The sequence below is a fragment of the Musca autumnalis genome, unplaced genomic scaffold (assembly GCF_047663935.1).
Source record: "Musca autumnalis isolate F117 unplaced genomic scaffold, ASM4766393v1 scaffold_1, whole genome shotgun sequence".
In the NCBI taxonomy this organism is placed as follows: domain Eukaryota; kingdom Metazoa; phylum Arthropoda; class Insecta; order Diptera; family Muscidae; genus Musca; species Musca autumnalis.
In genome coordinates this window covers 27,494,353-27,566,441 of record NW_027411644.1, presented here as the reverse complement: position 1 = coordinate 27,566,441, position 72,089 = coordinate 27,494,353, and the positions used below count along the sequence as shown (strand labels likewise).

The 72,089-nt window shown below is 34.8% G+C and overlaps 1 long non-coding RNA gene across 1 annotated transcript; it reads right to left on the bottom strand.

Annotated features, from left to right (window-relative positions):
- Positions 1–56,468: 56,468 nt before the first annotated feature.
- On the bottom strand, positions 56,469–61,649 carry LOC141390407 (uncharacterized). The gene is made up of 2 exons (XR_012409336.1): positions 61,400–61,649; positions 56,469–56,887 (listed from the first exon to the last, which is right to left on the bottom strand). It is a non-coding gene; the product is annotated as an uncharacterized lncRNA (long non-coding RNA).
- Between the last annotated feature and the right edge of the window lie 10,440 nt (positions 61,650–72,089).

The following is a 72,089-nucleotide window of genomic DNA, read 5'->3' as shown; positions in this document are numbered from 1 at the left end:
AATAGGAAACGGCCATTGGACACTGGATAAAAGAACAGGAATGGCGGCAGCAATAAAAGCAGCAACTTCAACTTTAACGACATGTCTAAACTGTCTCATTCTAAACAGCAACATAACCAGTTATTTTTATCTAGCCTGCCAGCTGGCTATATGAATGCTTTGAATCTAACACAAGCTGAGCAAACAACGGCCGCCGAATGAATGAAAATGTCTTGTTAACTCCTCTTTTTCGATTAGGGGTCCTTGGTTAGGCCTAAGGGGTTTTCTGTGAATAGTGCAGGAGAGCCTTCACTCATCATTGATGATGGAGAGTCTATTTAGTTTACAAAGAAATGTTGGACAAACAAACAAAATAAATTAAACTAGGTGTTAAGGATACAAAGTGAAAGTGAACGAATTGAAAAATCTCAAGTGCCCGTAGTTGATGTTGTTGTTATTATCCACTGATGTAAAACATAAGAAAGGAAAGACAATAAGAAGACACAATTTAATAAAATGTTTCTAAGAAAACAGTTAAGACGAGATTGTTTTCTCATTGGATGACAATAGCAAAGCTATTGACAATTTTTTGTTTGACCGATAAGCGTGGATTTTTAAGAAATATTATTTCTTTGCCCCTCAGACCAACAAGGCGTGGATTTTTAAGGAATATTTTTTTCATGCATGACTAAATAAATGTCAAGCACAAGAACTGAAAATCTATTGTAGACACTCAATTGTACAATCTCGTTTTCAGTTTCAATTTTAAATTTCGCTCCATTGTGAATTATTTAAGCGCTCTTGAATTATGCGCTATAGAAATCAAAAAAATTCTTGTTAAGTTGTTCTTATATTCTCTGCAGGAGCAGCAAGCGAAAACTGCATTTCTTCAAACATGAAAAATTACTTTTCTTTTTGCCGCTGTTCCTCCGCACTTCTTCTTCGAAAGAAAACGAATTAAACAATAAAAATAAAGATTTATCTTTAATTTTCGCTGTTCTTCGGTATTTCAAATGTTCTTTGCTTAAGAAAAATAAGATACAATTGGCATAATAGCCAATAATTGAAAATAAAAGATTTTCAAGTGAGATTTCTGTTTGCATTGGACACATTGGGCGTATAACTGTTGTCAGAACGTATACGCAATATAATAGTCCATGAAGTAGTTTGATCTTCTCTATTTTTATACTATTCCCAAAAGTGAGTTTCCATGTCATGTCGTGGGAAATTTCTTCTTCAAATATTTTCCACAATTTCTAGTACGGCAAGTGGCATTTCAAACTCAAAGGAACACGGCCAGATGATGGGGAAACACACACCGGAACAATTTCACGTAAAAAAGGTAAATAACGAGAAACCAACACAATTCGTAGACCCCACACAAAACATTACAATTGACAGACGAAAGAAAATGTTGTAAAACTTTCAACTTCTACAAAAAAGACGAAAAAACACAATATTTAGCCACGTCACACCATTTTCTTTGTTTGGATTTACCGACAAATTAATCACTTAGGCGGAGATTTAGTTTGCTGAGGAATTGGCCTTGAACAACTGAATGGGCGAAGGACATTTGTAATGTGCCAGCATTAATTACCGAAATCATATGGGGATTTTAGTAAATCCGCAACAATTACCAGAAGTATAATTGGTTGGTAAACACACACACATCTGCATATATATGTACAAATGTAGTCATGCAGTCTAGATTAATAGCTCCATTGGGAATGTTAAGGTAGAAGGCAAAAATTTAAGGAGTGTTTAAGTTGTTTAGAGGAATCTCTCTCACAAACAAACATTCCTAAATTCATTACTTCGACCTAATTTTGGTAAGACGTCAGGTAAGTGTTTAAGGTAAAGGATAATGGGTATTGAAACAAATAAGCCAACAAATTAAAGAGACTAAAAATAAGGAAGGGTGAATGGAGAACAGACCACAAAACTAGTAAAATACAGGAAGACTTACAGTCTGTTCATGTATGTCGACCGAAAGGTTTCTTGCGCTTCGGAAGTCGAAAAAAATCATTTTCCGTTCATGTAAACACCTTCGAAACGAAAATCTATGCGACCGACAAGCCATACGAAATAACACGTAATCGTACACTTTTCCTGTAAATTTGGGTTTATGTATTTCGAAAGGACTGTCTCTTGTAGAAAGAGAATGTCAAAATCACTCACTTGCTTTGTAGCTGTCGATTAGAACGTAAACTCGCGAATAACATCGAAGATCTTTAAACAAATATACGCAACACATTGTTGAAACAAAATAAAAATTTTTATAGGCACGTATAATGGCGGTTTCATTCATTATTTTGAAGAAATCAATTAAATAAAATAATTCAAAATACAGACACTTTTTATTTTCTCAAACAAAACAAATCACACATATTCCAATGTTTGTTTTTATTTTTCATTTGGCTCTCATTTATGGAACATAGTTGTACAATAGGGATATAACTTTTTGCATTTTTTTGCAAATATCAAAAATACCACCACATAGCCGTGTAGAGCATGAAAAACTATTATGAAAATAGGTGTAATTTTTTCTCTATCGCGAAAAAAGTTTCCGCACCAAATGCATTGAAGTTCAGTAATGCATTTTTTAATTTTATCTGTTATAACAACATATTTGCTTTTCATTAAAATTTTTATTTATTTGTAATCTAATTTAAAATCATTATCAAACCGTTCTGGACCAATTTGTTCTCAAATCGCGTCATTTCGGAGCATATTATGAACTTTTGACACTATTGCAATTTTTGGTTTTTCTCTTTAAACTCGTGAATTTTATGTTTATATTTTTTGTACCTATCGGACAAGAGAATATGGGGTCATTTGCAACGAATTCGCGAAAGTTACAGACCGTTTTAATGACTTTGCCTGTGAGAATTGTATTTATTTTCTATAAATATTTATTCAAACAAAGCAAATTTAAAATTTTAAGTAGAAAAAATATCAAAAGGGTTTTAGTAATGACGGTCGGTGCGGAAACTTTTTCACTGAATCGATCTTAGAAACTCGTTTTCATTATTAGGACAAAATTCGCCACATGGTACTGGTGTTGTATTTTTATAGAAAACAAATACGATTCTCACAGGCAATGTCAACAAAAACAGCCTTTAACTTTCGCGAATTCGTTGCAAATGACCCCATATTCTCTTGTCCGATAGGTACAATAAATATAAACATAAAATTCACGAGTTTATAAAGAAAAGCCAAAAATTGCAATAGTGTCAAAAGTTCCTAATATGCTCCGAAATGGCGCGATTTGAGAACAAATTGGTCCAGAACGGTTTGATAAGGATTTTAAATTAGATTACAAAAAAATAAAAATTTTAATGAAAAGCAAATACGTTGTTATGACAGATAAAATTAAAAAATGCATTATTGAACTTCAATGCATTTGGTGCGGAAACTTTTTTCGCGATAGATAAAAATTAACACCGTATTTCATAATAGTTTTCCATGCTCTACACGGCTACGTGGTGGAATTTTTTTGGTTATAGCCCTATTGTACAAATGTACATTCAAATTAGTAGTATTTCGCGTAGGATACGTAACGGCAGTCGCACGGTAATTTGCGAAATACATGAACGCATTTTTAGACGGAAGCGAGTGACTGCTTTCCTTTCGTACGGGTTTTCGTGCGATATACATGAACAGGCGGTATATGTCCCAAAAACTATTGATTATTCTTATAGAATAACATGCAGTATTTGTGAACAATTTGGTCTTCTATAAGAGGATCTTGGTGTATTCTTTAGGAGGACCTTGTGGTCTTCTATAATAGGAACTTGAGATTTTCTTTAAGAAGATATTAGGAAATACTTTATTGCCTTGTGATATTCTATAAAAAGTTTTTGTTGTCTTCCATAAGACGACTGGTTGACTTCTATAAGAAATCTTTCGTAGTCTCCCATAAGAAGACTTTATTGTCTTCCTTGAGAAGACATTGTGTTTTTTTATATGAAATCCTTGTGGTCTTCTATACACAATTTATGGCCGACAGTTTTGTTATCTTTAAATATAGACCCTAATCACACAATGATCTCATGCATTGCTGAATACAAATCTACCTGACTCCATTTACAGAAAAAAGTTTCCAACAAAACTATACTTTAATAAGAAGATCTTGTCGTCTTCTATAAAAAGTTTTGTGGTCGTCCATTAGAAGACATTTTTGTCTTCTAAAAAACACCTTATTATCTTCTACAAAAAGGTCTTGTTGTCTTCTACAAGGAAGCTTTTGTGGTCTTCAATAAGTAGACCTTGCTGTCTTCTATAAATATACATTGTGGACCATAAGAAAACCTTAGTGTCTTCCTGAAGAAAACATTGTGTTTTCTATAAAAAGTCCCTGTGGTCTTGTACAAGAGGGCACTGTGGTTTTCTATAAGAGGACCTTGTGGTCTTCTATAAGAAGACCTTGTGGTATTCTATAAGCAAATCTTCTATCATAAGAAGAACTTAAGATCTTCCATAAGAAGACTTTGTGGTCTTGTAGGCTTTTATAAGAAGATCTTGTGGTCTTCTATAATACGTCTCTGTGGTCTTCCGTAAGAAGACCTTGTTGCCTTCTATAAGAAGATCATGTTTTCTTCTATAAGAAGATCATGTTGTATTCTATAAGAAGATCTTGTGGTCTTCTTAAAAAAGTTTTTGTGGTCTCCTATAAGAAGCCCTTCTGATCTTCCATGAGAAGACCTCGCGGTCTTCTATAAGAAAATCTGGTGGACTCCTATAAGTAGACCTTGTGGTTTTCTATAAGAACGCATTGTGGTATTAGATTGGAATAGCTTTTGTTTTCCCATAAGAAGACTTTGTGCTATTCTATAAGGAGACATTGTGTTTTCTAAAGAAGTCCTTATGGTATTCTATAAGTGTACCTTGTGGTCTTCTATAAGAAGACCTTGTGGTCTTCCATAAGTAAGCCTTGTTGTCTTCTATAAGAAAACCTTGGATTTGTGGTCTGCCATAAGTATACCTTGTTGTCTTTCATAAGAAGACATTGTGTTTTCTATAAGAAGTCCCTGTGGTATTCTATAAGACGACCCTGTAGTCTTCTATAAGAATAAATTTTGGTCTTCTATAATAGGACATTGTGGTCTTCTATAAAAAGACCTTGTGGTCTTCTATAAAAAGACCTTGTGGTCTTCTATAAAAAGACCTTGTGGTCTTCTGTAAGGAAGCTTTTGTGGTCTTCCATAAGAAAGCCTCGCTTTTGTAGTCTGTCTTAAGTATACTTTGTTTTCTTTCATGAGAAGATCTTGTGTTTTCTATAAGAAGTTCCTGTGGTATTCTATAAGACGACCATGTAGTCTTCTATAAGAAGACCTTGTGGTCCTCTATAAGAAAACCATGTGGAATTCCATAAGAAAACCTTGTTGTCATTCATAAGAAGACATTGTGTTTTCTTTAAGAGTACATTGTGGTCTTTTATAAGAAGGCCTTGTGGTGTTCTCTAAAAAGACCTTGTGGTCTTCTGTAAGGAAGCTTTTGTGGCCTTCCATTAGAAAGCCTTGTTAACTTATAAGAAGACCTTGGTTTTGTGGCCTGCCATAAGTATACCTTGTTGTATTTCATGAGAAGACATTGTGTTTCTTTAAGAAATCGATGTAGTCTTCTATAAGTGTAAACAAGGATCTAGTACCGTGGAAAGAAAACACTTCTTTCCTTTTTGAATGCTATACATCCACTTATTTATTTAAAATAAAAATGTTCTTAATAACTAAATACAAAAATATTACTTAACCTACTTAAACTAGTATGTAGAAAAGAGAAAGAGTGCACATATGTGTACGAACGCATCTGCCATACAATTTTATGGAGAGTTCAAACACACACCCCATGTGGCAAGCAGACATGCCGCACTTGCTTATCAGCCAGCAACTTAGATTCCTCGCCGTAATCTAAAAAAAACATACAACATTAGCAATAGAAAACTCCTGTCTATTTTTGTTTTATTCTATCGACCTCCTACGATAAGGCGGTCTGCTTCCACATGTTTAACCTTTTCACGTGGACTGTATTGAAAGTAGATCCCTATTTAACAACATGATCTCTTTAATCTATACACGTAACCCTCACCAAGGCATTCACTATCTTTATTATTAAACTATGTCTGTTTACTACGTGAACAATAAGAATACACTGTTGTCTTCAATAAGAAGACTTTGTGGTCTTCTATCAGAAGACCTTGTGCTCTTCTATAAAAATACCTAGTGGTCTTCTATAAGAAGACATTGTGGTCTTCTGTAAGGAGTATTTTGTGGTATTCTATAACAAAACCTTGTTTTTGTGATCTTCTATGAGAAGACCTTGTTGTCTCCAATGAGAAGCCCTCATGGTGTTTTACAAGAAGATTTTAGGTGTTTTATAAGTTCTTGTGATCCTCTATATGATGACCTTCTTGTCTTCAATGAAAAGACCTTAACAAGACGATGTGTTCTATTTTATAAGAACGCATTTTAGTCTTTTTGTTTTCTAAAATTAATTTGTGGTCTTCTATAAAACCACCTGTGGTTTTATATAAGAATACCTTGTGGTCCTCTATATGAAAACTTTGCAGTTCTTTTAAGGAAGACTTTGTAGTCATCTATAAAAATGGAACAACATGTTTTCTTTCATTTAAGAAGAAGACTTAATACCAAATTTCAGAAAGATTGGTAAAACAATGTGGCTAACGTTCAAAATACCGAAGTTCGGGGGTACCGTTCCATGGGGACTATAACAATACGTCGATATATTGACTCAAAGAAGACTAAATACCAATTTTCCGATATTTCGGTAAAACCTTCAAAATATCGATAATCAAGAGGTACGCTTCTATGGGGGATATAGGAACCCGCGGACATATACTGGTAATTCGCTTCAGGAATATTTTATAACCCCATTGAAGTCTTTCGGTGATATATTGACGTCACAACCCTCAGAATTACGAAAATCGGGAGGTACCGTTCTAAGGGGCCTATATCGGAACGTTGAACTATACCCTCGATTTTCAGTCAGAAAGACTTTTACCTCCAACAAAAACTAAATACCAAATTTCAGCCATTTCGATGGGGTGCTATGGCCACAACCTTCAGAATGCCGAAAATGGACGTATACCGAAAAATTTCTTTGAGAAAGTTTTATACCCCCAACGACGACTATGTACCCGAAAATCGGGTGATACCGTTCTATTGGGGCTATATAAAGGCGTAAACCTATACCGACAAATTTTTTATGATGGTACGTTTATACCTCAAATGAAGACTAAATACCAAATTTCAGCCATTTCGGTGGATTATTGTGGCCACAACCTTAAAAATACGGAACATCGGGAGGTACCGTTTTATGGGAGCTATATGAAGGCGTGGACCTATACCAACAAATTTCTGGGGGAAAGTTTTATATCCCTAACGAAGACAAAATACCGAAAATGGGGTAGGTCCGTTCTGTGGGGGCTACATAAGGCGTAGACCAGTACCGACAAGTTACTGGGGGAAAGTTTAATACCCCCAACGAAGACTAAATACTAAATTTCAGTCATTTCGGTGGTTTATTGTGGCCACAGAATCTTTTTATATTTCAGAAAGTTGTTTGTTGGAATCTTAGGTACATTTTCGTAGTTGACTGTATCCTTAATTTCTGGGTATCTGTGGACCGGAATCGGAGGAAAAAGTATAACAATTTAATATTTTCAAAAGTTTTTGGCTATTTTCACATTTAAAAACCGGTCATAGACATTTCGTATGTTCCAGAAAGTTGTTGGCTGATATCTTTGCTACACTATGGTGGTCAAGTGGGAGCTGGGACCGAGAAAAGAGGATAAAAACCGCATTTGATTTGCTATTTTGACCATTAAGAACCGTTCCTACAGAGTTCGTATGTTCTAGTAAGTTGTTGACTAAGATCTACGGTACATTTTTCTAGTTGGGCGTTTGCTTCAATTTTGATCGGCTTGATATCTGTAGACTAAAATCCAAGAAAAAATTAAAAGGGAAATTTGAACTTGGCGATTTTGACCTTGAAGGTGAGGTTGAATGGATTTTATGTATTCACAATTATTATTCTCTAAGACGAGAGCTACAACTTTTCTTCTACGAGTAAAATCAAATTCTTAGCGGTTTAGAGGATATGTGCCTGACAAAATGATCCCTTTTGACATCAAGGCCTCGGGACTTTGTGGGCCCATAACCGCGAAAGTTGAAGTGATAGGGAAAAACGCCGGGACACGTATCTTCTTATTTTTGGTCTTCTATCACGCTGCGGTATTTCGATGTGTTACAAACGGAATGACAAATTTAATTATACCCACCATATTATGGTGAAGGGTATAATAACTTCTGTTTTTCTGTAAAAATACAATAAGCGCTGTGCCAAGAAGAACTTAATGTCTTCTGTAGGAAGACATTTAAGGGCCTGTTCATGTATGTCGATAAGAAAATGAATGCGCAAGAAAAACTACCATATTTGAGTGTGTTTTTCAAATTTGTTTTTTGTTTTGAAGCAAAAGCAAATGCAATAATATTTCCAAAGCTAAAGTTTGGGTGTGTTTCATGCGCACACATTTTCGTTTCGAAATACATAAACTGGGGGTAAATCTTTTATATGAAAACATTTTGGTCTTCTATAAGAACAATTATTTGTCGTACACACTTTTTGATCTAAAAACTATAAAAAAAACATTTTCGGAATATCTTAGAAAATATTAAAAAACTCCAGACTTAAAAACAATCAAATTAAAAAAAAAAACAATATTTACAGTGTTTTATTTACTTATTGTTGTCTTACTATTAGGACGAAGGTCATTATTTATGAATGTTTTTAATTAATTGATTTAATCGAGCTAACATGACCTAAGGAGTTTTGTATTGAAAAAGTGAATTCTAGCAAAGTCCCACACACCCCACCAATATGCTACGATCGTTTCGCTGGTGGTTTAATACAGCTCATCAGCCATATCGGATGTGAATGGCTAGAAGGCATACATGTGTATGTATTTAGAAATAATTCTAGACAGGACACTAGGTTGGCCTGATAAGAAAAATGCTTCAAAAATACGTCATATCTGCAAATTTGCAATAATGTTTGTACAAATAGAAGTTATCAAACTCAGCCTTTTTCTTCTAGCCATTCACTTCGGATGTGCCTGATGAGCTGAATTAAACCACCAGCGAAACGATCGTAGCATATTGGTTGGGTGTGTGGGACTTCGCTAGAATTCAGGTTTTCAATACAAAACTCCATAGGTCATGTTAGCTCTATTAATTCAATTAATTAACAAAAATATTTTTAAGGAAATAAGTAAATTTTAAATACATCCCACTTTAAAATGTAGAAAGGGTATTATAAATTTGTTTTTCGAAAAATTAATATAACCCCGCGAAATATTCGTAGTAGAACCCATATGTGGTATATCAAATTCATATCTCGACGACATAAAACGATTTTGTGATGATGATTACGTTAAAAACTGTAATCTCGCTACAGGCCGCAATTATGGACCAATCATCACGAAATTTTGTATGAAGGTCGGGTTCAGACCAGCGATGATCGTAAAATAATTAGGTGGTGAAATGGACCAAAAATACATTTTTTTCCCAATTTTGTAGATCGACACGAAATTTTATGCAAGGTTCGGGTTTACGAGCGGGTTAAATGGACCAGAACTTTTCTGTGAAAATTAGTAAAAGCTTTTAGTGAAATTACTATATTTTTATTCTTGGAAAATATGCTATACCCAAGTAAGTTATATTTAGAAGGGAAACGCTTGACCTTTCCATTGATGCTAATTATGTTGATATACCTAATCAGAAAACAGAGTTACAGCCTAGTATATACAGGAATCCCTCAGTTTTAATTGTGGGTAGTGTAACTTTAATCACGCCAGAGGTCGCAGTTATAGTTCAATACTGGCAAATGTTTGCACAAGGTAATATTTTTGGGCAAGGGTAGTGTCATTATTTGTTGATGATAGTATTTTGCGTGTAAAATTGACCATGACTATTGTGGAAAATATCCAAATTTCATTTTAATTAGCAATTTAAACTCTGTGGGCATATTCGGACAACTTGCAAAAACGTAACTTGTAAACCGACTCTTGACCTCTCACTTGATGTTATTTATATCAATGTTGCAGTTCGATAAAGGAACTACTGTCTAACATCACTGTGCGACTGAACCAACTTTAAATGGAATGTGCTTACACCTTTTTAAATAAATCCCAATCAGAGTTCACATTTTTAAGGTTTTTAGGTTTTCAAAATTTTGCTTGGAAACCGCAAGTCCTATTGAAGTGTGAATAGAGCAAGTGTTGTAGCTGTGAAAATTCTCTACAAGATTGGCCTCTACGAGAGTTTCGTATGCTTTACCATTTTTGAGATATAGAAGTTCAAAATGGGACAATGTACTTACTGTATCACCTCCTTATAAAACAATGTCATATACGGTGCGCCCTAATTAAGTTTAAATTAAAACCGCTTACACCTGCGAAGTTTTTGCAGATTCTGAAACAGCAATGTTCATAGAGGAGAAAAAATTCAAGAACAAAAAAAATCGCTGGAGGGATTTTTAAATACAGCGCGGTCAATATTAAATTTTTAGGGTTTTAGGCTTTTCAGGATTTTGCATGGAAATGGGAATAAAAAATGCTGTAGAGAATTTTCACTGCTACAACATTTTCTTTAGTCCTATTTCGATATGACTTGCGATTTCCAAGCAAAATCCACATAACCTAAGAAAACCCCTAAAAATGTAAAATTTGACCGCGATTTATTTAAAAATCCCTTCGTCGATATTTCTTGTTTTTTGAAATTTTCTACTCTATGAACATTGCTGTTTCAGAATCTGCAAAAACTTGTAGATTCAGAACATTGAACACTGTAGATTCAGAATCTTCAAAAACCTCCCTGATGTAAGCACCATCCACTTAAATTGGTCAAGGCGCACGGTGCGTGCATTACATTGTTTTCTAAGGAGGCGATACAGTCAGTTCATTGTCCCAATTTCAACTACTATATTTCAAAAATGGTAAAACTTAGCTACAACATTTGCTCTATCCCATTTCAATAGGACTTGCGGTTTCCAAGCAAAATCGTGAAAACCTAAAAATGTGAACTTTGATTAATTTAAACAGCGCTCAGAATCGGCAAATACTTCCTAGCTGTAAGCACCTTCTACTTAAAGTTGGTTCAGACACACAGCGACATATAAGAGTGTTTTCCTTTATAGTCCGGTCAAAATAGACATTGAAATAGCAAAAATTCCCACAAAGCTGAAATTTGGTGGAGAGCTAGGGTTTGCCATTAGAAGCAACGTCTTAAAAGTCCCCATCGATCCCATGTGTGCAAAAAAAATTGTTCGGGGTCAAAGGTCAAAATTTAAGAGTTTTTAGGTTTTCGGATTTATTTTTTGAAAACGGTTGATCTAATCAAAAAGTGACTACAGTAAATATTTTAGACAGAGAAATTATCTACAAGTTTGACCCTTATAATTTTTTTCTTAGAAGGAACCATTCTTTAGATATAGCTGTTCTAAAAAACACATGATTTTTATGCACTTATAAGGGAAATATGCACATATTCAGACGAACAGGCTAAAATAAGCAAAGTAATCGGGTCTGTCCCCCAAAAAATATATATTTTCTTGAAGAGCGAAATTATAGCTATCTTCTAAAAAAAATTCCAACAAAATCGGAGTGTGTTTAGTAGAGTTATTCAATGTTAGAGTCATTTTATGCAAAAATAGCCCATTTAACCCACATGTATAATCGAAAGCCCAACGGGAACGACCCCAACGAAAACTCTCGGATTTTTTTAAGTTTTGTCCGAAGGTAGGGTTTGTTGCGCTGACTACGGAAATGTATAATTTTCAACGGTTGCTGATCCGGTTCGCCGGTTATTAGACCCGAAAGGCCAAATTTAAAAACCGGGTTAGACCCGGTTCTACTGAACCGATTACTGCAAAGTGGATATCGTTTGAAAGCTTACGGAAGTATCTAACACATAGTGTCGTTACTTTAACCGGTTCGCCTCATAATGTACTTACGCGGCTAATTTTTTATTTGACCTTTAGATCGATATATCTCGAAAATGGTGAGTCTTTTTTAAGAATCATAAAGGCCAATCGTGTAGACAATTATTGAATCTACAACTTTTACTTTAGCGGGCTTTTGCTAAGTATTACCGTTTTTGAGAAAAATTAAAAACACTGAATAATGCCTCCAAAAATGACCTTTGACCCCGAATAACTTGTTTTGCACATATGGGATCTATTGGGACTTTTAGGACGTTGCTTCTAATGGCCAACCCTAGCTCTCCACCAAAATTCAGCTTTGTGGGAATTTTTGCTATTTCCCCCTTATACGCATGTCTATTTTGACCGGACTATTATAGTTTCGGTTTGTTTATAAAGAACTGGGTTTACCTTCCATGTTACAAAATTTCGCAACCCTGAGAGAAAAGTATTACCATCATTATAGAGGAAGTCAAAGATTTTTCTTTTTTAAATTAATGCAAATTACTAAACCGTACGAGGTTTTGAAGTTTTTATGCTACCTTTGATAAGAAGTAATGTAAGACTTCAAAAATAATGTAATACCTCGAAACATTGATCTCCTTCATTGATCTAATTAGATAAAGTCACAAAAAGCTATTTCTTAATGCGTTTCTTAATAAAAATTTTTAATTTTTTGATAAAATATGTACATATGTACATATATGAACCCAAAATGTTCCATTAAGAAATAATGAAAATAATATATAACATGTCACAATCATACATAAATACATACATATATTCCCACAACATTCCTGAAGGAACAAGGGAGATTTTGCAATGATATAAATAAATTCCGCGGAAAGCTAGTGCCCAGGGGAAGTGGTGTAGAGTATCACATGGTCGGCCCCGTCCAACTATTGCCCTTACTTACTTGTTAAAAATATGTTAAAAAAAAATAAATATATATTTTAGAAAATATTCTTTTAAATGTCCACGCGTTTTGATATGATGTTTGCTAACGAATTTTTCTTAAAATCCACGCTTTTAGGCCAGATATTTGCTAAAAATTTATTTGTAGAACTACACGCTTTTTTGTCTAATGTCTGCTAAAGAATTTCTTTTAAAGAATTAATGCTTTGTGGGCAGTATGAACAATATTTAAACTTTAATTCCAATATTCAAAAATTCATTAAAAAAATCCACGTTTTTTGTTCTATTGTCTGATAATGAATTGCCTTCAAAAAATCCATGGTTTGTGGCCTGTACAAACATTATTTACAGCTTAAATTCCAATATTCAAAAATTCATTGAAAAATTGTTCGACTCATGTACGTAACCTAAAGGTCAGAGTCATAGAGGGGTAAAAAATCTATAGCCAAAAAAAATCTTTATAAAATTTCTATAACCTTCAGCATTCTTTTTCCAACAATAAAAACAACGTAGTCTGCAATATTTACCTAAACAATACGACAAATACTAAGCTAATGTCACGAACAACTTCTACATTTAAAATAAACTTTTTTCATGTTTAACTTTTGGGTAGATTAGTGCAAACAAAAGTTTTGTTATCAAAGAGATATTGATTCAGGTATAAAAATTCTCGTTTTGTCAAGAGACCAATTTTTATTAAAAAAGATTTTAGAAACTGAAATAAAATTTTTTAAAACTTAAGTTTATTCTGTATTTGTCGTTTATTCTATGCCTACTATAAAGGCCAATGTAAAATAGCACAGATAAGTGTGACAAACATTTAAAAAAGATTTCCAAAAAATCGTATATTAATAATATACATTTTTAGGAGTAGATTGAGATTTTTATATGAGTCTCAGAGTAGGTTAACTATGGAGTTAACAAAATTTATTTATTTTATAGTTATGAAGTGAAAATGAAATGTCAAGTGGAAGTGGTTGAGGATTGTGAATGAGTTATGTCGTCAATTATACGCATGGATATACATACGTAGATTCTTGTGAGATTCCAAGGTGTATGGAAATCTATGTTTATGACTACATCCGTTTTTTACATGGCACAATACAACTTTCCGCCACAAAGTTTCGCTAAGTGTTACAAGAGTGTTTCTTCAATATACCACTACCACCATTTAAAGTAAACTTAGAAATGTATAAACCCTTAAACATAAAACACGTCTGATGACACATTACGTCGCATTGTTGGTAACATATTTTTTGGCGCAGAAATGACAATTAAAAATTATATGATTTTTACACATGTACTGAAGCTGCAAACAAGAAATGTGAGGTGATTTTATTCAACATCCACGATCTGTCGTACATCATAACCCAAGAAAAAAATCTCCAGTAAAGAGACACATTTGTTTGCTAATGCCTGAATAATTGCCTATTACACATATGTATGTATACAATGGTGTGCGAGGAATGCATTGACACGCATTTTTTGCTATATATTTCTGGTTTGGTATGTTATTGCAAGGGATGTAGTTTTTTAGTTCCTTTTTTGGTGATGTAAAATACTGAGACATACATATGTCATGTTTTACAACAGTTGCACAGATGGTGTCGTAATTCGAATGAATTTGATGGATTTTTTTTAAAGATTTTTTTCAGTGGCCAGTAGCTCAAAAAGCATGGATTTTATAAAGATTTTTTTCAATGTAGATCAGCCCAAAAAGCGTTGATTTTTTAAAGAATTTTTTTCAATGACCACTAGCCCAAAAATATTTCTTAATGAGCAGCAGCCCAAAAAAGCGTGGATTTTTTTAAAGAATTTTTCAATGGCCCTTAGCCCAAAAAGCGTGGATTTCTTAAGGAATTATTTCAATGACCAGTAGCCCAAAAAGTGTGGATTTTTTGGATTTTAATCACCATTAGTCCAAAAAGCATGGATTTTTCTAGAGATTCAAGAATTTTTTTCAATGACCAATAGCCCGAAAAGTGTGGATTTTCAAAGAATTTGTTTACTGAGCAGTAGCCCATAAAGCGTGGATTTTTAAAGAGTGTTTTGAATGACCATTAGCCCAAAAAGGGTGGATGTTTTAAAGAATGTTTTCAATGACCAATAGCCCAAAAAGCGTGGATTTTTAAAAGAATTTTTTAAATGACCAGTAGCCCCAAAAATTGTGGATTTTTTGGATTTCAATGACCATTGGCCCAAAAAGCATGGATTTTTTAAAGAATTTTTTCAATGACCAGTAGCCCAAAAAGTTTGGATTTTTTAAAGAATCTTTTTAATGAGCAGTAGCCCAAAAAGCGTGAATTTTTTAAAGAATTTTTTCAATGACCAGTAGCCCAAAAAGTTTGGATTTTTTAAAGAATCTTTTTAATGGCCGGTAACCCAAAATACGTGCATTTTTTAAAGTATTTGTTCAATGAGCAGTAGCCCAAAAAGCGAGGATTTTTAAAAGATTTTTTTTTTCATGGCCAGTAGCGCAAAAAGCGAGGATTTTTTCAATGACCAGTTCCCCCAAAGCCCAAATAGCGTGGATTTTTTAAAGAATTTTTTTTTTCAACGACCAGTAGCCCAAAAAGCTTGGGTTTTTTAAAGTTTTTTTTTTCCCAATCACCAGTATCCTATAAAGCGTGGATTTTTTAAAGAATTTTTTCAATGACCAGTTGCCCAAGAAGCATGGATTTTTTAAAGATTTTTTTTTCAATGACCAGTAGCACAAAAATCGTTGAATTTTAAAGATTTTTTCAATGGCCAGTAGCGCAAATCTGGATTTTTTAAAGAATTATTTTAATGATCAGTTGCCCAAAAGCCTTGGATTTTTTAAAGAGTTTTTTTTCAGTGACCAGTAGCCCAAAAAGCGCGGATTTTTTAACGATTTTTTTCAATGGCCAGTAGATTTTTTAATTATTTTTTTTTTAGTATTTTTTTCAATGGCCCAAAAGCGTGGATATTTAAAGAATTTTTCCAATAACCAAAAAGCGTGATTTTTTACAGAATTTTTTAATGACCATCAGTCCAAAAAGCAGGGGTTTTTAATTTTTTTTTTCAATGACCAGTAGCCTCAAAGGCGATTTTTTAAAGAATATTTTCAATGACCAGTAAGCCAAAAAGCGTTGATTTTTTAAGAACTTTTTCAATGACCTGGTCTACTGACTAATTAAAATATTATTTAAAAACATTAAGTTTCAGTGTTTTATATAGAATGCACTTAAAACTAGGAAATAATTTGTCGCTTAGCTTCAATAAATATATTCTTTCTCATGATGGAATCTCTCTAATAAAACGCTTGCCGTTTAATTTTGTCACCATTTATTTGAGAAATTGCATCATGAGAAAGAATATATTTATTGAAGCTAAGCGACAAATTATTTTCTAGTTTTAAGTGAATATCTAAATAAAACACTGAAACTTAATTTTTTAAATTATTTTTTATTTTTAACTTTTTAGAAATACATTGTTTTTTGACTACTGAGAACAAAATTTTAGTCAATTTAGGCCGAAAATTTAAATAAAAACTTTAAAATGCCTTAAATCGTGTAGTACCGTTATATATAGGCTATACCAAAACCTGGACTTATGTCCATAATTTTTGGTGCGGAAATGTCAGTATCATTGGAAATGCCAAATTACAGCTAATTCGGACAAAAATGAAGATAAAATCCTCAAAATACCTGAAATCGGGTGGTACCGCTATATGGGGGCTGTAGGAAAATTTGGGCCTATATTCATGTATTGTCATCCAAATCTGAAAAGTGTGCAAAGTTTCAGTTCGATTGATCAACTGTGTCAAAATTGAGTTACCAGATTTGAAATGCAATTTAAATAAAACACCGTAAAAACACTGTAAAATGGACCAATTTTTGTTTTAATACATGAATATGAAGTATTGTCATCTAAATCTGAAAAGTGTGTAAAGTTTCAGTTCGATTGGTCAACTGCAACAATGTTAAAAATGAGTAACCAGATTTGAACTTAACGGACCAAAGCAAGTTAAATAAAACACTGTAAAAAGCGTGCATTTTTTAAATAATTTTTACAATAACGACCAGGCCCAAAATGCGTGAATTTTTTAACGATTTTTTTCAATAACCAGTAGCCTAAAAATAGTGGGTTTTTAAATAATTTTTTATTCTAGAAATTTTTTCTAAGGAATTTTTTTCAATGAACCTTTGCCTAAACCGTGGATCTTTTAAATATATATTTTTTTTTAATCTGTTTTTTTAAGAATTTTTTTAATGACCAGTAGCCTAAAAAACGTTAATTTTTTAAAGAATTTCTTCAACGATCAGTAGTCTAAGAATAAGATATTTTGTAAAGAATTATTACACTGACCTAGGAGTAGATATTTTAAGAATTTTTTTATGACCTGGGCCTAGATATTTTACAGAACTTTCAATGACATGGCCGTAAATATTCTTAAGAACTTTTTCAAAGACCTGGGCGTATATATTTTTATGAATTTTTTCAATGACCAGAAAATTTGTTTTTAAAAATATTTCTCTTAATTTTTGCCACAAACCCATTTATTATCGTTCATTTTCCTTCCTGTTGCAGATGCACCTGCAAGTACCCTGGTTGTGGAATCGGGCAATACATTTGCTCACCATGGATCGATATACCTACAATTCAGTTCAAAGATTTCGTTCATTACATCAGGCACAAACAGAAGACTGGATTCTACAAATAAAATTTTTACATCATCGAGATTCGGGCATGTATGAATATCAGATGTCAACACAACAGATGAACCACTACACGCATTCCTTTGAATGTGGTTGGTAAGTAAAGAATTTCCCTCACTTCTTAAATATTGAATTAATTAATTTAATTACGAAATTATTTTTGGTTATTAAGTTTTTATACCCTACACCACTATGTGGAAAGGTTTGTTCTGATTTCCCTGTTTGACTTTCTCTTCCCCTCTGTCATTTCAGATTATGAACTATGATTCGTCGTCTGGCGGTGTTTCCATTCTAACAATTGAAGGCGACACAGCGACATCTTTTCTGTTGATCAAATCAGCCCATTCATCGGATTCTGGGAACTATCAATGCAATCCGTCGAATGCTAACACAAAAAGTTGTTCTGTTCATGTGCTCAATTGTAAGTATGAAATTATTGACCAAATAATTTGTATTTTTATTTTTGCAGTGTGGGAATTATTATAGTGGTCAAGACATGAAATTTCATGGGGAATTTTATTGCTAAAATAAACTTTTTCCCACCTCCACAACCTTTGTCATGTCGTTATAATAGCCTGTGTAATCCAACACATGCCATATGTGTGTGTGTCCATCAATTGTATATCGTGAACATTAACCTCTTAACAATCAATGTTTTATTCCACCGCTCGCCACTTTCACCCGTGTGAATAAAATCTTTATTGCTTGGCCATAATGTACCTGACATTATTTACTTAATTTTTAAGCATTTTTGTTCTCTCTTTATGGCATTTTGTCATGACATGGGGGTCTGCAAAACAAATTATTGTTATTATTATCGCTTCGACACAACCATTCGGCAGGGACGAAGCACCAGGCAATAATTCACAATAATCTGCAAGTAATAGGATTATATCGCTTAATGGTTCCATGGTCCTACAAAGATTTGTATTCTAGGATCTACGAACAAAAACAACAACAGTAATGGCGACGAAAAAATAAAGAAAATAACCAAAACCCGCCTTCTCCCCTCAATTGACCAAACCAACACAAGCTAAGAATGCGAGAAATATGGAAACTAAGACCCATGAAAATGAAGTTCAGGAACCCAATCGGCTGGCAACAAAAGGATTTGAATGTGCAAAACAACAACAACAATACCAGTGGATACTAAGTTAAACTCAAATGTAATCCTCAAATAATCATGGCATTTGAAGTAATGGCGATTTCCGTTTACCCAATAGCTCACAAAGTCATAGATGCAGTTATCCATGACATCTGCGGTTATTGTCGTCGCCATCATCATTTTTATGGCTGGTGGAATGTTTAAATGTTCTGCTTCTTGTTGTTGGATTTTTATTGTCACAGTTGAGGAGTTTATTGTATTAGGAACATTACTGCCATTACGTTAAGACCACAAAAAAGGCAACGATTTGTTTGTGGGTTGAGAGGTGGAAAAGAAATCCTTTGATATGAAATTAATTTTATGATTCTGGATGGATTTGAGTCGAGTATATGCCAACGGATTTTATGGAGTTTTATGTCGCCCATCATGTGTTGACATTTCGAAACTCTTCATGTTAAAATTGTAAAACTCAAATTTCTCGCTTAGGTGGTTATAAGGAAATGTTTGTACTTGCAGCTATCTTTCACATCCGCATCAACACGCTCAAACTTTGACAAAGGGAATGGAGGTTTTTCTCGCATAGCCCATGTGAGGGGCTGTTATGGGAGCACACAACAAAATGATGTCGATGCAATAACTGCGTGTATGAGCTTCCCTATCCCAAGCTTGTGAAGTATGGGTTTACCCTGATTAATAGATGTACTCCATGTTATATGCCTATAACTAGCCAATAACCGCCTAGAAGATTTCAAATCACATCGTGAGTTGTTGCATTCCATACTAGGTAATGACCAGAGGAAGAGCAGACAGATGTCAGTTCGTTTCGCGCGGCGAATGAAGACTACCCTACTAGAATTAGTAGAGGGTGTCACGCTTCGCCAGACATAACCATCATGGCACCTGGTTTGACACAGTACGTCACATGTCAACTCGCCATTTCTTGGATTACATCAGTTCATCTCTGTATTATGGTCTCCACATAGCATGACTTATTTACCTCTGAAAGCGGCACTTTCATCAACCACGAGAAAGCTAATTGTTATAATTTCAGAGAGTTAATCAATCACTGCTTCACCACAGCCCACCATTTATGATGCTTCGGTAACAAATTGGAGTTTTCGGGACATTTTCATTGCGGCAAACTATAGCTCCCTAGCTGGTCAAACACCCGTGGTAAGACCGAACTTATCAGCAAAAGCAGAGGCACTAGCATACAACTGTGAAAAGCTTCATAGTAACAAACGTAATGATCCAAATGTCGGGTAACCTGCAAAGAAACCATAGGTTGGCGACGAACCTAAGCGTCATAAGTGGCAACAACATCTGAAGTTTTGCAAAATTGCAACTGCCTTCCAAAACATTTCAACTAACTTCAGCCGGGTTCAGCCTGTTTTTTATTTTTTAAAATTTTGCCTAAAAAGGCGAAGATAATTTTTAATGATTTTTATTAATTTTCTCGTTTAGAGTTAAGCTTGATGATCGAACATTTTTTGCATGTGAAAAAGGAAAGCCAAGGACTCGAACCCACACAGTCACCAAATTACGTGACCTGGTTTCGCTATTAGTTGAGTAGCTCTTCAGACGTATCGACTGTGGAATGGCATCTCACATTTGCATTTGAAAAACCAAAAGTTCTAGGACAGAGAAGCCATCCCACAGTCGATACATCTGAAGAGCTACTCAACTAATAGCGAAACCAGGTCACGTAATTTGGTGACTGGGAAGGTTCGAGTCCTTGGCTTTCCTTTTTCACTTGCAAAAATTGTTCGATCATCAAGCTTAACTCTAAACGAGAAAATTAATAAATATCATTAAAAATGATCTTCGCCTTTACAGGCAAAATTTCAAAAAAAAAAAAAAATATTTTTAATTTGGTCCGATGGTCGGCCCAAATCCATTTTTGGTCCGTTTTCAAGTTGGGGGTCCTGGAGGGGAAGAAGGAATGGACAAACAACTTCTGTGGAAAAAATACAAGGTTTTACTTAATTGCGAATATCCCAGCTTATGTTAAGAGTATTCCTGATAATGAAAATCAAACGATGTAGATACGCAATAGTCGCTAATCCAAACCAAGTATTCATTGTTGGGATTTCAATTGTAATGACGAATATCACAGCTTTAGCTGGTTGCCTTCCAAAAGCCTGGCTATGAAAGTAGAAAATCTCAACTTTACAATGATACAAAGGAGGTTGGCGTATGTGATCAAATTACGGAGATATCGCAATAGCCGTTAATACATCCCATTTTTTGTAATCACACTACAGGTCGCAATTTTGATCGGATCGTAACGAAATTTTGGGGACTGTTGGGGGTCTCAGATAGGAAGAATGCTGTTCATTTTGGTCGGGTAATATGCAGGAGTCAGAATTGGCAAAAAACGTAAAAATGTGCTGATACCTCCGCTTTTAAAAGGGATATTCCAAAAGCAAAGCCCGTAAATGAAAGAAGAAAATATCACCTTTACAATGATGCAAAATAGGATGGCGTCAGTGCAGCTTTGGTTGGCGGTATTTCAACAAAAGTGATCTATAATAGTGAAGACATTCTGAGCTTTAAATTGATCCCAACTGCGTTACCAAAAGTGGTAACATACTTGAAATATCGAAAAAGACGCTCAGATATCTCAATTTGTGGAATTTTATTTTCAATGCGGATATCTCTGCTTCTGTTGAACCTATTTCAAGGGGAGTACTTAATAGTGAAACTAGACCACTTGAACTTTAAATTAATATCAACATGTTGGCGTTGATGGTAAAATATCAGATATATTGCAAAATTCGCTAAGCTATTCCAATTTCAATACATGTTTTGAAGTTTTAATTTTTAAGACAAATACCCCTGCTTTTTTTTTTCTCTTCTGCAAAGCGTTCAATCAGTACCAAGTAGATTGTCGACAATAGCCAAATATAAATTAATTATTTTGGTTCAGGTAGCCCTACGTCATTTGGTATAAAAGTCAGCATGGTTGAAAATTTTAGCATCTCACTAAAATAAATGTTTTCCAGCGAAAATCTTATAAACAAGGGTAGTGGTGTAGGGTATCACATAGTCGATCCCGTCTATGCTCACTCACTTGCTTATGTCTAATAAATTGTATTTAAAGGAAATATGTATACGTTTTGTTTGAAATTTAAATGTCCGGCCGTTTTGGGTGTTTTTTTAGGAAATTTTTGGACCGCAAAATTTTTTTCGAAAGACAGCACTGGTATTTACCGATCGACAAGTCGCTCATTTGGAGTACTGTTTGTAAGCTCACACCATTGCAATTAGTACTCGTCCCTTCCTCAATTTATGATTGAGAAACTATAACCTCAGCCGAGCTATGACTATCATGTTTTAACACTTCAGAGGTAGCTATAAAATACGGTGCTCTTGAAGCAACATTAAATGGAAGGAGCTTACACCTGGGAAGTTTTTGCGGATTCTGAAACTAAACTATTCATAGATGAGAAAAATCTAAAAAAAACAAAAAAAATCGCCGGAGCGCTTTTTAAATAAATCGCGATTCAAATTGACTTTTTAGGGGTTTTTTAGGTTTTCACGATTTTGATTGAAGGCCGCAAGTCATATCGAGATGAGATTAGAGAAAATGTTGTAGCAGTGAAAATTCTCTGCAAGACTGTCTTTTATGAGATTGTCGTAGGTTTTACCATTTTTGAGATATAGAAGTTCACATTGGTACAATGCACTGACTGTATCCCCTCCTTATAAAACATTGTTATGACTGTAATTTCCTAACTTTAAATTATATATCTCAAAATTGGTACAACCTAGTAAAAAAATACGAAACCAATCTTGAAGAGAATTTCTACAGCTATAAGATTTTCTCTAGTCCCATTTCGATAAGACTTGATTTTTTCTAGCAATATCGCGAAACCCTAACAAAAAAATCTAAAAATGTGATTTGAACTTCTATCAGGCATGTCACAGAAACCAATTCCGATCGAAAGTGGAATTGATTTCTTCAGAATGAAAGCACTTTTGGTTTCTCAAGTGGAATTGTATTTTTTTGGAAACATGTCACTTTAAACTACTCCAAAAACACTTAAAAATAATAAAAATATTGTTATATTAACAAAATCACATTCATTTTCATTTTTTATAATTTTAATTAAAAATGTAGCAAATTTTCATTATTTCTCAATCAACGAAACCACTTGTTAACAAAGTGTTGCCACATAACTTTTTCGTGAAAATCGATTTTTTTCTTCGAAGATTATTCGTTTGCAAAAACTACACAATTTAGCATTACGAATGATAACATAAAGCGAAGATACAAAAAAAACTCAAAAAAGGAGTTTCAAATAATGTAATTTTGATGTATTGATTAATGTTTAATATTTTAGGGGCAAACACAAAAATTCTTTACAAGAAAAAATCTTTATGGATTTTATGCATTGGGATAGGACAACGGGTCCGAAGCATCTCTCAAATTTCTCCGGCGTATTTTCTCTCTGTTATGTTGATTAGTTTGCGCCTCAATTACAGAAAATATAGAAACACCAGGCATTTTGTAAAAATTAACTTTCTTTTCGCGCAAAAAAAACTTTCTTTAAACAAAATATTTTTCACAATACCCGCTTCTACAGTGTTTTCTAATCATATGATTTTTGTTTTGATCATTTTTGTGTCTAATGTTGCCATATTTATGCTAAATAATGATAATTCCGAAATTCACCAAATCGATCGGAATCTGAAGAAGCTAAAACAAAAACGATCGAAATGAAATTGCGGAATTGAAACCATTCCGATCGGGATCTGTGACATGCCTGTATATCTCAAAAATGTTAAAACCTAGGAAGAAATGATAAAGGTCTATCCTCTAGAGGATTTTCATAGCTACTACATTTTCTTTAGCCCCATTTCGATAGGACTTACCGTTTCCAAACAAAATCGTTCAAACCAAAAAAAAAACCCTAAATTTGTCGCGATTTATTTAAAAATTATGTACAATACCATAGAGCTTATATATGTCGGGTGCAAGCGTTAATATGATATGCGTTTTACTGATTCTTTCATACAGGGTTTCTTAATTAGTTTCTTATTTCTTTTGTTTCTATTTATCATCAATTTCAATTAAACAGGTGTTTCTCTTCTTTCTTTTCTTCTCTTTTCAGAGGAATTCCCGGCAGCAATAGAGCGCGCAGAACAAGGTCACATTCTAATATCTCGATATCATTACATCTTAGTGTACATGTCTAGGTATTGGTGTACCTTACTCAGACACTACGTACAACTACCACCGGCAGCAATTGACACTGCTGTCGGCTCTGTTACGATTATCCAAACCGACTCTTAGCTGACATGATTATGCGGTCGAAAGGAGCAGGATGGAGATAAGAAGCAACAGCCAAATATGAAAATAAAACACCCACATACTCACAGATAAGGAATCAATGTTATGTTTTTTTGTTGTACACCAATTCGCCTATTTTTTATGACGATGAACTTTGTTAAATAAAAGAAAAAACATAAAATAAATAAATTTTACAAAAAAAAATCTTGTTAATTATTTGGGTTTCTATAATTTTTTTTGTGACCAAATATTTCCACAAAGAAACAAAAGAGAATTTTTTGCAAAATATGCTAAAACTAAATGGCAAAATTATTTCAGTGAAATATGCATTTGTAGAAATGAAATAACTCGAACTGGCGCCCAATTCGGGAAATTTTTTCTTAAATTTGCTATCTTTTCTTGAAATATTTATTGTGGGAGAAAATGTGAAATAAATTACGTTCCTATGTGGAAACATTTCTAAGATTATGTTAAAATTTGATAGTCTAGAGATCCACTAGACGTGTTCCATTAAAATATATAGAAATCTCCTATGAGAAGAACTATAGATCTTTGGGAAGACCAAGAAGTCTAGAGGGTTTCTGTGGGAACACTTTGAAATTTTGAAGCGAATAATAGTGAGGGAGATTTATGAGAGGTTTATGATGCATACACAGCAAAATTAAAATTATGCTCAAAAAAGTTTCACCTGCATCTTCATCTACCTTATACAAAATTTTTCTTATTATGAGTTATATTCGGTTTGGAAGTCCATTGGCAAATATTTGTGTATTTAGTTTTTAGGTTAATTGAGAATGGGTTGCTGGAAAACACATACATACACATGCACATTTGTTATTATTTCATTCATTAAATCTCAAAATGTAATCTTTGACAAAAATGATTATTTCTACTTTATAACCCCTAAAACCAGCATCCCATCATTTGACCAGTATGGTCACTTATCAAATATTTGGCAATTAATGTAATTCCTTAATTTATAATATTTATCGAATGAATTCGATTAAATCTACAACCATAGCCCCACAATTCAATAAATTCACAAATATCTTTATTATCATTTATCATGAGACAATTATATAACTCACAGTGGCCTATTCAATACAAAGCTGCGGACAGGGGGTTTCAAGTTTCTTAAAGCATAATATTAAATTGATAAATGAATAGATATATATTACGAGTATTTGATTTTTATCTAGTTAGTTTTTCCATAAGCCATTGGAAATCCGCATTCGCAAAAAGTGATTTGAATCACTTGAATTAGTAACATTCGACACCTTCAAGGGGTCTTCTATAGAATAGAAGCCCCTTCAAGGGGTCTCCTATAGAATAGACGCCACTTAAAGGGGTCTTCTCTAAAATAGAAGCCCCTTCAAAGAGTCTTCTATAGAATAGAAGCCGCTTCAAACGATCTTCCATAGCTCTCTTCAAGGGACCTTCTGTAAAATAGAAGCTCCTTCCAGGCCTTCTATAAAATAGAAGCCCCTTCAATGGGTCTTGTATAGAATAGAAGGCCCTTTAATGGGTCTTGTATAGAATAGAAGCCCCTTCAAGGGGTCTTCTATAGAATAGAAGCCCCTTCAAAGGGTCTTCTATAGAATAGAAGCCCCTCCAAGGGGTCTTCTATAAAATAGAAGCCCCTTCAAGGGGTCATGTAAAGAATAAAAGGCACATCAAGGGGTCTTCTATAGAATAGAAGCCTCTTCATGAGGTCTTCTATAGATTAGAAGCCCCTTCAAGGGGTCTTCTATAGAATAGAAGCCCCTTCAAGGGGTCTCCTAGAGAATAGAAGCCCCTTCAAGGGGTCTCCTATAGAATAGACGCCACTTAAAGGGGTCTTCTATAAAATAGAAGCCCCTTCAAAGAGTCTTCTATAGAATAGAAGCCGCTTCAAACGGTCTTCCATAGCTCTCTTCAAGGGGCCTTCTGTAAAATAGAAGCTCCTTCCAGGCCTTCTATAAAATAGAAGCCCCTTCAATGGGTCTTGTATAGAATAGAAGGCCCTTTAATGGGTCTTGTATAGAATAGAAGCCCCTTCAATGGGTCTTGTATAGAATAGAAGGCCCTTTAATGGGTCTTGTATAGAATGGAAGCCCCTTCAAGGGGTCTTCTATAGAATAGAAGCCCCTTCAAAGGGTCTTCTATAGAGTAGAAGTCCCTCCAAGGGGTATTTTATAGAATAGAAGCCCCTCCAACGGGTTATTTATAGACAGAATCACATTCGAGGGGTATTTTACAGACAGAATCAGCTTCTATAGAATAGAAGCCCCTTTAAGTGGTCTTCTATAGATCAGAAGACCCTCCAAGTGGTCTTCTATAGAATAGAAGATCCTCCAAGGGGTATTTATAGAACAGAAGCACCTTCGGGGATTGTGCTATAGAAAAGAAGCCCCTTCAAGGGGTATTATATAGAATAGAAGCCCCTCCAACGGGTATTTTATAGACAGAAGCACCTTCAAAGGGTCTTCTGTAGAATAGAAGCCCCTTAAAGGGGTCTTCTATAGAACAGAAGCCCCTTAAAGGGGTCTCCTATAGAATAGAAGCCCCTTAAATGGGTCTTCTATAGAATAGAAGCCCCTTCAAGGGGTCTTCTATAGAATAGAAGCCCCTTTAAGGGGTCTTCTATAGAACAGATGCCCCTACAAACGGTCTTCTATAGAATAAAAGCCCCTTCAAGCGGTCTCCTATAGCTCTCTTCAAGGGGCCTTCTATAAAATAGAAGCCCCTTAAAGGGGTCTTCTATTGAATAGAACCCCCTTAAAGGGGTCTTCTATTGAATAGAACCCCCTTAAAGGGGTCTTCTATTGAATAGAACCCCCTTCAAGGGGTCTTCTATAGAATAGAAGACCTTCAAGGGGTCGTTTATAGAACAGAAGATCCTTAAAGGGGTCTTCTATAGAATAGAAGACCCTTAAAGGGGTCTTCTTTAGAATAGAAGCCCCTTCAAGGGGTCTTCTATAGAATAGAAGACCTTCAAGGGGTCTTCTATAGAATAGAAGCCCCTTTTAGGGGTCTTCTATAGAATAGAAGCCCCTTTTAGGGGTCTTCTATAGAATAGAAGCCCCTTTTAGGGGTCTTCTATAGAATAGAAGCCCCTTTTAGGGGTCTTCTATAGAATAGAAGCCCCTTTTAGGGGTCTTCTATAGAATAGAAGCCCCTTTTAGGGGTCTTCTATAGAATAGAAGCCCCTTTTAGGGGTCTTCTATAGAATAGAAGCCCCTTTTAGGGGTCTTCTATAGAATAGAAGCCCCTTTTAGGGGTCTTCTATAGAATAGCCCCTTTTAGGGGTCTTCTATAGAATAGAAGCCCCTTTTAGGGGTCTTCTATAGAATATAAGCCCCTTTTAGGGGTCTTCTATAGAACAGATGCCACTTCAAACGGTTTTCTATAGAATAGAAGTACCTTCAAGCTGTCTTCTATAACTCTCTTCAAGGGGCATTCTATAAAATAGATAAAAGTTTCTCGTAAAAGTTTCTCTGATCGTTGTGATTTTTTGCAGCAGGTTGTTCTTGTGGAACGTTTTTTTTTTCGTAGCAAATCCATTCTTCCTGAGATAATGGTCTAAAACGCCGGCACCAATTAAAATTAAATCAGTGGTGAGTACATTAACTAAGGAAGTGAGTATCCGATTTAGCTGAAACTTTGTTCATCATAAAATATCTTCCGTAAGTACATGAAGTTCCAAGCATGTCTATGCAGCAATATTTATCTTACACTTAAATCCAGGGTTATATGTGAATTTTAATAGAAGTTAGTTTTTGAAGTTGGTGTAGTCCATGGAGTTTACAAAAACAAGTAAACTTTCCCCAGTTTATGCAACTCTTGAACTATTGGATGTGGGTTTCACCAAATTTTTTAATACATATATAATTTGTGGAGAACCTCGTGAGTAACACAATAAAATAAAGAGTATTAAAAACTCTTTTAGATGTTCTGATGCAAAAGATTGGATTCGGACGGAATATCCATGCTAAGAATTACAAATATGGATGAGCCAGAACTCGACATCTAACCTTATTGACATTTTAAGAATGGGCTGGATTGGATCACTTGTAATCCCATGAGTCATCCTTGCCTGGCCTGAACCTAATCAATCGTCCAGTACGAAGCACTATAGCTGGTATCATTGTTTGCCATTTCCGGGGCTTTAGAAACAATGCGGTTTTAACTTTACCATAACATGTCCTTGCACTGTGTGTTTCTGAAATTTTAAAATGTTTCTTAATATTATATACAGTTTCCTTAAATCAAAGTCTTTAGAAAATAATGTAAAATTTTTTGTACACTTGTATGATTGGTTTTTCAAAAATGTATGTATGTTAGCTTCCAATTCCATCTACACAAATGTGGTTTTGCATTAATTGCCATTACCCGGGCATTCATTCACACTTCATTGAATTACAATTTTTCAATAAATTCCTATTTTAATATGTATTTAACTATTTAACGACTAATTGTATTTACCAGTGGACTTTAAATTTTTTTGAAATGTAAATAAACTTTAGGTGATGTCCTAATTTTCAATTCATTTCAAAATTTATTTAGAATAAATATGTGTTAATAATTAGAGAAAAGAGGAGAAGAAGAAGTTCTTAAAATACATTTACTATGCTAGTAAATTTACTTGTTAAACCCTAATTGAATGCTTAGCATTAACACTTACAATTATGCTTTCATACGAATTACATACACACAATAAGGCATAATGTTTGTATTAATTTCTGTTCATAATGATTAAAATGTTTCTTTATATGATTTAAAAATATACATGCAGGCGTATAAACACTTATGCTTACATAACATACATACATACATCTACAATAAATAATTTGTAAAAATATAAATGTGTATCTGTATAGTACTGTTATGTGAGTAAATGGCAGAGCGCAGCTAAATGAAATGCAAGGAGAAAAAAGGATGCAATTAATAAAAACAAGTTAGCAAAGGCTATAGGCGGAACGGGACCGACTATGTGATACCCTACACCACTACCCGTGTGCGTAAGATTTTCACTGGTAAACATTTCTTTTGGGGAATATTATCTGACTACCACCAACCTCAATATGCTCATTCCTCTCTGGGACACTCATTAGCCAATACAATTTCCTGAAAATCCGATCAAAATTGCGACCTGTAGCGTGATTACACTATGCAACACTGAAAATGCAAACAACTTCTAGTATGCATTTTTTGAAAGTATATATTTAGACTACAAAAGCCCTAGTAGGGTTTTGTCCTGTCAGATCCAGTTCGGATTTTATGGCCTCATCTAAACCGGGCTAAATCTACACTTTTTTGCATTTATCAGGCCTTTATCTCAGAAACGAATAAGAATTTGGCCTTGCTGTCTTTAGCAATATTGTAGCCCTAAAATAGTAGAACTTATCTTTGAAAAACTCTATCTGGGGCACCAAAATCGATAAAATATAGAAAATTTTACATAATTGCTGAAATTCTGGTCAGTATCGGCTAAACTATTGGGAGTTGAACCAAGTAACCTTTTGCAAAAATCTTCCAAATAAAGTTCTCAACAATTCTTTAGAACATTCTGAAACTCTAATATGCTTACTTCATGTTGTTTCAGCGGTATTTTGCATCGTATCTTTAACAACACGTATTTCAAACACAGTTCACACCAACAGTTTATTCTCGCATTTCGGATTTCACTGCATTATTGACATTTTTATTAAATCGTCGTTAAAAAATGTACTGAAAACAACGGCATAGAGGCATTTTACAACAATGACATGTTCTGAAGAGTTGTGTATTACATTCCAGGGAATATTTTTCCAAAAGAAAATATTCAGAAAAAATTAACGGTTTTGGAGATACGGTGCGAAATGTATAAAAATTGTGGCATTTTTGCATATATTTTGAAATTTGAGGCCATAAATGTAGTTTTTCGAGTTCATTAGTTCCTAAAAATTTTTATTCTTGTCCTTATCTACAAATTTGCTTCAGAGATCAGAAGAAGATTCGCATTGTTTTCTGAGATATAGCCCCGAATTTCTTTAAAAACTCAATATTTAACCCTGTTTAGATGGGGCCATAAAATCCGAGCTGGATCCGACACAACAAAACCCAACTAGAGTCTCTTGTCGTTTGGGTCTGTACTTTCAAAAAAACCTCAGTTCGAATTGTTTGCACAAGATTACCTTAAAAATGTTGCACAGTGTTATAAAAAATAGAAAAATATGATGCACTCTCCCTTGTTTGACCACCTTAGCCTACCTATTTTGCATAAATGTAAATGTGATTTTTTCTTCTTCCATTGACAGGCTTTTGGTTGGATACTCCTACTAGAAGCTGATATATTCGCATATGCATAAAACGTTGAATTTTCTCAACATAAGTTTTTTGTCTATTCCGACCCCTCAATAGGGTTCCTTCCTCTGTGGGACCCACATCAACTCTCAAAATGTCGTGACGATCCAATTAAATTGCGAAAAATGGGATGCATGACCGACTGTTGCGATATCTACCGTTGTTTGACCACATATTGAACCTACCTAGCATCGTTGAAAAGGTGTGATTTTCTACTTTCATAGCCAGGCTTTGCATTTGGAAGTTCCCCAAGCAAAGCTGAAATATTCGTCATTACAATTAAAATCGCAGAAATGAAAACTTGTGTTGGATTAGCGACTATTGCGATATCTCTGTTGCTTGACCTTCTAGGAAAACATCGTTGTAAAGGTGATATTTTCTTCTTTCATTGCCAGGTTTTTCTATTGGTATACCCCTTATAGAAGCGGAGATATAAGCTTTGTAATAAAACGTTGACTTTTCTCCAAATAAGTTTTTTGCCCATTCCGACCCCTGAATATCATCTGGCTATCATTTTTATTGGAAAGTCCCCAACCAAAGCTGTGATATCCGTCATTATAATTAAAATTGCTATTCGACAACCTACTTTACATCGTTAGAAAGGTAATACTTTCTACTTTCATTGTCAGGTTTTGCTTCTGGTATACCCCTTACAGAAGCAGGTATATTCGGTTTGGAAAAAAACGTTGTCTTTTTCTCCAAATAAGTTTTTTGCCCATTCCGACCACTGAATATAATCTGGCTATCACCAAAATCAATAGGCTTCTTCCCCTCCGGGACGCTTATCAACCCCCAAAATTCGGTGACGATCCGATCAAAACTGCGACCTGTAGCGTGATTACAAGGTTTAGATGGAGAGACGGGCAGACGGACGGACGCACATAGACCAGATCGACTCAGCTCGTCGAAACATTAATTTTGGTATATATAAGTATGGGTCTACGACTACTATTTCAATGCGTTACATTTTGGCCAAAACCTCCCCACATAGTGGTGTAGGGTATACAAACCAGAGAAAAAACAATAAAGATTAAAATATGTTAAAACATGTTATAGAAAATTTGTAAAAAAAAATTAAATGAAAAACTGAATAAAAACTAAATATAAGGAATACGTTATGGCACTGGGTGTTTTGAAATTTTTTCAAAGTCAAATAAAGAGGGGGAGCAAGGGTCACTATAGTTTCTCGGCATTGAGGTAAGTTCGTTGCATTGGTAAGTTTTTCCTGTTGTCTGCAAACCAATTTGAATAACAAATTTGATTGATTATTGATGGTCAAACTACGTCATAGTTGCTGCTAGTGTTGTGGCATTGAGTTTTTGACGTGTCTGTGTGTTTTTCACCTTCACTTGAAGTGACCAAAAACAAATAATTTGCATTCCATACATGTATATTTTTAAGGTCACTGTGTTTTTTGGTCTTACATTTATTTTTTTTATGGGCATTAATAAATCTATGAAAATTTATGAAATTATTTGTTTTTATGCGAATGACGTTAGGTAATCTGTTTAACATTTTAAAAAATCAAGGTTTGGGAATTTACCAAATAAATTGGAAAACATTTTTTAGGAAATCCCAATTTATGCCATGTAGTGAAGGACACTAGTAAATCGCAATAAATTATAATTGAATTAGCAGAGTACAATCGATTTAGCGAATTAAGCAAAGTTAAGTTGGTAAGTGAATTAAGCATATAAACACAAATATATGGAAAATGTAATAGACAAACATTAAATCAATAAAAAAGTAAGAATCGGTTATAGTCGGGACGGGACCGCCTATGTGATACCCTACATAATATTACATTTAATTATTTAATATTAATAATACATTTTATAAAAAGGTGTGGAGTTATTTTGGAAAAATTGTAAGATCCTCATACATGTTAGATATACAGTCCCTGGCATAATTATTTTGACAAGTTTGAAAATATTATGTGTTTGGTTTTTTACCGGAATAGTCTTCCATAAAAGTATAAAAAGTATTCTGGCTAATCCTTTACTAGAGTACTTAAAATTAGTAATAAATTTTATCAATTCAAACATACGCTTGAACTTTTGTTATGGAAATATACATAAAAAAATCTACGTTGTTGAAAAGAATATTCGTTAAAAAATCCACGTTGTTGAAAAATTATTCGTTAAAAAATCAAAATATTCACAAGGAAATCCACGTTGTTGAAAATAAATTGTTAAGAAATCTACGTTGTATAGTATAGTATATTTTTTCAAGGAAGTGGACTCTTTGAAGAATTTTTACCGACGCACATAGGTTTCAATCAGGAAATTTTTGGCCAAAACCCTATTTTTGAAGTTTCGAAATTTTATTTTTTTTTGCACAGAATAATAAAAAACACATCAGGTCATCTGAAAATAATTAGTTTTTGTAACTAACTTTAGTATTCGTTGATTGGCGCAGTACCAAAGTTGACTCTTTTTTATGTAAAAATAAAACGGACTTTGTGCTGTAAAATATACAATTTTTGTTGTATTGCGTCGCTGCATAAATATACAGAAGTGAGACCAAAGTTAATATTAATCGGGAAGCTGTTAATGAGTACTTTCATATTATTCACAAAAAGAAAGATGGAATTTGTAAAATTAGCGTAATAAAATTAGCGTAATAATAATTTGGTTTACATATGCGGCTACGAGAGTTTTTAGGTGTTTTCGGTTGAATTCGCATTGAAACGAATTCATCAGTCACACTTATTCTTGAGCTCGAGTAGTCATAAAATTGGGGAAGGGTTCTTTGTTTCAATACAAAGAACTAAGAGAACTGATGAGTCCAAGTGGCGTTGGACGAAACTAGTATTCTCTGCCATCACCAAAAGTAGTCAATTTTAACTACATCCCACTTTAAACTTGTTGTTTTTTAAATTTGAAAACAACAAATATGAGATTAAGCTTGACTACAACAAATAGTAAGTAAAACATACATCTCAACAAAACTGCCAAAGTGAATCTAGTAATAAAATCAATGTTTTTATATATATTAAAAATTATTTTTTACAAATATTTTTTAAATATACTTAAACTTTTAAAAAAATGTCCAAATATGTCCATCTCCAAATCGAATTTGAAAGATAGCAGGGGGTCTGTACTAATAAATTCAGAAGTCAAATCGTGCTCAAATTTGCCACAGTTAAAATAAAGTAGATTTTTCTATTTTAAGATGGGAGAATTTTTTGAAAATACCTGTTGTGACTGTACGTAGTATCCAATTGAAATAGAACAGTAATACCCACATCTATCAACCGATTTTCCTTAAAATTCATATTTAAGGTTTCAGAGTGTAGAAAACAAGTATGTATGTATCATTTTTTTGAAAATAGGTCGATTTTTTGTCATAGCCCCCACATAAAAGTACCGTCCGATTTTAGATATTTTGTGGATTTTAGCGACACTTTATGTCCGATTCGGCTGAAATTTGGTATTTTGACCTCTTGGAAGATATGAATCCCTCGTACCAAAAATTATTAACACAGGTCAATGTTTTGGTTTAGACCCCCACAAACGTAAGAATTGCTGTTTGTACACATTTATTATAACTAATAATTAATTTCAACACAAAATGGACGTTGAAATAGTTTTGGCCAGAAAATTTGGATTTGAGACCATTGTGCGACGTGGAAAAATTTTTTTTAATAATTTTTGTTGAAAAAATATTTATATGAAAAAAATTTAAAAAATAAAATACACGTTGTTGAAGAAAATATACATAAACCAATCCACGTTGTTGAAAATAAGTATAAATAAACAAATCCACGTTGTTAAAAAAAATATTCGTAAAAAAAAACACTTTGTTGAAATAAATATTCGTTAAAAAATCCACGTTGTTGAAAAATATTCACAAGGAAATCCACGTTGTTGAAAAATAAATTGTTAAGAAATCTACTTTGTATAGTATAGTATATTTTGAAAGAATATTTTTTCAAGGAAGTTTACTTTTTGAAGAATTTGTACCGACGAGAAAAAAAATGTTGTATTAATTTTTCTTGAAAAAATATTTATATGAAAAAAATTTAAACGTTGTTGAAAAAAATATTCGTTAAAAAATACACGTTGTTGAAAACAAGTAAGCAAAGTCTATAGTCGGACGGGGCCGACCATGTGATACCCTACACCACAACCTGTAGGAATTAGCTATGTGCAACCGCCTTGCACGCTGAATGTCCGGGTTCGATTCCCATCAAATTGTCTACGGTGACAAAATACCCCTTAGTAATTTTGGTGAAATTTCCTAACTCGGCGATAAAAACTAGGTCACATATCAATAACTTAATATCAATCCATTGATATAAGAGAAGCCTCCCTTGTCTTTACTGGGATGTTTGTGGAAAAAATATAAATTATACATTTCTAAAAAATATTCGAAAATTAGAAAATTCACATTGATTAGCCCCTCCTGCTACATCTTCAAATTGTCTTTGAATAGCAGGTTCCTTTTTGTAATATACGTAAAATAAATAAATATATATACCATGCAGTTTGGTATACTTGAAAACTGGAAAAATTGCGAGGGTATTGAAGATCTATCGTCCAAAAATTGTGCACTTGTACCTCACATATGCTTCGAAAATAATTCATTGTGGGCATATATTGTGATATCACAAATATATTTTATTCCGGTAGAAATAACTAACAATGAATAGAAATTCAAAAATTTCGCATGCAAACAAATTTATAAATCCCAAAATTATTCGTATTCAATTACACACCAAAAAAGATAGTATAAGTCAGCTGCGCTAACGATGATATACCCCCAGCCTCTGCCGTATAAAAATATATTTATTTTGTAACACGATTTGCTTCAAAACACGTGGAATCTGTAGGTATCGTAATATGGGGCTATACCAAATCAATTATAGTAAGCTAACTTCAGAGTTTTGGAAAAGTTTGAGAAATATTTTTTCAGATTTGTAATTTTAGTTAGAGCCGGCAGGGGTTTTTGGAACTTCTGGACTATTATTTCAGGAAGTATGACTTACCCCGGAAAAGGGGCCACAATAGGGACCGTGAAAAAACCTTCTTCAAAAAAATAAAAAAATAATATGTAATAATCAAATAGATCCGATACGGGTCCTCAAACTGCACTTTTCCCAAATTTTGTGTGGGACGAACTCGAAGGACGGGACCGACCATATTCCAACCTGATACATGACTGGGTGAAATAATACGATGTGTAAAGTTTCGACCAATCAGAAAATCCCCTTGAGAGTTATCTTGCGAATTTGCGGCGCAAGTACAATCTGCTGAACAAAATTCAAAACGATTTGAGAAGACTCTTAAATTTATCTTTTCCGAATTTTGTGTGGGAGGTACCCTAAGGTGTAGACCGATCTAGTCTTATCCGATCTATATCTAGGAGGAATAATATATGTTTGTTTGTTTCACACAATTTTTCGAAAACAATTTTGAAATTTTCTGGGGTAGGTGTGGACCGACATAGCCTACATTCGAAATTAAACAAAGCTTGGGCAAAATATTACGAAGTATAAAATTTGGTTCTAATCGGTAGATCCGTTCAAGAGTTATCGTGCGCACCATCCAGCTAGACATTAAGAGAGACATAAACTAATTTCGTCCAAACATACTTGGGGTCTAATACCAATATTTCGATGAGACGCATCTTTGGTCGTTTTTTGTTTGTATCACCATTACCCTAAATCCTGAGGTATAAAATAGGTGGCGAAGCGACCGCATGCTGCAATATTTGTATAAAAAATCCAATTTGACAACTGAACTGAAAATTTCTCTGTCACAATAGAGAAAATTTGTAGCATGGGAGGTAAAGTTGGTTCTCTACACAAAACCCATTATATATTAGGCAGTACGCCCGTTATCTAGCAGACACATTATTGTAATTTGCATCAGGGGAAAGGTCAGTAGTTGTTATTCCATATGAAGGCTACTTTGCCGGTATATGCCCTCCAGGAATTAAAATATTTACCAAAAATAAAAATTTTTTATTTTTCATACAAAAGTAATGTTCTATGTCACCCGCTAAATAACATCAGATCATCACGTAAAATTATAAGCATTTTCTTCTACCTAAACTCGTACCTCTTGCAAAATTTCGTGACTATTGAGCTACATTTGTGACCTCTAGAGTGTTAATTACTGGATATATTAGGCTGTAGCTCTGCTATCTGATCACGTACATCAACGTAATCGACATCAGTGCAAAGGTCAAGAGATCGTCTTCCAAACATAACTCACGAGGGAAGAATGTGTCTTTCAGGCACAAAGATATAAGCTGCATATTAAAATTTTCGCACAAAAGTTCTGGTCCATTTAACCCTCTTAATATTATCTGATCGTCATCTCAAATTGCAAGCTACTTCCTTCTCATATACTCTTACCCTATTTAAAATTTCGCGTTGATCGGACTATTATTGCCACCTACAGAGCCGCTACAAAATTGGATAAAAATTATGTTTTTGGTCCATTTCAACCGCTATATATTTCACGATCATCTCCAACAAACCCTGAACCCGACCTCCATGCAAAATTTCGTGACGAACGGTTCATAATTGCGGCCTGGAATTTTGATTACAATTTATAATGGACACACGGACGGACACACATCTCATCTTGTCGAGATATGAAGATTGGTATACCACATTGGGGGTCTCCGACGAATATTTCGCGGTGTTACATGAATTTTTACCAAAACAAACTTATAATACCCTTTCCACATAGTGGTGTAGGGTATAAACATCCACGTTGTTGGAAAAAAGATGTTGCGGTGCCAATTCTAGTTCGAAAACTAATTAACCGATATATGTACATATATTTTTTTCGATTTTGTAAAAAATATTAGATTTTACTGAAATGGTGCACCAACAAATTCAAAATTTTAATTTAATTTTAATTTGTCTTAATAAACTTGTCGGTCAGAAAAAATTTAAAAAAATCGATAGATTAAGGACTACATTTTGATGTCCTTGATAGCCTCATAAAATTGTATGATAATCGGTATATTGCTTTACGAGCTAGAGTTGGCACCGATTTTAAAATGTAATTTAAAAATTCACGTCTTTGAAATAATACTCTTTAAACAATTTATTTAAACCAAGTACGATTATTGAAAACCAAATGTTTAATTACTTTGCTAATGGTTTGCTAACCTCATAGGAAAATTCCAATTCCCATAGTTTATTAACCATTAGTGGCAGACACACATGCGCTGTATTTTTAGATTATGTATTTTTAGAATATTACATTTACATAGCTTATTTTATTCGTGAATCGTAATCGTTGCTGTGCCAATTATAAATTCCCAAGCTATTATTAGCTGCACATTAGTGTTACATTCAAACAACTTGAGATTTGTAAGAGTCACGAATACTGGTTTTTGTTGTGGCAATTAAAATTCATTACCCTGATATCAAGACTATCGTCGGAGGCAGAGAGGGATACAAAATCACATTAGTCATTCCCAAGACAAAGGAGGAAATGGAAACATTTACACTATATTTACCACGCATTGGCGTAGATGAAATGTACCCTGCTAACTGTAGTGCCATTAAACTAATGATTTGGCAAAATTGATAATGTGTTGTTCTGCGTCACAAGTCAAAAATGTTGGCCTTTCGATGCAACTACAAAACGGAAAATTAAAAGAAACATCAACAAATTAGTCAGGCAATTACCTAAACAATGTTCTATTAAACACATAGGAGGTAGTGCGGTAGGACGGACATTGAATAGTAAGGGCGGTGACAATTCATGGCAAGGCAGAAAATCTGATTACTGTCATGTTGGTGGTAGAGAGTGTGTGTTAAGTCTAGGGTAAGTATGTTAAACTTAAAAGCTGCAGCTACCTAGAGAACCAAAACACCACCACCCATCCATCATCTATCCACAAACACACACGCAAATTATCAATCCATGTCTTGTCACATTAAGTTTTTAATTTAAATTCCACACGCAGTACCCTTACTCCCCTTCATCCTCTTGATTATATATGACAAGACAAAAGCAGTTGAAGGAAGTGAACTATAAATAAAGTTTAATACTATACCTATAGACACCGTTTCGGACCAACCCAAGTCGATGACAGAAATGGTTAATTCAAAATGTATTAAAAAAACCAGCAGAGTACCTAAGGTTCGTCACTTTCAAACTTTCGATGGTAAAGCGTAAACAAGGCAAAAGCGTGAGAGCATAACAAGAACAAAAAACTATTCAAATATACAGTAAACAAAGTTCACTCCATCATCAATGTTTGGGGGTTACTACGCTTTGGTTTTGTTAGCTCCGTTGATGGTAGTACTGAACTCTCTGCCAGGCTGAGAACCACATTCAACAAGATCGAAAGAATTTACGCACAATAGATTGTTACAACAAGTCCGTTATCTATATGTATAAAAGAGCTTAGTGATGAGTGAGTGAGTGTGTGAGTGAGTGAGTGCTTGACTGACATATCATCGCCCAGACGAAACGGCTGAAGCTAGAAAGTTGAAATTTTTACTGTGGGTTGCTGTTGGTGTGTAGGGGTGAGATAAGGCTGGGTTTTTGGAAATTCGACCTAGAAGGGTACGAATAGTACTAAAAGGTACTAAATATGGTACCCTTTGTATTAGGCAAACGGGAAGAGCTAAAATTCTGAAATTTGGAATGGTGGTAACTGATGGAGAGTTAGAAAGATGTACTAAAGGGTTTTTGGAAATTCAAGATCTAAGTGTACAAAAAGTACTAACATTTACAAAATTTAGTACCAACTATATGGTAACATGGGGCGCCATATGCCACTGGGGCGGGTACGCCATCGCCGATTATCTCGCAAAATACAAGTGCTAGAAAAAATCCGTTAAAGGCAAAATTGTGAGTTTAATGAAGATCTATCATCTCCCAAAAGTTGGCAGTTGTGTCATAAGTATGATAGCGGACGCACGCGGTTTTGTATTTTGAGGGTATTGGGAAAAATAATTATGATAGATGTTTTTTGTGATATCTTCTTTAACTTCAATTCTTTATGCCATAGATATACCACACTATAATGTGAAGTTAAAATCGAATAGTATCATAAACGTATCTTTTTTTGGTTATATTATGATTTTGTACCTAAATTCAAGGAACCTATTTCAATTAACCGCTAGAATCGGTTACTATTTGTGAATTTTAGAATCATTTTTGATTATTCAATAGAAAACATGTTCCTTTTTCGCATAACGTTGATATTTAAGGAAAAAGTATGGTAAATTACAGTTTTAGAGTCCGTTGGAAAATGTTCAATTTCGATGGCGAAGCTACCCCATGGGTGGGGAGGCTTCGCCACTTTTTAGACATTTTGTAAATTCTCAAAAATAATATTTTAGAAACCAAATTATAACCACTTATATATCAAAACTTATAGTCAAGATACGCTAATATTTATACCAAAAATAATATTTGAAAAAACTTTAACGGTGTCGGTATGAGAACATTTTGAACAAAAAAGTGGCGAAAGCGCCCCATGTTACCATATATTTTGAACGGATATAGCTAGAATCATGGAATTTGGTATGGAAATCAAGGTTGGGAAGTGTTGCTTCTAAAAGGAAATGGTTTGGAAAATCCGTAATCATGTGTAAGAAAAGTACTAAATGGTACTAAATTTAGTACAATTTGGATTTGGGTGAACGTAGAGAGCTGGAATCTCGAAATTTAGAATTGAGATTACTGGTGGAGTGTAGGAATGAGGTAGTTTTGAAAGTTCATACTTATGGGTACGAAAAGTACTAAATGGTACTAAATTTAGTACAGTTTTGATTTGGGTTAACGTACAGAGCTGGAAACCTGAAATTTGGAATTAAGATTACTGTTGAAGTGTAGGATTGAGATATGGGGGAGGTTTTGGAAATTCGTACTTATTTGTACGAAAAGTACTAAATGGTACTAAATTTGGTACAATAGGGATGGGTGAACGGACAGAGCTGGAATCCTGAAATTTGGAATTGAGATTACTGTTGGAGTGTAGGATTGGGGAAGTTTTGGAATTTCGTACTTATGTGTATGAAAAGTACTAAATTTTGTACAATGGGGATTTGGGCGAAAGGATAGAGCTGGAATCTCGAAATGTGGAATTGAAATTACTGGTGGAGTTTAGGATTGTGAAAGTTTTGGAAATTCATACTTATGGATACCAAAAGTACTAAATAGTCCTAAATTTAGTACAGTTTGGATTTGGGTGAACGGACAAAGCTTGATTCCTCAAATTTGGACTGAGGGTCACTGATGAAGAGTAAGAAAAATGTAACAAAGGGGTTTTGGAAACTCATAGTACGAAAGTACTAAATTGTACTAAATTTAGTACAATTTGGATTTGGGTGGACGGATAGAGCTGGAATCCTGAAATTAGGAATTGATATTACTATTGGAGTGTAAGACAAAGATAGTTTTGGAAATTCATACTTATGGATATGAAAAGTACTAAAGTAGTAAATGGTACTAAATATGATACAATTTGGATTTGGGCGACGGATAGCGCTTGAGTCCTGAAATTTGAAACTAGGATTACTGTTGGAGTGTAGGACTGAGGTAGTTTTGGAAATTCGTAGTTATGTGTACGAGAAGTACTAAGTGGTACTACCTTTGGTACAATTTGGAGATGAGGTAGTTTTTGAAATTCGTACTTATGGGTACGATATGTACCAAATGGTACTAAATGGTACAATTTGGATTTGAGTGCACGGATAGCGCTGGATTCCTGTTATTTGGAATTACGGTTACTGTTGAAGTGAAGGGTACGAAGAGTACTTAATGGTACTAAGTTTGGTAAATTTTTTATTGGACGAACGGAAATTAATATTACTGTTATTATTTGGTGTTAATGTCAGTGTAGGTTTGATATATGTGGTTGTCGAAATACGTACCATATGTATACGAAAATTACGAAATGACACTCAATTTGTTATTGGAGTCAGGGAGAGTGTTTGTGTGTAGCGTTGGTATATGGAGGTGGTTTAAATTTGAGCTGGAATTCTACAATTTGTTCTTAGAGCCACTGTTTGTGTGTGGGGTTATTATATGCAGATATATGACTTTGGAAATACGTACTATGAAAATTACTAAATGGTACAGAATTTGGTACAAATTGTTTTTGTGTAAAGGGGTTTTTGCAAATTCGTTCTAGAAAGGTAACAAAAGTACTAAAGGGTGATAAATTCTGAAATTTTGAACGAGGGGTCACTGATGGAGAGTTATAGAGATGTACCAAAAGGTTTTTTTGTAATTCGACCGATAATTGTACGAAAAGTACTAAAAGTTTCTAAATTTTGTACTAATTGTACATTTTAAACGGATATGGCTACAATCTTCAAATTTGGTATGGGAATCGAGGTTGGGAAGTGGCGTTAAAATAAGGAAATGGTTTTGGAAGTTCGTATTTATGAGTACGAGCCGTACTACTACTGTAGAATTGAGGTAGATTTAGAAATTCGTGCTTATGGGTACGGAAAGCACTAAATTTGGTACAATTTGGAGTTTAGTAAACGGATAGAGTTGGAATTAGGAATTAAGATACTGTTGTAGTGAAGGATTGAGGAAAAGTCGTACGTATGGATACGAGAAGTTCTAAGTGTTACTAAATATGGTACAATATGGATTTAGGTGAACGGATAGAGCTGGAATTCTGAAATTTGGAATTAATATTACTGTATAAGTGTAGAATTCAGGTAGTATCGGAAATTTTTACTTATGGGTACGAAAAGTACTGAATGGTACTAAATTTTGTGCAATTTGGATTTGGATGAATTACTGGAGCTGGAATCCTGTCGAAGAGTAGGATTCCGGTAGTTTTGAAATATCATACTTATAGGTACCAAAAGTACTAAATGATACTAAATTTAGTACAATTTAGATCTAGGTGAACGGATAGCGGTGGAATCCTGCAATATGAAATTATGATTATTGTAGCCCTGTTGCATTAAGGAAGTTTTGAAAATTCGTATTTACGGGTACGAAAGTTCTAAATTGTTCTAAATTTGGTACAATTTGGATTTTGTGTTATCCGTTAGATAGAGCTGGAATCCTGAAATTTGAATTAAAATTGCTGTTAAAGTGAAGGATTGAGATAGTTTTGGAAAATATTACTTATGGGTACGAAGAGTACGAAATGATACAGCTGGAATCTTGAGATTTGAAATTACGATTACTGCAATTATTTTGTATTAATGTCAGTGTATGGTTGAGATATCGTCGGTGTCATGCTTAAGTGTTCCATACGCCATTTGCTGCTTTGAGATAATCGCATTTTAATGTTTTGCGTCACAACTGTGTGGAGCTGGCTAAAGCAAATATTTATATTTTTGACTTGAAATATTAATAATAGTGTATAGAACATATTTGAAAAAATTTAGTGGAATATGTATTGGAATATAAAAGTTATAGAGATTTTTTTAAAAAAAGAATTTTTATCGATTTGTTCCATATCCGCACTTATGACACAAATGTGAAATATTGTAAATCACGTGGAACAAAGTGACAAAACAATTTTCCATCTTTGCCTCAATAAATTAAATACTTCTAAATCGAAAATTAAAATTCTGATTTTTGAAATGTGTTTTTAAACTTGTAAGTTTTTAAAATATTAATTTCATAACTGGAAAAAGTTTATGCTTTCCCATCGAGGTGTGGATATCTCGGAAACTAGAGCAGATAGGAGAAAGCCGACTAGAAATTCAGAAAGAACATACCGGAAAGCCCTAGAAACCACCTTTATCTCAAAAAGTCAAAAATGGCGTATGGAACACTTAAGCATGACACCGACGATATGTCGTCGAAATACGTACCATAAGTATACGAAAAGTATTTAATGGTACTCACTTGGAATCTGTATTTTTTGGAGTTAGGGTGAGTATTGGTGTGCAACGTTGATCTCGCTTCTAATGTGTAAAAGTGAGATACGGCTGATAATAAAAATAAATATTGATTAAAATTCGTATTAGTGCAACAAAATTTTCAGTATTTGCCATTTCCATATTATATATTGTTTATACATAAATAATATTGTTTATATATAAATAAAATACCGCATCCTGCAAAGAATTCTACAAGCCAAAGTAGAAGGTAAACGTAGCAGAGGAAGACAAGAGATGTCCTGGCTTCAAAATATTCAACAATGGACGGAATTTTGAAATGCAGAAAATTTAAAAAGTTTCGCAAGAAACAGATATTTATATTCATATTTTGTCAACAATATATAAAGAAAATTATACATGAAATGTAATATGGTCGCTAACATTCAAATATCGAATATGCAATAAAGAAGAAGAGACATATTTTTTATTTGTTATTTAAATCATTTCCGCATACGAAGTAGCGGGCATTTTGCTAGTGTAGAATAAAATAGAAAATAATCCGTTCTCCTGGGTAAGGAAATGTCAGGGGTGTAAAATGGCAACATGAAAAATGCAATTGATTGGTACTGCACCTCGTTAGTTTGAGGATATTCAGTTTTGTGCCAACCTTGAAAAAGAACATTGTTATCGTTAAATTGAATGCAATGGGAAAAAATTAAACTAGAATTAAATCATAGGAATTGATAAGAAAATATTATAATGCAAATGAATACATTGACTAACAGGAAATTTTGAAGTACATTCTTTAAGAAACAAAACCTTTTTCTTTTCAACAAAATAGATTTTTATACCCTCAGCCTTTAGGCTAGAAAGGGTATATATGGTAAATTTCAAATTTCTTTCGCAATTCCATTGGAAGAAAATTTAAAAAATTTTTTGGTAGCACATCTGCAATTTTTGGAACATAGATTACGAAAAAAGTTATGGTTTCAAATCTGTTCGCGTTCACAAAATTGGATGCTGCGCTCCAAAGTTATGAGGGGTTTTATTCCCTTATAAAGAACAAATATTTAAAAATTCAATTTTTGCTGTAATAAGAAAATGTATATATAAAGCGTTAACAGCATTTAATATCTATCCGTAGATGCCTAAATATTTACTAAATGTATTTCTATTTTCGCGGAAAATCAAGAAATACTGAAAAAATCTTGGAGTAAATTTAATTTATTCTAATTTAGAGTCCAAATAAAACTCGAAAAAATAAATTAAAAATACGTACAGATTCTAGACAACGCGTAGAAAAATATGAGACCAAAATTTTAACGATAGGATTTATAACTGCCATATTACAGCAACAACAAAAGACGAAAACTTATTGTTGGAATATTATTTCAAAAATATATTTTTTGTTTAATACGAAAAATAGAAAAAACATTTTTGGGAGTTATTCTACTCTTTCGCTAAATTTCGATGCAAGGACTGACGGACTTCGCTGAAACTTCTTCAAGGAAAATGCAATGAAAAACCCGAAAGTGTATTTGCTTACTTTGATAAACAATAGGATTATTAAATAGAAAGTAATATTGAAATTACAACCAAAGAAAAAACATAAAAGTTAAAAAACGTATAATTCGCGAATTCGTTAAAATCAGTTAAGGCGCATGCGCTTTTCAGATACAGCGAGTGCATCTCTATCAATATGTAGCGATTTTTCCACTTTTCATTCAGCGGCCAAAGTGTGCCGTCAGCTGCATCTTACTGTTCAAAAAACCTTTATGTGGGTAAATATTGCGCGATGTACATAAGATTATAAGGCGCATCCGATTTCAGTGACCGCCTATAAAAAATACGTCATTATAACAAATTTTAAACAAATTCATCAAGAACCGCGGATGTGCTACCAAATTCTATTTTATATGAAATACGAATATTACTCCAGAATCTCGGTAATTTATGCCACACGGTTTTGGAAAATAATATAATCGCGTATGAAGGCTTCCATTTATGCAAAAATAACCAAAGAAAATCGCGGTTCAATGCGCGGAATCATCAAAATATAATTTTGCAGAATTTCCTACTTTCAAGGTATATATAACCGCCGTTTTGATGGATGGATTTGAACGCGGAAGGGTTCATTAGATCCGGCACGTAAAAAAAACTAAAATCACGCGGGGTTCAAGGGTACCTGAGTCACAGTTGTACATTTTTAAGTCAAAAAATAGGTTTTTAAAGAAAATTTACGCACTAAAATTTCGACTTTGGACTCTTATTACTAGGGAGCTGTATGAAGCACACTCATGAGATATACATCAAACGACGTGGAATCACGAGTTCTACAATCCAATAAATAGTTTGGGAAATTGTCTGGTTGCGCCCTCCAATTATAAGAAAAATTCAAAAAACCCAGATTTCAAAACTTTAAAATGTCAGCATCGATTTTAGGGGGATGCAGTGTATGTATCGAAAAGTCATACATTAGAACCATGTTGCCCAAGGGGTATTCTTCAATTCTTTCTTTGAGCTCAGGTCTGAATTTTCCGTGATTTTACCAGAAATCAAGAAAGAACACAAAAAAACTTGTAAACTTCTGCACATTTTTACCCATTTTTTAATATTACCACCAACACAGCTTCCACATAAATTATTTGTTATGGTTCATTTTATGCGACCCCGGCTAAAACACTTCAATTAATATAAATATATTCATATTATATAAATTAAATTGACAGTTCGCGACTTATTAAATGGTGAACCTCAACTTCAAAGATTGTAAAACATTTTTGAATACTACCATATACACTTTCATACAGGCCAAATGTGCCTCATCGAAATAATGGTTTTAGACCCCAAGTATGTTTTGACGAAATGTGTTTCAGAATCAATTTAGCAATGTGCGTCCGTCTGTCTGTCTGGCTCAAACGGATGAGTCGATTTGGTCCAAAATTTGGCTATCGTAATATTTTGTCCAAATTAAGTTTAAGTTCGAAGATGGGCCATATCGGTATACTCCTTCAGGTACCTCCTAGAGGTGGGCGCGTGTCGTGCCGTGAGTAGTGCGTGTTCGTGCCTTCTCGAAAATCGCCGTGTTTGTGCGTTTCGTGCCGGAATAAATTTTTAGCCGTGCGTGATCGTGCTTTCTTTCAAGGCACGATTTTGCACGACACGACCAAACACGATCTGCACTATGTGCCACGATCGTGCTAAATTTTTCGGCTCCCTTTAGAAGTCGTGCAAGAGACCATACTAAATACAAAAATTAAACAAGAATATAAAACCGACCAAAAAATTCACCAACTGTAGTTTTCCTAAAATTATTTGCTTCGTTTTTGTAGTCTGGTACTTTTTGCCGTTTTGTTATGGAGAGGCCAGAATAAAAAGATGACGTTTGTTTGTCATTTGTTTTGTTCATGAGAGAGAAGCAAATACAAAAACAACTCAGCGGGTTAATGCAATATTTTGTCTTTGAAAATCAGTTGTTTATCTTGCTAAATTTGTCTTCCATACAAGTTGGGAAATTCTGTATTTGTAACCGACAATGGTTCCAACGTTGTTTCGGCCATTAAAAGATTTAAACGTATATCTTGAGCTTGCCACGATTTAAACTTAGTTATGGATGATGTTATTGAAAAACATCCTCTTCCCGAATTGGGAATACTGATTGACAGTTCAAAAAAGCTTGTAAGATATTTTAAACACTCGGGGCTAAACAACAAATTGTCGAAAACGTTAAAACATGATATAATAACAACACGTTGGAATTCAACATATTTTATGCTTGAGAGCATATACCATGTCCAGAATAAGATTAAGAGTATTTTACTAGAAAATAATGATATACGATCCTCTATTGGGTTTTTAAAAATATTCAAAGAGTGTTCCGAAAAATTAAGTTCGGAAAGCTACCCTACTATGTAATTTTGGCCATTTGGTCTGAAAAACATTTGAAACTCAATTGATACCATTGACTTTCAATTCATGAAAGATTTGAAAGTTAAAGCTAAATAATCATTGCTTAAACGCTTTGTACCAGCAATGGCACATCTTATAGGGATGTTTTTATTTCCGCCACTTAAGGAGATGATTTTTTTATTAGAAGAAAAAAAAAAATGACGTAAAAGCAAATGTAAAAACAATGTTACTTTATATACAAAGTGAGAACATAGAGTGTTCTAAGTATGAGCAGGAAATTAAAATGCCACATTTAGCCGAATTTTCAGAGTTTTTGGATCAAAAAATAGACAAAAAGACGAAAAATGGAAAAGTCTCCAATTGCTAAAAAAATTGATACATATTTAGCGAGTGTCGTAGCTAGCCAGACTGATGTCTTAAATTTAAGGAAAAAGTCTGATCTAAATTTTTTAAAACAATTAGCGAGGAAAATTTTGGCTATACCCATCAGCTCAGCAACTTTGTTTCCAGATCTGGAAATAATGTTTTTAAATAAGAATATGTAAATATTAGTGTATAAGTAATTTTGCAATACGTATATGTTGGAAGTATATATGAATAATTGTACAACTATATGAATATCTCTTAATTTTTTTTTTGTAATTTCGTGCGTAAGTGTGCGTGTTCGTGCCTTCTTCAAAAACGCCGTGTTTGTGCATAAAAATGTTGTTCCGGGTTCGTGCATGTTCGTGCCTAATTTTTTGGGCGAGTGCCTAGTAGTACCTCCCCCACAAAAGCTCGGAAATGTTCGGAAAATTTGTGCGCACGATAACTCTTGAAGGGAGTAACCGAATTGGTCCATACTTTGCACATCGTGAAATTTCTTCTTCTTCCAGACTTAGATAAGGTTTCAATATGGACTCAATCGGTCCACTCCTTCGGGTACCTCCCACACAAAATTTCGGAAAAGTTCAGTTTAGGGCCTGCTCTCGAATCGCTTTGATTTTTGCTGTAGCAACTTATATTCATTGCCCCCATACGACTGTACAAGTTTTATCAGGGGCAAGTCCATACTTCCTAAGAAAATAGACTGAAAGATGCAAAAAAAACCCTATGACACCGTGTGTAACTCTCGAACGGATCTGCCGTTTCGGCCAAAATGTGGCCTTCGTAATATTTTGTGCAAACCTATAGTTTAAGTTCGAAGATAAGCCATATCGGTCCACTCCTTCAGGTACCTCCCTCACAAAAGTTCAAAAATGTTCGGAAAAATTGTGCGTACGATAACTCTTGATGGGAGTGACAGATTTGGTCCATACTTTACACATCCTAATATATCTACGAGACATAGATCAGGTTCGAATATTGACTATATTTGTCCACCCCTTCGGGTACCTCCCACACACAAATTTGGATAAATTCACTTTAAGACCTGCTCTCGAATCACTTTGATTTTTTTGTTAAAGCAACTTGTACTCGCTGCGTCAATTACGGCAGTAAAAGCTTTTTCAGGGGCAAGCCCATACTTCTTGAGAAAACAGCCCGAAAGTTGTAAAAAAAAAACCCTATGGCGCCATATATAGTGGCTGTAGAGCTCGAACTGAATAATGTGTTCGTCCACACTTTGGATAATGTAATATTTCTTCGAATATTAGATGAAATTCGAAGGTGTCGCTTATAGGTCCATTCCTTCCGGTACCTCCCCCACAGAAGTGCGAAAATATTCGCTAAAATGGTACGCGATGTGGTCCAAACTTTGGATCTCTAAATATTGTCGAAACTTTGGGGAAAAAGTATTTCAATCCGCACAGACTGAGGATATATCTCTGTCGGCAAAGCCGACTGATACTTTTTTGCTCGTCCTTTTTAACAACATATATTTTTAATGAATATTTTTTTAACAACTTGGATTTTTTGGAGAAATTTTTATCTTGGAATTTTAACGAATATTTTATCAACGACGTGGAATACTTTTTCGATGTAGATTTTTAAAGAATATTTCGTCACCTAAAATGTCCAAAGACGTAACCCTCAACGTAACCAAGGGTTACGTCTTTGGGTATTTCAGGTGACGATTTACACTTTATTCCACAATCTGGGAAGGTTATCATAAGTTTGTTTTGCTAAAAGTTCATGTAACACCGCGAAATATTCGTCGTAGATCCCCAATGTTATATACCATTTTTCATAGCTCGACGAGATAAAGCTATTAAGCGGTGTGTGTCCGACGTTCGTCCGTCCGTGTTTCGTCTGTCCATTATAAATTGTAATCAAACATCAGGCCGCAATTATGGATCGATCGTCAAAAATTTGGTTTGGAGTTTGGTTTCACATCAGAATAGATCGTCCAAAAACAAAATTTTTATCTGAATTTGTATCTGCTATGTGGTCGCAATCATAGTCCCGCGAAACAGTATGCATGTCTACAAATTACCGATTACTGCATATTTTTGAAGAACTCCTAGACCAATAAAAGTGGATATTTAAAAAAAAAATCAATTACCATTAAGACAATTTGGTCAAGGACCTTTAGACGAATGAACTTAGATTGTCAACAATTACTTACTGTAGACATCTAGAACAATATATTGGTATTGTAAGAATTTGTAGGGATCTTCAGATCAATATATTTGAAGTTTTACGAATTTTTCAAGCATCTTTAGTAGAATATCGTTCATTTGTAGTTTTTCGCAGACATTTACACCAATACGCCTGAAGAGATTATTAATCTATTTTTTTTTTAATTTCCTGCCAATTTTATGTAGTCTTAAAATATAATCTTTAATTCTGCCCTTTCGATTATCATAGCATTTAAGATAATGTCTCAAAGAAAATGAAAAGAAAATACTTCATGAAAATTTAATCAACTCCAAATTTATTTTATCTTCTTGTGTTCCGTTTTACGTGTTATCAGTGCTATAAGTATCGATTTTCAAAGACGATGTTCAATAGCAATAACAAGAATAACAGCAATATTTACGAGAGAAATCAAGGTAAATGAACGAGTTTTACTTTGAAATCTTATGGAGATGTTGGTGTATGTGTATGTGTGGTGTGTATCATGTTCGACATACTGGCGATTTATTTTTATTATTATTTAAATAACAATATAAATGTATATACACCCTGATTTGTCATGACAAGAACAAGAAAAAGAGCGAAAAGAAAACAAAGTATATCAAAAACATTTTCATTGTGTCAAGTTGTTTACCGAGTATTAAATGTGTCAAGCAATACTTCTTAAACACATACGCAGTTATGTCGGTGAGAGGAGTAGCTACACGAGCGGTTACGGAGACAGTCTATTGATTTTATAGCAAAAAGTTTTTCAATTCATTCAACTCATCTTTAAGTACCCCATCATCCTCACCAAATGCTACGGCAGCACAGCCACTCACGGGGATGTAGTGTCTATTGTGTTTGTCGGAGGGAGTACTGCAGATATCGCCATCAAGAAATAAATATTAATATATTTTGGGGGGTTAAGTTATCTTCTAACAATAACTGATGAACTTTGATATCGATAAGTGCAGGTTTCATTGTTCTAGGAATTGGAAGGTGTAATAAGGAAGGAGAAGATGGTAAGATATTATTTATTTCGAAGGGAAATATATATAAATATTTTTCAGGATGACTAAAAATGACCTCACCTAGGGTTTCTTGGTCGTTGGGGAACTTCCCGGAGTGTTATTGGTGTTTCAAAGGGAGACTCTTTTTCGTATTTTTGGAAAAGGGCGATCACTTACTTACTTAGCTGGCCCATTACAGAACATTTGTTCCATAGGCCGAACTAAGAAAAGATCTCCATTTCTCTCTATTTGTTGCTTCGCACTCTGGAATACCGCGCCTTTTCATCTCATCATCCACTTGTTTGCGCCATCTGTTCCTTGGCCTGCCAATTCTGCGTGCACCACCAAGCGGTCCGTATTTATACGCCTTTTTAGCGGGTTCATCATCGCTCATTCTTATGATATGGCCTAGCCAACGCAATCGCTGCATTTCGATACGTTTAACAATATTGAAGTCGTTGTATAGCAGATACAGTTCGTGGTTCATGCGACGTCGATATTCACCGTCAACTCAGATTGGTCCGTAGATCTTTCGAAGAATTTTTCTCTCAAACACACCAAGCACTGCCATGTCTGCTTGCGCAAGTACCCAGGCTTCGGAGCCATACATCAGCACGGGTAGTATCAGTGTTTTGTAGGGCGTTATTTTTGTTTGACGAGATGTGGCTTTGTTTTTAAACTGCTTACTTAAACCAAAGTAGCATCTGTTAGTCAATACAATTCTTCTTTTTATTTCACAACTAATGTCGTTTGTTGTATTTACGGAGGTGCCGAGGTAGACAAAGTCTTTTACTACCTCAATATTATAGGAACCAACTTCCACAGGCGGTCCGGGCTCAATGGACGCATTGCGCGTCGACACCATCAACTTGGTCTTCTCACCGTTTACCGCCAGACCCACTTTAGCAGATTCTCCTTCGACCTTTATAAAGGTATCAGTTACTTCTTTTACTGATCGGACCATGATGTCTATATCATCAGCATAAGCAAGTAACATGCGACTATTGGTGTAGATTGTGCCACTTCTTTTGACGTTTGACTCTCGTATAACCTTTTCCAGCAGGATGTTGAAGAGATCTTTCTCTTTTCTCTTTTGGTACCAAACTCTTCGGAGAGGTTCTTTCCTATTTAAACTGAGGACCTCGTGTTAGTTAAAGTCATTTTACAAAGCCGGATGAGCTTTGCGAGGATACCAAATTCAGACATGGCTTGGAATACCTTTGAACGCAGCGGCTGTCGAAGGCTGCTTTATAATCGACAAAAAGGTGGTAGGTGTCGATCTGCATCTCTTGTGTCATCTCCAGGATTTGCCGCAGGTAAATATCTGGTCAATGGTGGACTTGCCAGGTCTAAAGCCGCATTGGTATGGTCCAATTATCTCGTTGACCATAGGCTTTAGTCGTTCGAACAATATCCCTGACACGATCTTGTAGGCAATAGGGAGTAGACGTATGCCCCTATAGTTAGAGCATACAGTCTTATTTCCCTTCTTGTGGACGGGGCACAGGATACTCAGGTTCCAATCGTTGGGTACTCGTTCTTCCTGCCAGATGGTGCTAACTAGCTGATGAATACACCTTATCAGCGTGTCGCCTCCGGTTTTGAACAGCTCGGCTGGTAAGCCATATCCTGAGTACACTATCTGTATCAGTTACCAAATTACCTTGCTGGTCTCTACAGGAGGATGTGCCTGTACCAAAGCCATCAGTTTGATGCTTGACTCTTTGATAGAATTTTCGGACTTCATTCTGGCTCTAGTACATCTCGATTTTTTTACACTCCCTTCGGTGGCAGCACGACACTCCTGATCATACCATATGGATTTTGCGGCTGTTTGCATGGAGTGAGCAATGCTTTCCCATTGCGCTGATATGTTATCGGGATGAGGAGTGCTTTGATTAAGCAATTGGGCTAGTTTAGTGGAATATGCTGTGGCTATCTGTTGTGATTGCAGCTTACCGATGTCTAACTTTCGTGTTCTGTCTGTTCGTACTTTGTTTGCTACGTTTAAGCGGGTGCGTACCTTTGCTGCAACAAGGTCTATGCAAAGTCTATCAGCCTCATACCATTGTCAGATGTTTCACTGTGGAGACTGAATTTCCCGACTGTTGGGCCAAAGATATTCTCCTTTCCAATTTTGGCATTAAAATCGCCTAGAATGATTTTAATGTCATGGGCAGGGCAACGGTCATATGTTTCTTCTAAGCGCTCGTAAAATATATCTTTGGTCTGTTCGTCCTTTTCTTTAGTGGGAGCATGAGCGCAAATAAAGCTGATGTTGAAGAATTTAGCTTTTATTCGAATTGCAGCAAGTCTTTCATTCACTGGGGTGAAGCTTGATACTAGATGTTTTAGCCTCCGACTAACTACGAATCCGCAACCAAACTCATGCTTTACGTCATGACAGCTATAATACAGTGCGTCACCTTAGGTGTTGTTGTGACGCCTTTCCCAATCCATCGTATTTCCTGTATAGCAGTAATATCGGCCTTGTACTTTTCAAGTACATGCGCCAATGCGAAGACTGCACCTTCTCTATAAAGAGTGCGAACATTCCAGGTGCAGATTCGCAGATCATGGTCCTTAAAACGTTTGCGGGGTTCGTCAACTTTGGAGGGGTTTGTTTTTCTTTTCTTTCGTTTTTTCATAGTAGGCTGTTTTTTGCTAGGGGAGGGTTACTAACCCGACGCCCAAACCCAAGTTTTTAACATTTTTATGGGTGAACGCGCGGCACATATTAGCTCACTACTTTTAACGGGTGTTAAAGGCAGTTCCCCAGGTGACACCGGTGAGGTCAGTGTCCACTTGAGATGAAAGAGGGACCAAGATAAATCCTGGGCTTTGCCATGTTAAAACCGTTCCTTGGTATCTTCCATCCCCTACGTCACCCAAAAGGGGACCACAACAATATGAAATATTTTTGGACATTAAGAAAGGTATCCTTTAAAGGGATATTGGAAGCGTATTTGGGGATTTGTATTAGTATACTCGTATTAAGTTCGTTATTATTTATGAGGCTCAAAAAAATCATGTGTTTTATAGCAACCTGAATGAAGATACCAACAGTTAGTCTTATGCCTAAGACTTTTATTAAATTTATTCAAACATTGTTTAACAAATTGTAAAGCAAACATAAAAACATAATAAACAACACCCCATGTTGGCCTTTGCCCCAAAGGAGGAGTTGTTGTAAAATAATTCATTACACAAAACCACTGAATAATAATCAAGACATTTTTATTGCAGTAATTATTAACATATGCGCAGCCCAAGAATTGTTATTCTTCTTCTTCTTCTTCTAAGAATATTTATTATGGGAAAAGGACTTTGGCAATTAAAAAGAATTTTTAATTTGCTTTGCATAAAGAAAAAAAACACGACTAAACTTTTCGATCTTCTCTAAATAGTCCGTTTTGATATTAAAATTCCAGCAAGTCTGACAACTCACAGGGAAAACAACAAATCTAAAAGAAAATTAAAGAAATTAATTTTCTTTGATAGGACAAAAAGACTTTTCTTAATTAGTGCATTGAGAGAAAGGGACAAAGAGTTTTTTGTTTTGGTAACAAAAGATTGAAATAGGTTTAATAAACGTTTGAAATTTGATGAACAGTTAAAAAAAACTTTGTGACGAATACAGACATAAATACACAAATAATTAAAACATTTTTAAAGCCAACAGTTTAAATAATAAAAAAAATAAAAAATATAGGAAGACCTATTGGTTTTCCATAATAAGGCTTTGTGGTCTTCTATAAGAAGACCTTGGGGTCTCCTATAACAAGACCTTGGGGTCTTTTATAAGAAGACATTGGGGTCTTCTAGAAGAAGGCCTTGTCTTCTTCTCTAAGAAGAACTTGTGGGTTTCTATAAGGAGACCTTGGGGTATCTCTAAAAATACCCTGTGGTCCTCTATAAGAAGACCATGTGCTCTTCTATAAGAAGACCATGTGCTCTTCTATAAGAAGACCATGTGCTCTTCTATAAGAAGACCATGTGCTCTTCTATAAGAAGACCATGTGCTCTTCTATAAGAAGACCATGTGCTCTTCTATAAGAAGACCATGTGCTCTTCTATAAGAAGACCCTGTGCTCTTCTATAAGAAGACCATGTGCTCTTCTATAAGAAGACCATGTGCTCTTCTATAAGAAGACCATGTGCTGTTCTATGAGAAGCCCTTGTGGTCTTTTATGAGAAGCCCTTGTGGTCTTTTATAAGAGACCTTGCGGTCTTCTATAAGAAGACCATGTGGTCTTTTTTTAATGATCTGGTTGTCGTCTATAGACCTTGAAACTTCTATAAGACGATTCTGTGGTCTGCTATTAAACGACCTCGTTATTTTTTAAGAGAGGAACTTGTCGTCTTCAAGCGGAAGGCGTTCTGGTATATTTCTTATAGCACAAGGTCTTCTATAAGAATACCTTGTTGACTTCTAACGGGTGTTTTTTTAAGCTAGATAGAACTTTAAATTGTAAAAAGTAACACAAAAAATTAAATTTTGATGGAACTTTTTTTTTATTTGTTTCAGTATACTCTGACAAATCATCATGAATAGACTCACGCTTGAACAACGCTACGAAATTATCCAAATTTACTTTGAAAATCAGTCGTCGATTCGCGCAACTTATAGACGACTTCGTCATTTGTATGGCGTACAAGTTAACAATAAAAGACTTCTTCGTCTTTTGGTGAGCTTAAATAAACTGTTTCTTTATTGAAATCCAAAAACTTATTCTACTTAAACTACTTAAGTTATAAAAGACAAAAAGTGCTGACACCATGATAACGCCACTAGACGTAACACGACTCCATCAATGTAGCCTAGCAAGAACACAACACAGCCAAGCAAGCAACAATGTTGTTTGTTAGTTCGGCAGGGATGTGCTAACTACCCCCTCACTTAAGTGGAGGCCGTCCTCGGTCTTCTTTATAGCCATTGCTACGGCAGATTTAAATCTTTGTTGTTCTCTTATCTTTGTCCTACGTTTGACGAGGCACAATATGAAATGGAGTATTCCGATACTCATAAAAACAACACCGCCAACTAAAATTGGTCGCATTCTTGCATCTTTTTCAAGGTCGCCAATATATTGTAAGTTTTGCAAGTTCATCTGATGGATAGATGACAAACTTAAAATTTCACTGTGGTTGTTTATAATAATTGAGGGGAATGATGGTGTTCCTGGTTTCCGCATATCAATGTTGTTTCTATTTACGAATAGTGTACCATTGACAGTCACATTTTTTTCAAAGGTTATGAGGAATGTGCCGTTTATGTTTCTTACATTTTCGGTTGCTTCTTTCACTTCTGCAATAGCGTCATTGACAATGATAATTCCATCGTCGATTTCTGCCACTTTATCAAGATTATTGCTTTGCGTATTACAGTGTGCTGATTCACCCGATATGAGTTGTTGAGCGCAGGTTTCGCTTGGCATAAGTTGACAATAGGTTGAAGATATTGTTTGCTTGCAATTTGTTGCTGAATACGTCTTGCCTTCGCAGTCTACTACAGTGTTGGTGTCAGCGAATTGGATAATTTTATTATCGTGAGGTACTGGGAATAAAGAAATTTTCTGACATGTTCTTATTGGAATAGGATATTTAATGATAAAATACAAACAATATTCATTTGATATTACTTTTACTTTAGACAAAGACATTAGTTCTGATATGGTGAAATCTGTGTGTTGCTCATTGCTCTGATTTTTTATAAATATTTTTAAATCGTCCTGGTCCAAAACTGTTGGATTTACAATATTTATTTTAGCAAAAGTTACGGATAAAATTATATTTTGTAGTTCCATAACTATCATCCGATTTCTGGCCATTAAAATTTCAAATAGATTTACGGTATCAATTTGTTCCTTTCTACGAGTCCTTAGAATCGTGTTTACAGCGTTTGTTAATTTCTCGATTTCAATTTGTATTTTTGTATTTATTTCTATCTGTCTATTGTTGGAGTCTACAAGTTGTTTTTCGATTAATTTTGCTTCTTCCCAATCATCTGCATCTGGTGTACCCGCAATGACCTTAAGTGCTTTGCCTATCAAATTAATGCTTCTTGCATGCCGATGATGTATGGTGAGGGTTGTTAAAAGAGTATCAATATGCAATAAATCGGATTCTAATATCTTTTTTACATGAGTCTGAGGAAATATGCTAATTGCATTTTTAGTTTCACGTTGTATCTCAAAGTACGTTGTTAAGTTAGTTGTATGCCTTAGATACCCATAGTCATTCCAAACGATGGCTTTCCCATCCAAAATTGGGACATAATCGGAGTGTGAATAGTCAATAATCTTTGCACGAGTCAACGTTAGTATGAAAAGAAATTGTAGTAACAGCCTAGGTAAAAAACAAAAGCAGAAAAAAACATTTTATCAATATAAACTAAAATTTATCTGAGGTTGTCCTTATGGACCACCCTCCCCTTTATTAGGACAGTTGTCCCCAAATCTGCTTCGACAGTAGCTTCTTCATAAAGTGGTGTCATTTTATTTCCAAGTCTACGATTATTCCTAACAAAGACTTTATCCCCCACATTGTAAACTTTGTCATGACGACTTTTATTAAAGTAATGTAACTGCCTGTTTTGCGCGTTAGAGATTCGCTCTTTAATCTTTTGTTTTACCTCAGAGGGTGCAGAATGTATCGTATCAATAGGTCTTTCATTCGTGACAGAATGAATTGTTCGGTTGTATTCTATAGTTGATTGTAAGATGAGTTCGACGGTATCCTCGATCTTCCTTTCTATTTTCAAGCATCTTGCGATTTCGGCAAGAGTGCTATGAAATCTCTCTACCTGCCCATTTGAGGTGCTGTGTAGAGGAGGTGAATTGACAATATCTACATTAAACCTGTTTTTCAGAATTGATCTGATAGTCTCAGAGTTAAAGGACCTCTCATTATCACAGTAGACAACTTTGGTATTTGGAAAAATATTCATTAATTGGAGAATTGGTTCTTTTACGTCTAGAATCGTTCTGGACGCTATTGGCTGTACCACAGCGAATTTTGAGAATTTATCCACACAAGTTAAGAAATGGTTTTTATCAGTTGAATAAATATCAATATGTAGAATTTCACCGGAATAAGAAGGAACCTTTGTTTCTCCTATAACGTGTTTTTCTGGATGCCGATTGTATTTTGCTTTTGAACATGTCTTGCAGTTGGCAACAACCTCATTCGCTATTTTCACCATTTTGGGGAAATAGTAGTCTGAAAGGATTTGCTTAACATTCTCTTGGGCTGCCCGATGAGCTCTATTGTGTTCACTTACGACAATTTCTCTCTGGTCGCATTGGTTGAAAATGTCAGAGACAAATTTACTACAAAATCGGAACTTCGTTGAAGGGAACATTCTAATCAAATCGTGTTGAATGTGGGCCAACACAGGTAGGCCGCAATGAATAGCATTGACAACTTCAGTGTTGACTGCATCAACAATTTTGGCCAATATTTCGTTTTTATCTCTATATTGTACAATATGTCTCGTTTTGTTTCCGAAAAGTATAAAATTTCGAGTGGTGGGAAATTCCGACTCTTCCAGAATGATTTGGTTGCGAAAACAATTGACCGGTTTGTCTGAGCTTTCCATAGTGTAAGTGAATGACTCTTCACTATGGACTGTTGCCATGTCTGACGAATTATCGTTCTCCAACGCATGGACAAGTTGCCTTGATAGCGCATCTGCAACTTGATTTTCTTTTCCTGACTTATAATACAAGTTTGCATTATGTTCATCGATGAAAGCTTTCCAGCGCTTAATTTTTGCATTCGGATTACGATCCGAAACTGCATATGTCAAAGGTTGATGGTCAGTGAAGATGTTAAGAGTCTTCACACCATAGAGGTAATGTCTTAATGTTTTAAGAGCCCAGACTATTCCTAAAAGCTCCCTTTCGTTTGTTGCGAAATGCAACTCTTTATCCGACAATGCTCTAGAAATCATAGTGATTGGTCTTCCCTCTTGGGATAGGACAGCACCTAAACCATGTGCTGATGCATCAGTGGTAAGGTCGAACGGTTTTTTATAGTCAGGGTACATCAACATGACGTCCTCCGAAGATAGAATATTTTTCAGTTTGTGAAATGCATCCAGTTGGAAGGCGTTAAGATTGACTACAACCTTTTTGGATTTGGTTGCAGGAATTTTACCGTTTTCTCCTTTTAAAATATCAGTTAAAGGTTTTGCAATTTTGGCAAAGTCCTTGATAAAACATCTGTAATAATTTGCTAACCCAAGAAACGATCTTAGTGCGAACAACGTCGTTGGTTCTGGGAAATTTTGTATTGCACTTATCTTTGATGGTGCGGTTTTTATACCTTCTTTGGATACGACAAAGCCAAGGTATTCAACTTCAGATTTAAAAAAATTTGATTTTTCGACAGAGACTCTCATGTTTGCATCGAGCAGTTTCCTAAGAACACAGTCGATATGTTTTACATGATCCTCTTTGGTTTCTGAAAAAACAATAACGTCATCAACATAAACGTAACATGTTTTGCCTATTTCATCTCTTAGTATGTCATCTATCGCTCTTTGAAACATACTAGGAGCATTCTTTAGTCCAAATGGGAGACGGCAAAACTCGTACTTTCCGTTATTTACAGAAAATGCCGTTTTTTCCCTATCTCTTTCCGCGAGTTCAATTTGATGAAACCCGGATTTCAGATCTAAAGTGGTAAAGTACTTTGCTTTACCTAAATTTGATAATATCATTGTTACGTTCGGAACGGGATACTTATCACTAATTGTTTTGGCATTAAGCTTCCGAAAATCTATAACGAGACGTTTGTTTCGGTTGCCTAGATTATCGACACCTTTTTTGTCGACTACCCATACTGGGCTATTAAATGGTGACCTTGAAGGTCGAATTATACCATCTGCCAACAATTTTTTTATTTCTGAATTTACGAATTCAGATACACCCATTGGGTATGGATATAGTTTAGAATAAATAGGTTCTTCGTTCTCCATGTTAATGGTAGCAACGATATTTGTATTATAAGATAGTGCTTCTTTAGGATCAGCAAAAACCTTTATTCGTTTTTTTAACATTTTCTGAAAATCCGCCCTAATTGCGAAAGGCACATCAATTTTATCGACGTCTATAAAATTAACATCTTTACATTCAAAAAATTCAATTAGTTCAGAGCCAGAATTATGTAGGATAAATCCTTTTTTTAAATCAATGTTTGCATTGATTTTCTTTAATAGGTCTGAGCCCACAATTCCATCAAATGTTGTTAGAGTTGGCAAAATGAAGAATGTAGAGTTCATGCCGAATAAATTTACAAAACATTTTTGTTTAATAGGAGTTTGTCCGTTGACAGAGTGAACTGAAAAAGGAGTACTTACGGGAATTATATGCTTCAGTTCATTGAGAGGTTTTATATAATTTTTTGAAGCACCAGTGTCAATTAAAAGGCGTATTGGTTTCCCTGCTATCGTCCGCCTTATGAACGGTAGTAGGGACCTGCCTCTAAAAAATTTACATAGTCACGGTCTTCATTTATTTCATCGTTTATGTCTCCACATTCGGATTGAGCTATGTCACAATAGTGTCCCGCCTGCTCTTCTCCTGAATGGGATTCTGGAATCATATTATTCACTTTTTGAAATTTTGGGCCCGTACTTCGGCCAGACCCAGCTTGACGCTTAAATGGTTGTCTGTGAGAAGTTTTACCGTTACCATAATTGGTCGGTTGTCTGAATTTAGACGAAGTTGGGTCCAAGTCCATGTCCTCTATTTGATCTCTAGCCTGTAAATTAGCATCACCACCATTTTCGTAATGTGGATTTTTCTGTTTATGATAGTTTTGTTGTTTATAGTTCCAACCACTATCAGACGGTTTTCTTGGCTGAATTTTTTTTGAGGTTTCAGACCTTAACTTTTTTTCATCATTCCTATTCGCAAACGATGTGGCAAAGACGTATCTTTCGTGATTCGCCTCTACCTCCTGCGCTAAGGCTAGAGCTGACGGAAGATCAGCAGCGCGGGCTGAGAAAAGCACATCGCAGAGAGGTTTCCTCAATCCGGAAACAAATACTCTGAGTGCATCCTGTCTATATTTGTTATTCATGGCCAAAGCGAGAGTTTTGTCGTAACTCATAATTGTTTTATTGGTTAATAACGACAGTTTCTTCTCTACTTCGTCATAAAATTGAATCACTGACTGTTCGCCTTGTCTGAGGGTACTTAGTTCTTGTTCGATTAGATGAATTGGTTTTTTATCTGAATATGTAAAATCTAATCTAGCTATGATCGCTTTAAAATTTAGCACAGTGTTGAATGACGCTAATACAGCATCTGCTGACCCCCTAATTTTGTTCCTAATAATGCAGACCGCTTGGTAGTGTTTTGAACTACCATCGTATTTTTCGAAGACTTTATACGCGTTATGTGCCGCTTGTCTCCACGAAACATAGTTTTCGATTTTCCCGTCAAATTCGGGCAAAGATTTGATAATATCAAGTGATTCATCACACGTTATTGATGAATAAATTTTTACGTCTTCGTATGGTTTCACATCTGTTTTCCCTACTGAAATGGACGATAATTTTTTTGTTAACTCGTCGACTTTTTTGTCGACTTCTGTTTTATATGCCAGAATCGCTGTACGTACAGCGGATTCTATTAATGCAGTCATTTCTTCACTGTTCATATTGTCTTTTCAAACAAAAAATTGTTACGACTATAACAAGATTTAAATCACTGTGTTTGTTTTTTTTTTTTTTGGCACAAAGATAAAAATTTTTTAAACACGCACTACACTTTGTTTTTTCTTAAATATTAAGTTCTTAATTCACCAGTTTTGGACACAATTTTGAAATTCAATGAGTGACACACTTACATGACTTTATGTTGTTTAAAAAGAGTAAATCCTTATATTTTTCAGCAAGTTTTAAGCGGGGTCTCTTAATCCAGCAAGTTTTAAGTAAGGCTTCCTTCCAGTAAATATTACTTTCAGTAAGTATTACGTTATTTAAAAAGAGTAGATCCTTAGATTTTTCAGCAAATTTTAAGCGAGGCCTCTTAATCCAGCAAGTTTTAAGTAAAGCTTCCTTTTTCAGCAAAATTTAAATTTAAGATGATAGATCTCTTTTTTTAGATCTTTATATTCGTAGGACTGATTTAAACTGATAGATCTCTTTTTTTAGATCTTTATATCTGTAGGGTTGAACCCGGTTGGGCGCCAGTTAACAATAAAAGACTTCTTCGTCTTTTGGTGAGCTTAAATAAACTGTTTCTTTATTGAAATCCAAAAACTTATTCTACTTAAACTACTTAAGTTATAAAAGACAAAAAGTGCTGACACCATGATCACGCCACTAGACGTAACACGACTCCATCAATGTAGCCTAGCAAGAACACAACACAGCCAAGCAAGCAACAATGTTGTTTGTTAGTTCGGCAGGGATGTGCTAACTTACATAATCGTCCATCTGAACAAGCGCATTTTTGGCTTAACGGGTTTGTTAATAAGCAAATTTGCCGCATATGGAGTGAGACCAACCCACAAGAGACCCTACAGACTCCTTTACATCCAGAAAAATTCACCGTATGGTGCGGTTTTCACGCTGGTGGCATCATCGGACCTTATTTCTTCAAAAATGAGGCCGGAGCTCGCGTTACGGTCAATGGAGATCGTTACCGCACCATGATGAATGATTTTTTGTTTGAAAATATGGATGACATTGATCCGGAGGAGATGTGGTTTCAACAGGATGGCGCTACGTGCCATACGGCAAACGCAACCATCGACTTATTCGAGAAGTGTACCTGTCAATTGGCCTCCAAGGTCGTGCGATTTGACACCTCTCGATTATTTCCTGTGGGGCTACGTGAAGTCACTGGTTTATGCTGATAAACAGCAACAATTGATGCCTTGGAGGCCAGCATTGTTCGTGTTATTCGTGATATACGGCCAGCAGTGCTCGAAAAAGTGGCCAAAAATTGGACGTCCAGAATGCACTTCGTCAAGAACAGCCGCGGTGCCCATATGCCCGAAATCATTTTCAAATGTTAATGTCAAGTACTGATCTTTCGAATAAAAAAAATTTTGATTACAATTTAATTTTTTGTGTTAATTTTTACAATTTCAAGTTCTATCGGGCTTAAAAAAACACCCTATATAAGAGGATCTTGTTGTCATGTACGATAAGAAGACCTGTTGTTCTTTTTTAAAAAGACCTTGGTGTCTTTTATAAGGAAACCTTTTGGCATTCTATAAGAAGGCTTGTGATCTGATTTTGGTCATATTTGATGATTTCGTTCTATTCAATTTGAGGTGGTCATTTGGAACATTTTTAATTAGACGCATCGATACATTTTAAATTATTCTGGGTTTGATTCGGTGGTATACTCCTTGTTAATACTCCAGTATATCGACTGCTTCCAAATAGTTATAATATACACTTAGCGCTTCATATGTAACCTTTGTCGCTTTTTGCGTTCCATTTTTCCAAAAAAAGTTTTTCATCCATCTTTTTTCCTGAAATACTTTCTCGAGCGATAATCGTTATGACTGATTGCGGGGAAGAACTTGACTGCCCCTTAACATTTCTTCGTGAAAGTCTATGGTATATATTCACTGATTTTTAGTGTTCACCCCGAATGTTTATCTTTCCCAAATAAAAATTCCCTGTTTTAATATTTATTTTACCAATTTTTGTCACACACTCGAAAACAATAAATTTCAATTCAAAGTAGGTTCAAAGCAAAGCAAAAGTTCTTGCATTTTATTGCGTTTTTATACATACTTTTGTCATTTAAATTAATGCGTATTCTTATTTGCAAATGATAAAAAATGTATTCACGCCCTGTATTTAGAACCTTTAAATTGTTGAGGGTATTGGGTTTTCGGTATGTAAAAGAAAACGAATTGTCGTTCCCTTTCGGTACTTAATATACATTAATATGCGCACTTATTCTGTTCTGAGTACAAAGGATGCTTGTTATGAATGTAAATAATGTTCGGCGTGTGTTTAAAGATGGTTCAAAAGGGTTTCGGATTGCTTTGTTGCCCTTCTTGTCTGTAGATGTCGGAGCGGCGCATTTAATTCCTTAAGCATTTCCTTAAATATTAAATCTCAAGTACACAGACATATGTTTTAATTTCCGTTTAGATGACCGCCTTTTATCATCATTATCAAACATTTTGTGTGCAATGGTGTGCACGGCCATCCACTGGTGGTTTCTGTAAAATACTCTTAATTTGATTAATTCAACAACACTTGGGCGTTTAAGTATTTTTTGTAATAATTCGTTAATAATTCATTTGTAGCACGATTTTAGGTAACAATAGTGCCTAAAAATGTCTAAATATGTAATGAAACAACAAGAAAAATTAAATATCAACTCTCCCTTAAATTTTCTCTTTTCCTATTTTGCTCACCATTGATTTAATGGCTCTTCTTATTTCTCTTTTTTTTTTGTGGATAACAATGTCTGCATAATAAACATATTGGAAATGTATAATAGCTGCATGGTAAAGGGGTGTCTTTTCGGGCGGAAAGACAGAAATCAAATATAAGAATCTGTTTAAATTTTTATATGTTTTGTACAGTTGTAACGCGGAGTATGATATTTTTAATATTTGTCAGCCGTGTATGTTCAATAATGATATATCGCACAGTGGACAAAAATGCAGATCTAGAGCGAAAAAAGTCGATGTTTTATAGCATTTTATCCATAAGTTTGATAAGAATAACTCTATATTGACAATTAAACTTGAATTATGCATTAATAAATGTGGTACATTTTTATTTTTACCCCTAGAACGGTATCGTCTGTTTTTCGGTATTTTAAAGATTTCTAGAAAATTATCCAGCCGAAATGGCTAATAGTTGGTATATAGTCTGCATTGGGGTTATGTATACATTGCTGTAAGAGTTGTCGGTAAAAGTCCACGTTTTTATACCTACCTATACGGTACCTACCGACTTCTTTAATTTTTAAGACTTTAGCCGCATAATTCATCCTATATAGCTGAAATTTGGTTTTTAGTCTTCGTTGGGGGTTTAAAATATTCCGAAAAAGAATTTTTGGCACAGTTTCAAGTTTTAATATAGCACCCCTAGAAAGTCAATACCCGATTTTCGGTATTTTTAAATAAAACAAGTAATAGAGGGATAAAGTCGGACAGGGCCGACCAAGTGATACCCTACTCCAATAGACCTGGTCACTATTTTCCAAGGAATTTCTTTTATATGATTGAGACATATTTTAGCCGTCCGGTCATACATATATAAGTTGATATACATGGTAACATACCAGAGATATAGAACACACTTACATATATACGACGTCATTACAGAAAACGTACCTTATTTTCCGTATTTTATAATAACCCTTGCTTTTTTGCTACATATTATTACATATTATTAAAACAAGTTAGAAAGTATCAGCTGTGCCGACTGAGATATACCCTCAGTCTCGGACACAAAGAAAATGTCTAAACTTAATACTCACGGTGCGCCTTAACTAATTTTAAATGGATGGTGCTTACACCTGGGAAGTTTTTGCAGATTCTGAAACTACAATGCTCATAGATGAGATATATCAAGAAACAAAAAAATCGCCGGAGGGATTTTCAGATAAATCGTAATTTAAATTCACATTTTTAGGGAATCTTTAGGTTTTCAAGATTTTGCTTGGAAAACGCGAGTAAATGGGCCTGAAGAAAATGTAGTAGCTGTGAAAATTCTCCACAAAATTGACCTTTATGATATTTTCGTAGGTTTTACCGTTTTTGAGATATAGAAGTTCAAATTGAGACAATGCACATGTAGCGAAAGAGCCCAGAATGTTATTTACAAAATACAGGAAATAATACCTCACGTTTCCAGTAATGACGGCGTATATATGTATGTATGTTCTATATCTCTGGTATGTTACCATGTATATCAACTTTTTTATGTACTACCGGACGGCGAAAATATGTCGCAATCCTTGGAAAATAGTGCCCAGGTGTAGTGGAGTTGGGCCCTGGTCGACAGTGTCCGACTATAACCCTTACTTGTTTTGATATGATTATCGCTTAAGATTACCCGGGAAATATGGATATCGACAAAATTCTTTCAGATCCGTATTATCTGATGTGTTTACTGTAAGAAAGGAACGTAAACATATCGCTCATTTGCTCAAGGAATGGCAAAAAATGCGTTTTATACCCTACACCACTATTATAACTTGGTTTTGCCCAAAAAGTTTGTAACACATCGAAATAATGGTAGTAGACCATAGTTATATAATCTATATCTATATATATATATAAAATTCTTCGAGACTGCCATGATGTTCGAAATTAAACTGCTCCGAAACGGCTGGACCGAATTCGATGAAATTTTGTATGTGGAGTTTTTAGGTCTGAGAATAGGTTTTTAGCTATCTTTTATACTGGTCAGTGGAGTGACCAGGGTACCTCCCCCACAAAATTTTTTAAGAAAACGTGAAATCAAAGATAATTTTGAACGTATTGTTTAAAAAATGATTGCAATACTATGGTAATAACTGTCTTGATCCTGAGTGGTCATTTCGGAAGTGGAATATCACGGTCAGCCCAATTTTTTAAAAATGTATAATTATAGGTAATATCTTTAATTTTAGTAAGCGTGACTGCAAAAACGCTATAAACACTAGCTTCAATTATTGGGAAAGCGCGATCAACCCCACATTTTGGAATTCAGTACCACCCAAATAACGTTAAATGTCCCTTGACCGAAATTCCTAAAAATCGATTGAGAAATCAGGCAAACATAATTTTCTTCTTCTTCTTTATTTGCACATTCGTTTTCCGAATATTAGCGACCAATACAATTTAATTACAATTATCATATATACATTATTTGTTTTCATACATTATTTATCAAATCTGCAAATCCCTCTCTGTCTCTCGCCATGCTTAATAGATTTGTGACATCTCGAATACCAGTCCATTCCGTGATGTTATCAAGCCATGTTAACTCTTTCCTTCCTCTAATGGGGTTTCCTTCAATCTTTATGCGGGTTATATTTTGTAATAATTTATATTTTTGATTCCTCATAATATGTCCCAAATAAGCAGTTTTTCTTCTCTTTATGGCTGTGATGAGTTCTCTTTCGCAATGCATTTTCCTCAATACTTCAGCATTTGAAACATGAGCAGTCCAAGGAATTTTTAATATTCGCCGATATATCCATATTTCAAAGGCTTCTAACTTTTTAATATCGGCAGATTTCACTGTCCACACCTCCATTGCGTACAGTAGGACTGACCACACATATGCTTTGACAAATCGAGTCTTCGTTTCAAGATTGACGTCATGGCTGGTAAAAACTCGCTTGTATTTCAGAAATGCATCTCTCGCCAACTCTATTCGGCATCTTATTTCCTTCGAGGAGTCCCATTGTTCGGTAATTGTAGCTCCAAGATATTTAAAAGTCTTAACTCTCTGTATGTTTGAATTGTGTATTTTTAATATGGCGTTATTGTGTTCTTCTTTTTTGCTTATAATCATAAATTTTGTCTTCTGGATATTAATTTTTAAGCCATATTTTTCACTGCAAGTTGAGAGTGTATCCACAAGGTGCTGAAGTTGGGATATGTTATGTGCCATTAGAGTTGTGTCATCAGCATATCTAATGTTGTTTAAAACCGTACTGCCTATATGGATGCCATTTCGCAATCTATTGATCGATTCGTGAAATATTTGTTCTGAATAAATATTGAAAAGCAATGGAGACAGTATACACCCTTGCCTGACTCCTTTGGATATAGGTATACTTTCCGTCATTTCTCCGTTTACCTCAATTTGAGCAGTCTGGTGCCAGTATAGACTCTTTATACATTGTATTTCTTTCTTATCTATGTTTATTGAGTTAAGAATGTCAATCAGTTTATCATGTAGTACGTTGTCGAAGGCCTTTTCATAATCAACGAAACATAGGAATACATCTTTTTGGGCGTTTCTACATTTTTGTATCAGAGTGTTTATGGAAAAAAGGGCTTCTCTGGTACCCATGCCTTCTTTGAAGCCGAACTGAGACGTTCCCATTACGCTTTCGCATTTCGGATATATTCTTGAATGAATAATTCTAAGGAATATTTTTAGAGCATGGCTCATAAGACTAATTAGTCTGAACTCGTGACAGTATTTAGCGTGACTTTTTTTAGGGATGGTAATAAATGTCGATTTTAACCACTCCTGTGGGTATAGGCCTGTATCATATATGTTGTTGAATAATTTTGTTAAGAGATCCATGTTTTCATGATTTATTAATTTTAAAATTTCAGAGGGAATCTCATCTGGGCCACACGCTTTTTTATCTTTTAGCGACTTTATTGCAGATTCTATTTCTGCTCTACTTATTGCTGTTCCTGATAGATGTTGCTGGGAGTGCTGCTCAAAGATTGATCTGGTGTCGTCCGTAAATACTTCTTTTATGTAGTCTCTCCACAAAGTTTTCTTTTCATCAATGTCAAATAAGGGTTTGTTGCTTTTATTATACAATACATTTGATGACGTCTTTCGGTATGCACCGGCAATTTCTTTTAGTTTTCGATGGAGGTTGAAATCGTCGTGTAGTTTTTGTAGTCTTTCAATCTCCAGACATTGGTTTTTTAGACATTCCGTTTTTGCAGTGCGTATGGAAGCTTGAATTTCCCTATTCAGCTCCCAATATAATTCATGATTAATATTTTTATATTTTCTTCTCTGGTCCATCAAGTTCAAAATATCTTGTGTCATCCATTCCTTGTTTTTAGATCGTTTATAATATCCGAGAGTATCTTCTGCTATGGGTTTGAGTTTTCTCTTTACATCGTTCCATATGCTTTCAACATTTTCTCTATTGACTTCGTTAAGTTCTTGGTTTATCCGGTTTTGTATGCTTGTTTTGAAAGCTGCATCGTTGAGTTTCGCTACGTCGAACTTCCGTCGAAATTTTCTTTTCTTCATTACAGCAATCTTTGTTCGCAGCTTCATCATCAGGAGATTGTGGTCTGATGGAACGTCCGCTCCTGGGTAGGTTGAGGTTTTTAAAACCGACGATTTATACCTCGAGTTAATCAAAATAAAATCTATTTGATTGCGTACAATATGTCCTTTTCGATCTTGGGGCGATTTCCAAGTGTACAGCCTTCTTGGGGGGAGACAGAACATTGTATTAGTTATATTCATTTTATGTTCTTGGCAGAACTGAACTAGTCTGTCGCCTCTTTCGTTCCTTTCACCTAGTCCATATAGTCCTGTTATTCCAGGAACTCTTTCTGCTCCTACCTTAGCATTAAAGTCACCTTGAATTATAGTTATTTCGTGTGGCTTTGTCATTTTTAAAAGATCCTCGACTTCCTTGTAGAAAATTTCGATATCGTTATTGCTTTTATCAGCAGTTGGTGCATATACTTGAATAATGTTTATGTCAATAGGCTTACATTTTAATTTAAGAAGTAAAGATCGATCAGATTTCGGGATGAAGGCCGTAACACATTGCGCGACTGCATTTTTTAAAATTACTCCTACTCCATTCCTATGGTTTTGATTGTTATTGCCCGAGTAGTAAATTTTCATGTTTTGAGAAGTGAACTCTCCATTTTTGGGCCACCATGTCTCACTTATTCCGAGGATATCGACGTTTAGTCTTTCCATTTCCGATATAGTGTTGGCGAGTTTACCAGCCTCATAGAGGCTCCGCACATTCCATGTGCCAATTTTTAGATTTTGATTTGTTTTACCTCCGGGGATTCTTAGCACCCTCATGTTACCGGAGATTGAGGGCCATATATTTTTTTCTAGATTCATTAAATTAAATTGAGTGGTTTTCAAGGAAAATATATTTCAGTGGTTTTCCGTGGCCTTCTGAAAGGTTTAGAGTTTTCCGTCTCCGTATTCAGCCGCTCCTCCTGAAGTTCAGACGCTGTTTGCTGCCGCCAATCCTTTGGTCAGACGCTGCCGTTTTCCACTTTTTCTTTTGGTTCGCCCCGCATATTTTATTTCTGCGGTACCCGTCATATCTGATGGGCGTTCCCCTATCCACCACCTGGGGAGGCGTCCGATGGGAGAAAAAAAGTGAAAAAAAAAACTCCGCACGGAAAACATAATTTTAAAGATGGTTAAATAACTAGAACGTCTAAAAAATTTACATTGGTCGCTAAAGCGATGGGCCAGCAATTCGGTGCATCTATAACTTATCTAAATATATATAGGGATTTTTTTAAAACTGACATGATTTTCTAAATTAAACTTCCGAATCGGCTGGACCGAATTGGATGAAATTGTGTGTAGGTTCACAAGGTGGTAGAATACCGAAAATGGAGGGTGTGGGGGGGACCTCCCAAACAACGTGTTTTAACAAATCACTAAATATCGGAGATTATTAGACGTATTGATACTTAATACAATTGCAATTGTGGCCTCTGCCATTAATGGGTGTTTTGGAAGCAGAATACCGCGATTGCGTCCAATTTTTGAAAGCTTTATTCTTACTGATTAGATTTACAAATTTAGTAAGTAAAAAAGCAAACATGGCGTGAACATTGACTTCTGTGCTTGGAATAACTCGATCAAGACCACGTTTTTTAATACAGCAAACTCTAGATAAACCCAATAGCATTTTGAAGTCATTTTTAATGAATCACAGATGTTTTCATGTTTAGGAGTGCAAAATAATAACGTGTTCAATGAAACATCTCTCTGTTAACAAGAAGTTAAAACGACGTTAAGTTCGAACGGCCCCAACTTTTATGCACACCACCATAAATTATATTGAAATCAGGTTTAAGCCATTCCGGTTGAATAATAGCCACATTAAAAATTCCCAAAAAATCGGTAGGTATCGTTTTATGAATAAAAACATGGATGTATACCGACAATTCTCTGCTAAAATATTTAATACTTCCAAGGAAGACTAAATACCAAATATAGCCATTTCTGTTGGGATAATGCCGCTAAAACTTTGAAAAAATTGAACATCGGAATGTATCGTTCAATGAAGGCTATATAAAAAACTTCTACCGAATATTCTATACGGGAATGTTTTATACCCACAATGAAGACAACACACCAAATTTCCATAGCCATTTTGGTGGGATTATGAGACTAAAACCTCCAAATTATCGAAACTCGGGAGGTACCGTCCTATATGCCGATAATTCTCTGCAGAATACGTTTATACACCCAAGGGAGACTAACAGCGTGTTTTTATAAAAACTTTTTGCCCATTCGTTCGTCGATTTCATGAACGAAGACACAATTTGGATTTCATAGCGGTTGACGTTTGTATTCGTGTGACAAACAAATGAAAGCTTTTTATTTTCGTAATTTTTTTGGTTTTCGTAACAAAATCAGACGAACGAATACGTCAAAAATAAACGAATGGAAAAGACCTATCGTTTTGAATGAAAATTAAATAATTTGAGTAATAAATGGCACAAAACACACGAAAACTGGAAGGGAATGCAATTTTATTTATTTCCATATAAGCACACGCGTATATGTACATACATCCGTTTCTTCATATTATCACAATTATTTTTGGACACATTTGATTACATTTTTTTCTTATTTTTTGTTTTTCATCTGTTTATCGGGGTTGCCATCAAATAACACATTTTACGTGCAGATGCCTATGCAAAATTCACAAAATAAGTATAATCGAAACCCTGAAATATAAAAGCTTTTATGAAATAGACGAAAGCTTTCAGATAAAAACGAATGGTTCGTAAAATTTTACAAGAACCAAATTTTGAACGTATACGTTTTAGTACGAACGGTTCGTGTGAAAAGCAAGCATTTTTACAAAAACACCCTGTTAGTACCAATTATAGCCATTTCGTATGAATAATGTGGCTATAAACTTGAAAATACCGAAGATCGAGAGGTACCGTTCAATGAAGACTATTTAGAAACCTGGACCTCTACCGAATATTCTATGCTTTATGCCCACACTGAATACTAAATACCAAATTGCAGCCATTTCGGTGGGATAATGAGACTAAAACCTCCAAAATATCGAGGGTAGTTCTGTCAAAACGTAGACCTATGCTGATAATCCTTTGCAAAAATGCTTTATGCCTCTAAGGGAGACTAAATTCCAAAATATTGCCATTGCGGCTAAAACCTTGAAGATTCCGAGAATCGGGCGGTCAGTCGGTGCTATATCAAAATGTGGACTGATATAACCAATTTTCAATACCAAACATGCTACGAGAAAAAATAAAAACTTCTGTACCAAATTGAAAAGCTCTATGTTAAATAAATAATGCGAGCTGTATCTCGATTTCAACAGAGAGACGGACATCGTTATATTCACTTATTTTTACAAACAGAATCATAAAGTTAGTTATACCCTTCAAATTATGGTGGAGGCTATAATTAAAATAATTTTCTATTTTACATCTGGAGATACCATTGCATGAGGGTTATACCAAAACGTCGATTTATCATCAATTCGGTTCGAATATCTAAAGGTATCAATATTATATAGATACATTATTGATAGATTACTAAGCCTTGAAATCTAAAACGACGGGCCAGCAACGCGGAACCGGGTTAGTTAGTATA